The 71,933-nt window shown below is 44.4% G+C and overlaps 2 protein-coding genes across 3 annotated transcripts in view; one reads left to right on the forward strand and one right to left on the reverse strand.

Annotated features, from left to right (window-relative positions):
• Positions 1–7,766: 7,766 nt before the first annotated feature.
• SOX8 (SRY-box transcription factor 8) lies at positions 7,767–43,157 on the reverse strand. The gene is made up of 3 exons (XM_087912632.1): positions 42,510–43,157; positions 17,169–17,407; positions 7,767–11,882 (listed from the first exon to the last, which is right to left on the reverse strand). Exons 1-3 carry the CDS (start codon positions 42,935–42,937, stop codon positions 11,143–11,145), a joined length of 1,407 nt encoding a protein of 468 aa, XP_087768758.1. The 5' UTR covers positions 42,938–43,157; the 3' UTR covers positions 7,767–11,142.
• Positions 43,158–53,645: 10,488 nt separating this feature from the next.
• The window catches only part of LMF1 (lipase maturation factor 1), a 161,721-nt gene continuing 143,433 nt past the window's right edge, over positions 53,646–71,933 (forward strand). The window contains exons 1-2 of one of the 2 annotated variants that reach the window (XM_087912635.1): positions 53,646–53,826; positions 61,041–61,350. The gene's annotated coding sequence lies outside the window, so the exon portion shown is untranslated. Of the gene's footprint in view, positions 53,827–61,040; positions 61,351–71,933 lie in introns of those variants that run through there. The other variant, XM_087912633.1, reaches the window with a different exon arrangement.

Raw genomic sequence — 71,933 nt, forward strand, 5'->3', positions numbered from 1 at the left:
CTGGGCTGCTGATCTTTCTCAGCTTTGAAACCTCCCTGGTCATCCACCCATCAATCTCCAGGGCCCAGACCTGACCGTCCGTCACGCCGAGGATTTCCAGATGTAAAATTTCCATTGAAGGAGACGGGAAATATTCTCCCATTGTAGTTTGGCTGACTTGGAAGAAGGCCTTTTGTTTTTTCCCTTTTAAGATGCTCGTTTTTGCATTAACTTCCAGGTTGAACACATCCCCTTGCGCTCCTAATTCTGAACCTCAGTTCTTTTTCATTCTGAATGTTTGATGTGGTCCGACTGCAGCAATGCAGGCTAACTCCACCCACAACCTGGAGTTCAATCCTGACCGGCTCGATCCCGACTCAGCCTTCCATCCTTTCGAGATCAGTAAAATGAGGACCCGGGTTGTTGGGGGCGAAATGTTGGCTCTGTAAATCCCTCAGAGAGGGCTGTAAAGGACTGTGACTTTGGGCCAATCCTTCTCCCTCTGCACAACCTCACTCAAAATGTTGGATTTGAACTGGGAAAACCCTGGTTCCAGTTAGTTAGTTAATTAGTTAGTTAGTTAGCTAGTTAGTTAATTGTTATTGCGCCTCATACAACGAAATTATATGCCATCTTCAGTGTACATTATAACTATAAAAATAAAACACAAACACACCTCCTTCACATTCCATACAATTGAATTGAGAACCTCTGATATTGCATTAATATTGCACTATACAACTGAGTTCAGTATAGTTACTGCCCCTAGGATAGAAGCTGTTTTTCAGCCTATTTGTTCTTGATTTTATTTTTATTTTTTTATTTTTTTATTTATTTATTTTTATTTTTTTATTTTTGTCAATTGCTTACAAGGTAATAGGTATAAGTAAAAACATAGTTATGAATACATGAAATGGGTACATATAAGAAAAATAAAAGAAACAATAGGACAGGGATGGTAGGCATGTTAGTGCGCTTATGCACATCCCCTACAGACCTCTTAGGAAAGGGGTGAGGTCAATAGTAGACAGTCTAAGGTACTGGGTAGCTTGTTGGATTAGGAATGGGAGAGACCTGGGTTCAAGTCCTCCTGAAGCAAGGCAAGCTAACTGGATAACTTTGAGCCAATTATTCTCTGTCAGCCCAGGATGTCTCATTAGGCTATAGTTGTTCCTATGTGTGACTAACATAGGCCTAGTTCCACTGATGTCTCCTCCAGCTCCTTAGAGGAGACATCGGAAATAAATATAAGGAATAATACCATATATTAGAAATGAATGATCCAAGTGGAACAGTTGCCTAGAGGTGTTCTCGCCTCATAATCAGAAGGCTGTGAGTTCGATTCTAGGTAGAGGCAGATATTTCTATCTCTGGGCACAATGAGAATATATCTGCTGAACAAAACTCCGCATTGCTGACAGGAAGGGCATCCGGCCAGTAAACATTCGGCTCCATTCAGTTGCTCAGACTCCAGCCTGCAAGGGATTATGGAGTCATTTAAAGATGATGATGATTAGAAGTGAATGATATATTAGAAATGAAGACCTTTGTAGTAAGATTCAGCACAGAAAGAACAGGACTGAAATCTTCCAGGCTGCAGTGACATGGGGCATATAAAAAAGGGGGAAATGTTTAGATAATTTTGGTTTTTGATCTTCATAAAATCCCTAGTTCGACAAGAAAAACAAATGGATTAATTATGAAGAGGGTAAAGGCTAAAAGGCTTGATAGTACGGTTTGTTTTATCAGAAATGAAGCCATGGGCAGATTAACACTTGCCAACCATGGACAATTAACTTGAAAAATATGTCTCGACAGCATGCCAAGCACTGCCTTATCCACCATCATGAACATTTTCTGGAACTATCTTCTCCTGTGAAAGGAATTTCAGTGGAGAGTTCTATTTCATAGAATCATAAAATAATAGAGTTGGAAGCAGAGGTGGAATTCAGCAGGTTCTGACCAGTTCTGGAGAACCGGTAGCAGAAATTTTGAGTAGTTTGGACAACTGGCAAATCCCACCTCTGACTGGAGATTTTACAGTATCCTTCTCCTGCCACGCCCACCAAGCCACACTCACAGAACAGTAGTAAAAAAATTTGAATCCCACTACTGGTTGGAAGGGATGTTGGAGGTCTTCTAGTCCTATACCAGTAGTGGCTAATCTTTTTGGGCTCCTGTGTCAAAAATTGTGCGCGTGCTGGTGCTCACGCACTGATGTGCCAGCAACCAGAAGGCAATGCACCCCCCCACCCCCACCCTGCTGCCCCCTTACCTGCACTGCGCCTCACAGCTGATTTTTAGCCAGTTTGAGGCCTTTTTCAGCCTCCCAGAGGATTGAAAAAAAGCCTCTGCAGGCTTTGCAGGATGAATAATAGGCCTGTTTCATCACAGGAAGTGATGAAATGGGCCTATTATTCATCCTGCAAAGCCTGCAGAGGCTTTTTTCAAGCATCTGGGAGGCTGAAAAAGGCCTTAAACCAGACAAAAATCAGCTGTGAAGCACGCACATGTGCAATGAGGTAAGTTTGCTTGTGGCTTGCGTGCTGGCACAAATGGCTCTGTGTGCCACCTGTGGCATGCATGCCATAGGTTCACCATCATGGCCCTATACCATTTCAGACAAATGATTGTCCAGTCTCTTCTTGAAAGCCTCCAGTGATAGAGCATTCACAACTTCTGGTGGCAAGCCATTCGACTAGTTAATTGTTCTCCCTGTTAGGAAATCTCTCCTGAGTTCTAAGTTGCTTCTCTCCTTGGTTAGTTTCCATCCATTGTTTCTCAACTTTCTTTTTGGTCCTTTGGAAAAATAATCATCCTTATGGCAGCCCCTCAAATATTGGAACACTGCTATCATGTCACCCCAGGTCCTTCTTTTCACTAAAGTAGATGTCTTATATCTCATGATTTGGAAAGTCTTTTTTCAGCCGTAGAAGTGACTTCTCATGGCACACCCGGGAATCTGGAAGAGATTCATTGCATGTATCAACCTAGAAATAAAGAGAATTTTTTTTCTGATATCATCCCTAATTAAAAACAGTTTACCTGTTTTCTGCACTTCCTCTTGACTGTTCCTGTTCTCAATTCAACAGCCAACATTCAACCCTGAACAAGGATGAATAGAAACGATTTATAGTGGATTTTTTTTCCCCCACTGGTTGCCTTTGACAAAGAAGTCTTTTATTCCGAGTTCTCTAATTTGAGAGCTCTCGTAGGTGAGGGTGAGAAGAAAGGAATGAATCAAAGGTGATTAACATTGAGCAAATTTCCTCTTTGTTACTTCTTGGGACATACCTGTAAACCTGAAATAAGTCACTGGGAGTTTTTTTTTTTGGGGTGGGGGGAGGAACTAGAATTACTCTTTGCTGCTATTTAACAATTGTATTGTTCATGGATTAAAGGTGAGCGGGAATAATGCTTACAACACCATTTCCCACTTCAGAATGATAAAACATTTGCATTAATTATTTTCAGAATCACTTCTTAAAATTTCCAATAAATTTTGGTCATAGAGTAAAAGCTGCCAAAAGGGAGAACAGGAACCACTGCAAAAACAAGTAATTTTTTAAAAAAACTTTAAACATATTCCTTCTACATCCCAAGAGTTAAAAGTTTAGAAATATATGTTATTAAAGATATCCAATTGGCTGAAGCCACCTAAATACAAATAAAGACTGTTTCAGTTTGGATTGGAGAAAAGGGAACTCTTCCGAAGATTTGGGGGCAATTTTTTGATATCTGGCAGAGTTAACTCCATAATTATTGCCTGAGAAAATTACTCTATTTGCTTAGCTCATATGCCTACTTCTATTCTATTTTTCACATAGGTGAAACATCCAAGTGTTTTGCACGGAGTGCTTAGCACTAAAACAACCCCCAAAACTTACAAAGTACAGGTAGCCCTCAACTTACAAACACAACTGTGACCAAAGTTTCCATTGATAAGCAGAGTGGTTGTTTAAAATAGGAAAGGATAGGATAGGATAGGATAGTAGGATAGAATAGAAGAATAGAATAGAATAGAATAGAATAGAATAGAATAGAATAGAATAGAATAGAATAGAATAGAATAGAGTAGAGTAGGGTAGGGTAGGGTAGGGTAGGGTAGGGCAGGGTAGGGTAGGGTAGGGGTAGAATAGAATAGAATAGAATAGAATAGAATAGAAGCGAAGCGAAGCGAAGCGAAGCTGGAAGGGACCTTGGAGGTCTTCTAGTCCAGCCTCCTGCTCAAGCAGGAGAACCTACCATTTCAGACAAATGACTGTCTTGTCTCTTCTTTAAAACCTCCAGTGATGGCACACCCACGATTTCTGATGGCAAGCCATCCACTGGTTAGTTATCAGAAAATTTCTCCTTAGTTTCAGGTTGCTTTTCTCTTTGATTAGTGTCCATCCATTGCTTCTTGTCTGGCCTTCTGATGCTTTGGAATATAGTTTGACACCTTCCTCCTCTCTGTGGCAGCCCCTCAAATATTGGAAGACTGCTCTCATGGTCCTTCTCTTCCCTAGACTAGCCAGGCCCAGTTCCTGCAACCATTCATCGTATGTTTTAGCCTCCAGTCCCTTAATCATCCTGGTTGCTCTTCTCTGCACTCTTTCTAGAGTCTCAACATCTTTTTTATAGCGTGGTGACCAAAAGTGGATGCAGTATTTTAGGTGTGGTCTTACTAAGGCTTTATAGTTATCTGGAAAGCTTCCTTCCAGGAAGCAGGATGTTAGTCAAGACATTTGAGATGATAACAGAACATAGATTTGGCAGCAGGTAGATTTTTAATTCTGTAAATTTAGCCTTCCTCAGCCCTCCAGATGTGATGGAACAGTGACTTTCAATCACTACCAAACCACAAGCACATCTGCAACGAGAGGTCAATAACAAAGACACTACTCGCTGTGGCATGACAAAAACCCTGCCCCCTTTTTTACATGCATCACATGACATGAGTGAGGCATGTAAGAACAGAGTAGGGCTTGGAGTGCCCAGTTAAGGGCTGCACCTTCCCTTTTATGGCCCACCCTATCCCAATGATGCTCTCCGTCCAAATTGCCAAGCTTGTGGCCTGGAAACCAGGGAAGGATTTATACTCCTTACAGACAGTTGGTCCTTTGCATCCTTTTAGAGGGTCGTTGAGGCCACTTGGAGGTCTATCTGTGTCCTCAAGATCACCTGAGTGGTTCTCTTGGTTTCTGTCATCTGCCATTTTTCTCTCCATGTTTAGTAATTGACTTTACTTGTCAGAACCTCTCAAAATGGGATCACATGACCCCAGGACACTGCAACCGTCATGAATACATGCCAGTTGCCAAGCAACCAAATTCTGATCATGGGCAATGATGCCGCAACGATTGCAAGCGTGAAAAATGATCATACGTCACATTTTCAGTGCCATTGTCACTTTGAATGGTCACTGAATGAGCTGTTGCAACTCAAGGACTACTTGTCAATTCATAAAATATTTCCATGGTCTTTTTAGAGTTGCCAACAGAAAGGGAGGGGGGAGCAGTGCGGCAGCTTGCAAAACGAAAGTGCATTCCATCATTGTTTTCAAAGATAGTAACTAGGTGACCAAAGTTTCTGCTGCACAAAAGCGTGATGGATGACTCTGGGCTATGAATGTGTCCCATTGGAGAATATGAATTATGATACACCCAGGGGATGGCGGGGAAACCAGGGTCAAGGGTGATAATGAATGATGTGTCTCAGAGTCGGCTACACCCAGGCAATGCCGGCATGTTAACTCCCAATAAATCCTTTTGGAGTTTTGGTAGTTTGGCTTGAGACTCATAATTTAAATGGGGGTAACTGCTGGAATCCTGACATCTGTGTCCTCTTTTCTATACCGAGAAGCCCAGCCAGAGATGGCACTAAGTGCTCCCAGGCAATGCATATGAACCTTGGCCATTATAGACTATCAGAGTTTGTTGCGGAAAATCAAATCCAGAAAGCACACACAGATAACTGATTCAATAGGATTCCTTAACTTCTTTATATTTATGTTTCACTTAGTAACAGGAAGGTTGGGCTCAATTGTGGTTGTAAGTTGAGGACTAATTGTATATCTGGAATACCAAGATTTGTACACCCTGATGAGGGGCTGTTTACTTAACTATGGTATATTGAAGGCTAGGATTGCACAAAACACTAATGCCATGCATCAGAGTTTAATTACTCTGGCTGAGATTAAATTATTCACAAAGTTGGTCAAGTCTATCCTTATAGCATATTCCTCCCTCCTTCCTTGGGGTTTATATGACCTCCACAATCCCATGTTTTCACAAAGCTGACAATTTGTTTCAACTTCTACCTTCAACTTCAACTTCTACCTTCAAAACAACACTATAGGGCAGGGTTTCCCAAACTTGGCAACTTTAAGACTTGTCGACTTAATTCCCAGAATTCCAGCATAGCTGGCTGAGGAATTCTGGGAGTTGAAATCCACAAGTCTTAAAAGCTACCAAGTTTGGAAACCTCTGCTAGAGGGCATTGCACAACTAGAACAACTAGACACAAGGACAGTTTTACCCCTCCATGCCATCACGCTGCTAAACAACTAATTCCCACAACACTGTCAAACTATCTAGACAGGCAGAATTACCTCTATTCTCATCCTCCCTATTACCTATCTCCTTGTCTTCTTATAACTTTGTTGCTTGTATCTTATGATTTATTTTGATTGTTTATTTAGTATCCGTAACTATCACTAAGTGTTGCATCTAATGTTTTATGATGAATATATTTTTACAAATGATCTATCACTATTGTTGTATGTACCCTGAGAGCTTATGCACCACAGACAAATTCCTTTGTCTTCTGAATGAAACTGAATGAAAACAACTGAATGAAAAACTGCTGGTGACCTTCTACCACTGCACCACAGAGAGTATCTTAACTTACTGCACCTCTGTATGGTTTGCCAATTGCACAGTGGCAGATAGGACAGCGCTCCAGAGGGCTAACGTCATTGCCCAGAGGATCATTGGTTGCCCTCTCCCCTCTTTGGAAGAACTTTATAGCTCCCGCTATAAAGAGAGTCCAAAATATTCTCAAAGACCCATCTCATCCTGGGCACCCCCCCTTTTTTTAAACTATCACCATCTGGCAGATGGTACAGGACAATCAAAACAAGGACAAATAGGCTGAAAAAACAGCTTCTATCCCAGGCAGTAACTATTGAATTCTACTATATAGTGCAATATTAATGCAATATCAGGGGTTTTCAATTCAATGTATAAAATGTGAAGGATGTGTGCTTGTGTTTATTTTCAGTCATAAGGTACACTGAAGATGGTATTTAAATTCATTGTTCAAGGTGCAATTACAATAAAGTCAACTAATTCCACCCTTCTTCTCAGTATGATTCCCAGAGTTCTCTTGACGTCATCACTAAAGAGTTGGGGGACATTTTCATATGTTCATTTTCTGACCTGAACATAATAGGGACATTTTAGGAAGTCTTCCTTCCCCGTTTCATAAAATTCTCCCCCTCCCAGAGCTTCTGTGTGGATCCTGCACTCACCTGCACTGAAAATGGGCTGTGTGGAGGTTCCCGGGAGGGGAAGGCCAGCCAGTCGGTTCAAATACTGGTTCGGCGAACCAGATGCAGATTTAACAACCAGTTCGTCTGATCCGGTGTGAACCGGTAGAATCCTATCCCTGATTGTCTTCAACCCAATTATAACAAAAAGTTTGCTAAACATTCAACCCTTTTTGCTGGGGGAGTAAAGCCATTTTTTTTCCATGTTGGTTTTCTTTGCTTGAGAAATTGAGACACTGAAATGAATAGGCCGAGATAAAGGCTTTTTTTTTTTTAATTTTATCAAATAGATCTGTACAAAAGTTAGCATTAGTCAGAAGCCAGTGAACAAAAACAGATAAACTGACAACTTTCGAACTTTATACAGAAAAATAGATTGCATAAGTATTCCATCGTCTGCTCTCCTCTTTTGTGTCGCAAGCCCACCCACTTCCACAAATGCACTTTTTAAAAAAGGAAAACATGAAAACAAAAACAAACCCGAGAATATGAAACATAGAAAAGATAAGCTAGATAATCTCTGAAAGTTTAAAGTTTTATAAAGATTTGTTTTTTTTCTTTTAAAAAGGCACAAAGTTACCATTAGAATAGATGGTTGTTATATGCTCAGCATACAGATAGCAACAGAATTATTAGCCTACACCTAAGGATTAACCAAAACGTAGTGGAGAATGCTAATTTTCACAGCTTTGATGAATAAGATCTGGTTCTTAAATAGGGCAATATTAAAGTGAAACTCAAAGTGTAAATTCTGCTAAAACTGATATTTCTTTATAAAAAGAATAAGCTGCACCAATTTAAAAATGTAACATTTTTAAAAATAATGTTGTAGTTTGAAATTAGCTTATGATGGGAGGTGAACCTATTCACTTTCCTTTTTCCATATCTGATTTCATACAATTTCGCTTAAGATGGAGTTTGTTCCCCCATAAATTCACATTTTGCCAGGACAGAGGAGAAATTCCAGTGAAGGAATCAATGTAAAATTTCAGATTGTGCCTGTTTCCTCTGGCAGGAGTCTGTGAAGTTCTCAGTCATCCAAGGTCACAGTTGTCTCAATGGTATTCTTTCAAAAGGCAACTGGAGGAGGAGGAAGAGGAGAAGGAGCAGAAGGAGGAGGAGGAGGAGAAGAAAGAGAAGGAGCAGGAGGAGGAGGAGGAGAATGAGGAGAAGGAGAAAGAGGAGCAGGAGAAGGAGAAGGAGAAAGAGGAGAAGGAGGAGAAGGAGAAGGAGAAGAAGAGGAGGAAGAGGAAGAAGGAGAAGTTGTTTTGCTTCTCAGCCAAGAAACTTCATCTGTTCCGAACCGATGAATCTTCTTGGATGAAAAGCGAAATGTTTCTGACTTTGGGTTTTACTGATTAGACTGATAGATCTTTATAAAAATGGCTTATTATTATGGCATATTATTATGAAAAAAGCAAAAAGCTGTGATTTGATGTTAAGGCCTTATTTTACTGTAACAGAGAGAGTCGGAGTCAATGCCCCTTTTCCTTTCTTATCGTTCCTCACTTCTCTTTCCTCTCCTCCTCTGCTTTTCTATTTACTTTGTATTTTGTATTTTATAATACTTTATAACTCAATAAAAATGTTAATGGGGAAAAAAATGAAATGTCTGATTTTTCTCAAGGGAAAAGAAAAAACCAGCCCAGTTGCCTTTTGAAAAAGCACCTTTGAGACTCAAACAGGTTATTTTCCTGTCCTTGAAAAATCCTACAATTCTGGCAGAAAACTCACCTCACACCTCAATGGGTAAGAGATTGCATTTTTCTTCCGATAGGCAACACACCTTGCACAATATTTTTGCACGTGTAGAATTCCTAGCTGTGGAAATTGGCTTGCCAAGCCGGGTTGTGTGAAGGCACTTTAGAGATGCCTCTGTGCTCGTTCAATTCACTTGATAAAAAAAAAAAAATCTACTCTGAATTTCATTAGTGCAAGCTTTGTTCCAGCCCCCTGTGACTTGACGGGCAACGGATGAGAGAGAGTTTAGAAAAGGTTAACTTCATGAACCCTTTCTAAATAGGAATGAAAAATAAAAATTTAGAAAGCACCAGTATGGAGGTGCATAGCCTGTTTGTGGCTGGAAAGCCATCAGGAGATGAAAATATCACTTTTTCCTCATCTGGAAAAGCAAATATCACCCACTGACTCTGGAAAAGATGGAAAAAGCAAGTCCGGGCCAGGAATTCATTTCCACAGAGGGCAACAGTACTGCAAAACCAGGATCAGATGTAGGTGGGCTCCCACTACATTCGAAGGCAGGGGTTCAAACTCGTGACATGTCGTCAGGTGACATCTCACAACTTTTTCCCCCATTCGCTAAAGCAGGGATGGGCGTGGCCAGTACGTGACGCATCCGGCCCGTGGCCCGTGAGTTTGAAACCCCTGTTCTAAGGCAACATTTCTCAACCTCAGATACTTTAAAACACGTGGACTTCAACTCCCAGAATTCCCCGAGCGATCTTTCTTCTAACCAGGCTATACAAAACCAACCACGTTTCTCCCAATTTACCAAGCCGTAAATGATTGTTTAGAAGCCATGCAACCAAGCTCCAGATATCAACTGGAAGAGCTTCTGTAGATGAGTGTTCTGTGATTCCAGTGGCAGTCTACCTTTAAGTTCCAGGTGTTGGAGATAAACAATATGGAGTGGCCATCACCTTCACAGCATCTGAAAGTGAATGTTAGCCAGGAGCAACTTAGCACAACATTTGTTGAAACACAGCGTGGACTCTGTTTTTTCTCCACCTCTTAGGTTCCTATATTATCATTGGTTTTTTTTTTTAAAGCATTTCTAATTTTCCTTTCTGATGGACCTTTAAACGCTGCTCTCCCCCCCCCTTTTGTTAATGAGTAGTGTAATTGGGGAGATGGGGAAACTCCTCCACTACTTTATGCGCTATAAAGTCTTTATTTAAATCTACCTCTTGCACAGAATTACTTCATTAATTAAAAGGACAAAAATTACACGGAACATAAATACATATTTAACAGATTTACTCTCAAACAATGACAAAAATATATATATCAATGCACTTTTTAAGCTTCCAAACCAAAATGTTAATTACAGCAAAACTTTGCTCAGAACTTTAAACTAAAATTAAGAAATGCTGACATTAGTTGGTTGGTTGGTCCCAAAAGATTCTTGAATGGTCCCTCAGTATTGTTAATTGAACACTTAAGATTTTTTTTTTTAAAAAAAAATCCTATGTGGTTTTTTGTGCAAGGCTGATCTGTCCCTGGTTTGCCACAAAACCTTAAGCACCATCTTCACCTCGACTTTTACAGAGTCTTGGATTTGAAATCAAACTCACTGCAAAGTTCTCACAGAGGAGTTAGAATGGATCGTCCTTCATCTATTCAAGAGCATTCATTGGTCCAGATGTTATTTAATATGATTTACGAGTCAGAATAAACAAAATAGAGCTTTGCCTTGGAAAATCTAAGAGATTCTGGACAGAAGGCCCAGACATACCGACAAAAGGGGAGGCACTTCCAACTATGCAATGATGCTCCATTAGGGTTCTTTGTTATTAACTATCATCACTTCTTCGCTCCGTCTTTGTTTCTGTGTAGTGCATACTGTTGAAGGCTGGTGGGGAAGACCTCAAGAAGCAGCTCCTTCCATCTGCTCAAGGCCTTGTCAGGGTTGTGTAGACGGGCTGGTCCCAGTTCGCCGTAGGGCTGTGAGAAGGAGGGATGGACAGGCTGTTGAGGATGGGGGTGGCATACGGCCGGCGAGAGGAATGGAAATACGGATACTGGTAAATGCTGGAAGGGTACCCTGAGTAGGGGTTGTAGTAGTTGGAGCTCTGAAGATCTGTGTAGTCGCACGGGGAGCTGGAAAAAGATCCCGTGGCTGAGCTCGGGGAGACGGTGGTGGCACATGCTTGTGCAGTATAGGATCCGTAGTCCGAGTGGGTTGGAGAGTTGTGAGGCTGGTCACTGTAATGGCTCGGGCTGAGCTGTTCAGTCTTGATGTGAGGCCTCTGATGGCTGCTTTCACTGGACGAAGGGGAGGCAGATGCCGGACTCTTGTGAGTCCATATCTGGGAGGACCCAGCAGTGCTGCTGTTGGCCGAGTGAGGGTAAGAAGTCCCATAAGATCCCGCGGTGGAGTTCTGCCCGTGGCTGGCTGGGATGGCAGAGTGGCCGTTGAGTGGCAAGTACTGGTCAAACTCGTGGATGTCGAAAGCCTCCATGTTGTTGATGACCTCACTGCTCAGCTCAGAGATGTCCACATTGCTGAAATCAATGTTCTGTCGACCACTTTCCATGAGGCGCCGTCCCTCGTGTTTTAGTTCTTGCTTGCTCCCAGGGTGAAGGTCTGTCTTAGGGGTGGTAGGTGGGGTAGGAGGTCCATGGGGCTGCCCTAGAGAAAAGTGTATCGAAAACAAAGTCATCATCTTCAAAGGGAAGATGGCTTAGCTTAAACACCAGCCCTGAAAGATGTATGGTGATTTTATTTAATAAAAATAAAGGAAGCACTAAGTTGACATGCAGGAAAGCAACGGATCATCTGTTTTGGAAATCAGCTTTGGAAATCCTGCTATCAAAATATGAAAGAAGCCCAGTCTCTTGTTTCTAGATGGACCTGCCTACCAGGAAAATGACCACTTTTAGCTGGGATGGGGAGGAGCAGGAGGGCCAGAAGGGACCTCAAGAGGTTTTCTAGTCCAACCCCTTGCTCAGGCAGGAAACCCTATACTGTTTCAGACAAGTGGCTGTCCAGTCTCTTCTTAAAAAACCCCCGTGTTGGGACACCCAAAACTTCTGAAGGCAAGCTGTTCCACTGGTTAACTGTTCTCACTAGTTCTCCTTACTTCTAGGTTACCATTCTCCTTGACTAATTTCCACCCATTGTTTCTTCTTCAGGTGCTTTGGAAAATAGTTTGACCCCGGTCTTCTTGGTGGCAGCCCCTCAAATATTGGAACATTGCTATATTTGAGTGGCTAAGAAAAGGTAAGGAGCAGCTGACAAGCTTGCTTTCTGGTCATTGTGAGCTTATGATGGGCCATACTCCTGTGGCAAGTACACCTATAGTATGAACTTAGAATTCCAGATGTGCTAAGCACAAAGAACATGGGAGAGACCCTATAAGGGTTGACTGTACAGTGTACTTATTAGAAAAAGAGTGGAATATCCAAAACGTTAACTTCTATCACTCTCACCTTTGGGCCACCTAGCTCAGTAGCCCAGCAATTTTAGGATGTGTGGACTTCAATTCCCAGAATAACCCAGCTGGCACTGAAGACACGCATCTTAAAATGGCTAAGGATGCAAGACACCGAGATAGCTCAAAACCGTCTCATTTGACAGGGAAAGGATTCCCTTACATTCAAGCAAGGGTCTCCCCAAACCAACCAGGTGTTAAGAATAACATCTGGCAACCCTGCCTTGTAAAGCAAACGCTTTGCTAACAGCTTTCCCAACTCTGCCTGTCGATTTGGTGAACTGCGTGCGTGGAAAATTTAGGAAAAGCTATTCTGTTGTAAGCTGCAACGGAGAGAAACGGAAGCGATCAGGATAACAAAAAGTTGTCAAATGATTTAGCACCACACCAGCCAGCTGGAAGGACTATACCACACATCTGTCAGGACTAAGTGACTTGATCGGGGCCTGATTTGACTTGTTTTGCAGAGTGAAACTGAGCGCACCTTTTGATTCGACCCCTTAAATTAGTCCAAATTTGTAAACGGCAAATTTGAGGACGCCTGTAGTTTTAGAGTAGTTTTGTGTGTGTGTGTGTGTGTGTGTGTGTGTGTGTGTGTGTGTGTGTTTTAATGGGTGTTTCTGTTTTTATGATGGAAACTGCCCAGAGTAAGCCAATTTAACATAAATGGGATGCAAACATATGCCAACGTCCATCAAATCTTTACATGGGTCCAAAGGTGCCAGATCATAAGTCCCAAATCCGTTCGGTGAATTTGAATGAAATGTAGGAGACGTTCTAGGGAGGTTGGAAAAGGAACGCAAGGAAGGAGAGGCTGGAAATCAAAAGACAAAAGGTGAGAGTGTGTATCAGCACTTCTTACAAACAGCAGCATTTCCCATCGTGGAGACCTCTGCTCTATTCTGATTGGAGAGCCTGGGGGAGGGGTTTCACCCCACTTCTGCCCCTTTCTTATTTTTCAAAAAAAATGTTAATTGTTGCAATAGCCACACCAGAGGCCTAATCTGCATTTCTAAAATCCATTTCCTGCTGAAAACTCCTCTCCCGCCTAATTCCAGTAGAGCAAAGTACACAGTAATCCTCTCCATAGGACCACTACTGAGCTCAAAATGTCTGTCGTTAAGTGAGACATTTATTAAGTGAGTTGTGGCCCATTTTACAACCTTTCTTGCCTGAATTGCTAAGGGAACCACTGCAGCCGATCACTTTGTAACCTGGTCGTTAAACGAGTCGGGCTTTTCCATTGACTTTGCTTGTCAGAAGGTCGCAAAAGGGGATTAGATGACCCCGGGACACTGCAAACTGTCATAAATATGAGTCAGTTGCCAAGTGTCTGGATTTTGATTCACTTAACAGCCGTGTTACTAACTTAACCGCTGCTGTGGTTCAGTTAACTTTGGGCATGAGTAAAATGGGACAAAATTCACTTAAGAATTGTCTCAGCTACTGTTGTGGTTTGCTGACAGCCTGTGCAGACGTCAGCGATGTAGGACAGTGGAGAATAATATGGACCAGTCGAGGAGTCTGGAGAGGACTCAGACGAGGGTCCTGCGTCCAATGCAGAGATGAAGCCAGGGCCATCTGGGAGTGGACTGCTGACTCCGGAGCTTTCGGAGTCTGGCAGCAGCGAGGCAGAGGAACAAGGGGAGCCTGTTCCCAGTGCGTGTGTGCACAGAGGTGCTAGAAGGCGAGAGCAGCTGAAACAAAAAGGGCAACTTGGGAGTGAGGCTGGGAGGTGATTGCCCCTCCCATGAGATAGAAAGGACAGGCAAAGATGACGAAACTTTTGCAGGAAGCAAAGTCATTCGCTGTATTCAGATTGATCCTTGAAACTCTTTGTACTTCAGTTGGTTTTTTTATAATACATTTGACACTCTAATTATTGACAGCAATTCAAAGGAGAGAAAGGTGGGTGCTTATCTCGAGGGACTGTTTGAGATTCATTATGGCTGGGAATGAAAATAATTCCCAGCGTTGCAGTGAAACAAGACTTGTTTTTAAAATAAGTGTGTGCGTAATTATGGTCTCGGAAGCCTTGGTCAGAACAGCTACAGAGGTTTTGGGCTTGGTTATGGACATAAATCAAGGACTACCTGTATCCTTGAGAAAATAAGAAAACGGTGAGCAAATGACACAGGGATCTCTTGCCTTCCAGTGCATCATATCTAGGTGAACACATCTTGTCCTGGCCATGGAACTTATGCCCAAATATCTGAAAAATGAATGAATGAATGAATGAATGGATGGATGGATGGCCAAGATGTATTGCAACTGATTTCACCTGCACCTCAGTTGGTCACAGAGTTATCTCTGATTGCTATAGAGCAGAGGTGGGAAACTATGGCCTTTATATGACCTGTGGACTTCAACTCCCAGAATTCCTGAGCCAGCCATGCTGAGAGCTGAAGTCCAACAAAAGGCCCATCGTTCTCCACCCCTGCTGTAGGGTCTCCCGTAGAATGCATACAGATGTACCTGGAGGTCCTGCTCCCAAGACCCCTTGGAAGGAGAAGGTGCAAGAGCTTCCCACAAACGTGTTCGGAGCTCACCAATTTCTGAACACAAATATACGTTAAGCCTTCAGCTGTGAAGCTGAGCATAGTTCCCCAAGATCTTGGCTTTATGCCCCGGAGCAGAAGCCAGAAATGGAGAAAGGAAAAATCCCAGCTTTCTTGCAAAGACAAAAACAGTCAGCAGAACAGAAGCTAGAGAAGAAACTGCCAATTTTGTAGATGGGAAACTGGGGGATATTCTCCGATTGTAGCCTGGGTTGGCAAACACATCTGGGTCAGCTCCAGAGAAAAGCGGGGAGTCCGTGGGATGCATCCTGCCACAGTTCTGCTCTATACTGAAGAAGGAGAAAGGCTGCCTAGGTTTCATGGAGAAGGACCTCTACTCTATCAAGCACGATTGATGAATGAATTAATGTTCGTATGGTATCTGGAATCGAGCCTTTCTTTTCCCAAGAACGTCATCCCAAATTAGGAAATGCACCGAATGGGAGAACTTGACAATATGGACAGAGCTGCAGAATCTCTACCTTCTCCCATGCTATTTCTCATGACCAGACACCAGGGGTGGAATTTAGCAGGTTCGCACTGGTTTGCGAGAACTGGTAGCTAACTTTTTGTGCAGTTTGGAGAACCGGCTGAATGGCGTGCCTTGCCATGCCATGCCCAGTCCTGCCTTGCCCCTCCTCTCCCCTCCCAGCCACGCCTTGCCTTGCCCCCCGAGCCACTTGCCCAGCCACCCAAGGTTATAAGAAGTGGCTGGGAGGGGAAGGGCCTGTCAGCCTTCAAGATCTTTTCTACTGCTTTGCATCTTTCGGCTGCCATAAGTAACGGGGGGAGGGGTATGTCTGGGAAGAGAGCTGGAGGTGTTACATTCTTCTGTTGTATAAATGAGGAGGGGAGGGGAGTATAAATTCCTGCTCTTAACTTTCTATTCCTCGTCTAGTTTTCTTTTCTCTGCGCAGCTGCAAGTCTTTATCAAAATATGTCAAGGTCAACGGACAGAGGCTCCATCACCACCTGAAGATGCTTACACGATCCTATTCACAACTTTTAATTGGAAGACTCATTTGGACTATGAGGGGTGGGAACGTTTCCAACACTTTGTATATGTGGTCTGCGCGCCTAATTTCTTAGATTCAGAATTCTATTTGATGCTACCACTTCACTTTCAGTAAAAGATTTCCTTGCTCTAATCTAAAGAGTCTAAGTTTTTTCTTTCTTGAATTTTGAACGGATCATCACCTGACAGGGCCAGGTGGGGCAAGGAGAGGCACCCCTCGACGTGAGTGATGTCAAGTTGGCCATGTCTACCTGGTCACATGATCATCCAGCCAGGTCTATCCAGCCAGTCATTAGGGCAGAGAGCCAGTTGTTAAATGATTTGAATCCCACCACCGTCCGACACCTGAGATGTCCAAGATAAAGCAAATTAAGGATTCTGGATTCTGGGTTTAATTAAGGATTTCTGGATTAAGGATTCTGCCTTGGACAAATTGTCAGATCTGCCATCCAACATCTCAGCAGAGATGTTTCACTGGCATCCTGCCATCAATTGTAAGGGGGGAGGAATTTGGGGTAGTAACATGTGGACCTGGGAATGAGAAGACAAACAGGGAGTGGGGAGGGGAGACACATTGAAAAGAAGCAGAGGTGCCAAACTGGAATAAACCAACATCCAAGGACACCTGGCCTGGGAACTGAATGTAAAATGGATTGAGAGGCCCCAAGCTCCGAGCCATTCCCAAAACACCTTCAAGGCATCCTATTGAAGACTGATGGACTGGTCATGTGGGGAGGGCCAGGGAAAGGGTGAAAAGTGTAATCTTTGTGCAGGAATACTTAGATCTAGTTTTACTTTCACTGCAACCACTCGAGTAAAAGAACCTCTCACTTCAACCAAATGGAATCGAGAGTCTTTCCTTTTTAAATGTCTAAATTGGGGCAGGTCTGACACAAACACTCTTCCTTCACCTGTGTGGTCACTAGGGTGATGCACTTCACTCATCGAGCCCAGTCCTGAGTCTGATTTGTAGATCTGGGATCCTCCGTGATGGTTCAGCTCAGCTCCCGAGTCTGAATCACTCTGGCCGGCTTTGACACTTTTCCTCCGACGTGGCTGGTATTTGTAGTCTGGGTGATCCTTTTTATGTTGGACCCTCAACCGTTCAGCCTCCTCCACAAAGGGACGCTTCTCATTTTCACTCAGCAAGCTTAAGAAAGAGAGAGAGGAAAACTAAGTGAGTCATTCATGCATGCCTTTAACCCAATTTAAGTCTAACACTCTTACGTCGTCCCAAAGTGGCCGAAGAATCCAAGAACATAATCAATGCCCTGTTGGGTCAGACCAAAGGGCCCACCTAATCCAGCCGTTTGTTCTCTCTCGGCAGTTAGACTTGGGAGATTCCATTCTGTCTCATACAATGAACTTTTAGTTTAGTTTAGTTTATTGTCATTGCACCTCGTACAATGAATGTACCTGCTGTCAACTCATATTTATTTGGTCTTTTAGAGTTGCCAGCAGAAAGGGATTGCGGGGGCCAGTGTAGCAGTTTGCAAAACCGAAACTGCATTCCATAAATGTTTTCATAGATAGTTTCCAGGCAACTGAAGTTCCTATCATGCAAAATTCTAACTGGAGAGTATGATTGATGACTCTTGGCTATGGATGTGTCCCATTGGAGAATATGAATTATGATACACCCAGGGGGTGGGGGAAAACCAGGGTCAAGGGTGACAATGAATGATGTGTCTCAGAGTTGGCTACACCCAGGTAGCACCGGCATGTTTACTCCTAATAAATCTTCTTTGAGCTTTGAAAATCCAGCTAGAGACTCATTATTTAAATGGGGGTAACTCCCAGAGCCCTGACACATGCATTTGTGGAGCTGAAGAGGTAGAAGATCTGACTCATATGTTATTCAACTGCTGCTTGTATAAGGGGGTGAGATATAAGTACCTTGATCCACATATTAAACATATGGCCCTGTGGAAGCCATATTAAAACAACATATACCTCATGTGAGGCCAGAATTTGAAAACAACATTTAATACACCACAATTTCTGACTAAAATGGTCTGACTGAGATCGACATATGTAGGGTAAATTGGAGGGGTAATACAGAAATATAATTTTATGTCATTTTATTCTATTTTACATATTTATGTATTAAATTATTGTATCTTATACTATAGTTATTGTATTTTACCCTACTCTCATTTTAAATTGTATAGGATTTTACTGGAAACATGTGTTCGAATCATGTATGCCGATTTGGCCTGTAGGCTAATCAATAAAATAAATTGATTAATCGAGCAGTCTAAGTGGCCAACCAACTGCCCAAGGAAGTCCACTAGTCTTTCAGCAGTTGGCCTTCAAAGGCAGTCCCACTGCCATCAAAGCTAAGAGCACCCCAATCTCTCCTTTTTTGAAGCTAACCAAACTTTTTGGTACAAGTGAGCATCACATCTCGTGATGGCAAATTCCAAACTTGAATCACAGGTGTTGAGTTGTTACATATGTCCAAATTCTTCCAGGATTCAATCGTATTGGTTAGTTCTAACTTCCCTAATTTCCCCTTGTCCACTTTATCCAGGCTACATCTAATCTTGTACAATGTACTGTCATCTCATTCACCTCCTTTCTAGACTAATAATCCCCAAATGTTGCAAATGCTTGATCACCTGAGTTGACCTTCTCTGACCTCCAAGTTCCCTTATGCCTCTTACAAGCTGCCCTGAGCAGATCTGTGCACAATATTCCAGAGATGGTCACGCTAGTAATTCATCTAAGGGCATTATAATATTGAGTAATGGTAAGTGAAAATGACCTTGGGAGACAGGGAGAAGAGACGCAGCCAAGGAAATGGTCAGATAAAAGGCAACTTAGCCACTAGCAGAAACGGGGGTGAGGCAAGAAGTAGTTCAGAAGAGTTAGTTTTCCTGTAAAGGGGGGATAGGAGGAGTTATACTTTTGAATTGGCACGATTCTGTTAATGTAACTTTACAAATACAGCAGAATTAGATCGTCTGGCTCTGCTTACTGTTTGGCCTACCTGTCAGACCTGCCACAGTGTGAACCTCTAAATAGTAACAATCCTTGGCTCCATTTGTTGAGAAAGGTATAGTTTATTAGAAGTCAAGTGTAAGAGCAATAGTCTAAGTGCAATTGCTGTTACTTACACTTGGCTTCTAATAAACTATACCTTTCTAATACCCTCTCTAAGTGGTTTACAGAGTCAGCCTATGGTCCCCAACAATCTGGGTCCTCATTTTACCCACCTGGGAAGGATGGAAGGCTGAGACAACCTTGAGCCTGGTGAGATTCGAACTGCTGAATTGCAGTCAGCTGGCAGTCAGCAGAGGTAGCCTCCAGTACTGCACTCTGACCACTGCACCACCATGGCAGTAATGCATAGCCAGTACCCAGAATCATGTGCCAAAATCCCTACGTTCAACATTCCCCTCCCTTAGCTGTCTCCCATCGCTGACCACATACACACACACGTACACACCAATCAGATAAAGCAAGGTATTGGTGTTTGCCTCTATAGATACAAGAGTCTAATATTTCCTTCACTTTGAAGTATTGCTCTCTCTCAATGAGATCAGGAGAAGGAGGGGCTTCCGCCAGGGGCTGTAATGGAGAGGTTTAAGGGGCCATAATGTGGAGGTTTAAGGGGCCATAATGTGGAGGTTTAAGGGGCCGTAATGCAGAGGTTTTGCTGGTTTAAGCAAAACTACAGTGTAAGACTAAGGTTTTTTGGCCATTTAAGTTCAACCGTTACCAGGTTGGTAATTCTTACATGGGGAAAAGATCTACAAATTTTGCTCCCGGCTTTCTCAAGAGTCATCTAGACTGGACATATGTGGTGGACAAATACACTTCACCCCCTATTTCAAATTATTTTCTGAGAGGGCTCCTTCTTGTCAGCGTACTTCTTATATGTTTCTCCGGCTTCCTCTAATGCCTTGCAAACTACCGGCCATGTAGTTTGCAGCTGTTTCACTGTAAGACGGCAGCTGACATTGCCTCATAAGGCTGACATATTAGCACCTCTCTTGTCAATATCATTTTGGAATGGAATGGAATGGAATGGAATGGAATGGAATGGAATGGAATGGAATGGAATGGAATGGAATGGAATGGAATGGTATGGTATGGAATGGAATGGTATGGTATGGTATGGTATGGTACGGTACAGTACGGGAGAGGAGAGGAGGGAAGGGGAGGCGAGAGAATTCTTTATTGGCCAAGTGTGATTGGACACACAAGGAATGTGTCTTCAGTGCATAAGCTCTCATTGTACATAAAAGATATAAGCTATAAATCATGATCATAGTCATCACAAAAATACATTCATCATAATTCATAGGATACAACTCTAAGTGATAGTCATAGGATGCTAAATAAGCAATCAGCATAAACCGTACTAGGAAACTAAATAAAACAATATAAATCGTAAAGATACAAACAACAAGGTTATAATCATAAGTAGAAGGAGATAGGTAATAGGAAGGACGAGAAGAATAGTAGTAATATAGCATTACTAAATAGTTTGACAGCATTGTGGGAATTAGAGTGACGGCATGGGGGGGAAAAAAACCATCCTTGTGTCTAGTTGTTCTGATATGCAATGTCCTATAGCATTGTTTCTCATTTTTCTTTACCTCAAGCAGACAATTTTGTCCTTTTTCATGTAGAGAATACAGTTTTTAATGTTTATGACAAGTTCAAGGGAAATCTTTTCCTTTATAAAGGAATAACCCATAAAAATACTAGAATGGGCCAATTCCCCGTGGCCAACTTGCTGCGGGACAATTCAACAATTCCATTTAATTATTTAAAATACTTTTTAAAAACTATTTTAATTGTTGTCAATCATATTTCATTTTGTCCTTCCTTTTGCATCCTTTAATGATTCTGTTCCATCATTTCTTCTATATTAGTATAACTCTTCTCTTACAGCAAGTGGTGCCATGGCAAGTTGCTTGTTGCAGGTTGGCTGTGGCGAAGTGTGCTAATGTTGGAAGAAATATCCACCTGGTTCAGTTCCAAGCCAGGAGAAAAACACTGGAAATAACATGTAGGCTGACTGGAAAGAAAGTTGGTTTATTGATGAAGGAGAACCACTAACCATGTGGGATTCTGGGACAGCAGACAAAATGGAGTTTAGAGTGGGTGGGTTTTATACCTTCTGGATTCCTATGGGATCATGTAGGGGTCATGGCTGGCTCTATAGGCAAAGGGGGAAATGCAAAGCTGAGGTGTTTGAGCTAATTTTGCCAACCTTTTGTTATCTGGAGTTTCTGCCTTGACCCAGTCTTTCTGAACAGATTACCAAATCTGCATTTCTAAAAGCTGGCCTCCTCAGTTTCTGCTTTGGACAGGGAAACTGGGACCAGTCTCTGGGGCCAGAGACTAGTATAGATCTATTTCAAGCTATTTAGCTCTCGTCTGCTAGCCATACCCTTTGGGGATTCAAACCCAGGCTGCTTGCATATTAGGTAGATGTATTAACCACTAAGCCACAGACTCTCCTTGCTTTGTTGGCTATACCAGGGGAGAGATTAAGTGGTTTTTTCTATCAGGTAAACCTGGTCTACCCAAATATGGGATGGAGCAAGTTGCTTCCGCCTTCGCCTTTCAGCCCCAATCCAGGGACCTTCGCGGGGCAGTCGCTTTCTTGACAAACTATTTTTGTATTGCATTTATATTTCAATAAATCCCTTTATCTCTTTGTTGGTAAATATAAATTTGAGCCACAAGCATTTTTTCTTCACCTTTTGACAGCCCGTGGAAAATCCCCAAAGACCCCTTCAAGAAAACTACCCCATTACCCAAGCTGGTTAATTCAGCTCCCAAACGGAGAAGCCCTGAATCAGAACCAGCTGCTGTGGCTGCCAGCATCCCTATTCTTCCACGCTCCTTTTTGTATGTATGTAGAATTCTTTTAGCTTCTTGAAAACCTCTTGTGTGCCTTTTTTTTTTTTTTGGTACGAGATACTTGAACAGGCTGTGTTCCTTGTAAAGAGAAGCCAGCGCTTTGTTCGGCTCCAAACTGGTGGAATCTAAAGACATATCTTTTAGAGGGAGGTAGAAGGGTATAGGTGAATAAAACATAGGGCATATAATCTCTTTTTATAAAAGCATTATTCAAAGAAAAAAAGAAAAGAAAACTACCCACTTTAAAGGTTAAAACAAAAAAAAAAGTTTCCCACCCCTTTTGACAATCGACTTCATGTAGAACAGCCAGTTGCACCCATTTCGGAGTCTGACCTCAAGCAGCCCCTCGATCACAAAACCCAACTGCGCGTCGTTTCTGAGCAACATTTGCAAGTGGCTGACATATTTTTAGGTTGTGTAGTCCCACAACAGGAACAGCAACAGGAACAACAACAAACAGCCTGGAGACTTCCAAAGAGGGGTGGGATTCTACCGGTTCAGACCAGTTCGGGCAAATCAGATGTTAAATTTGCACCTGGTTCCCCGAACTGGTATTTGAACCGACCAGCTGGCCCTGCCCACCCCTCCCCTCCCCTCATGCCATGAGTCTCCACGTGGCCCGTTTTGGATGTAGGTAAGTGCAGGGTCTACGCGGAAGCTCCAGGAGGGGGGGAAACAGGCCTTCAGGAAGTCCAGAAACGGGCCTGTTTCCAGCTTCTGGAAGGCCTCCAGAGCCCGGGGAGGCTGTTTTTGCCTTCCTGGAAGCCCGAAGGAAGCCTCTGGACTCTGGGAAAGGTGAAAAATGGCCCACCTGGGACGTTCTGGTAGGCCACCCCCACCCCCACCCAGGAACTGGGCAGAGAACCGGTTGCTGGGATTTCTGAATCCCACCCCTGCTTCCAAACAGTATAATTGCTGTTTTAGAGTTCAAATCTTCAGCTGGGATGACAGGATTAAAAAACACTTAGTAACCGTTCAAGCGGCACTGAAAAAAAGTGACTTATGACCATTTTTCACACTTACGACCATTGCAGCATCCCCATGGTCACGTGATCAACATTCAGCCATTTGGCAACTGGCTCCTATTTATGACAGTTGCAGGGTCTGGGGAATCATATGTGATCCAGAGGTAGTATTTAGCAGGTTCTGACCATTCTGGAAAACCAGTAGTAGAAACTTTGAGTAGTTCGGAGAACCGGCAGTGGAAATTTTGAGTAGTTTGGAATACCACCTTTGACCCCGCCAACCCCATCTCTTCTCCGCCTTCCATTGAGTCCCAGCTGTTTGACTGGGTCTTCTTTTGTTGCCCTGCACAGGAGAATGGAGCTGGAAAGCAGGTTAGTGGGGTGGGGAGGGAATGGGGATTTTACAGTATCGTTCCCCTGCCACACCCACCAAGCCACGCCCACAGAACCAGTAGTAAAAAATTTTTTTGAATCCCACCGCTGATATGATCCCATTTTGCTACCTTCTGACAAGCAAAGTCAATGGGGAAGCCAACTCACTTAATAACCATGTTACTGACTTAACCACTGTAGCGATTCACTCAACAACGGTGGCAAGAAAGGTCATAAAATGGGGCAAAATTCACTGAACTGCCTTGCTTAGCAACTGAAATTTAGGTCCCTGTTGTGGTCTACCTGTATTGCAACGTGTTTTATACCTCTTGCGTCCGAGAGCAGCACTTTAAATCCATCTGTTATTCATCCGACAGCGGATGGCACAAAGCCAGAACATTTGTATATCATTGTACTTTTGTTTCCTGCTGTTTCACTTTTATATCATATATCATAATGCTCTCCCTCAAAGAACATCAGCAGTTGCTATTATTTTTAATCTTTTCCAAGGCACAAAGAGATCTAAGTAAATGGGAAACTCTGTAAGTTATGCTTTTTAAAAAAAAAAAAAACCATGCTTGCTAACATTTTTCTATCTCTGTTATTTCTCCTGTTCCTATAAAACTTTGGATTTGTTTTTGGATGGCCGAACTAAAATGAAAATGCTATGTTCAGCCAACATGTTCGGCCAACAACGGTTGCAAGAATTAGGTATATCTAATCCAGTGACCCGGTGGCTCAGGGGCTAAGACGCTGAGCTTGTCGATCAGGAAGGTCGGCGGTTCGGCGGTTCGAATCCCTAGTGCCGCGTAACAGAGTGAGTCTCCCGTTCCTTGTCCCAGCTTCTGCCAACCTAACAGTTGAAAAGCACATAAACAATGCAAGTAGAAAAATAGCAGCCACTTTGGTGGGAAGGTAACAGCGCTCCGTGCACCTTCGGCATTTAGTCAGGCCAGCCACATGACCATAGAGATGTCTTCAGACAGCGCTGGCTCTTTGGCTTTGTAATGGAGATGAGCACCACCCCCTAGAGCCAGAAACAACTAGCATGTATGTGCGGGGGAAACCTTAATCCAGTGAAAGAAGGACCAGAGATGACATGTTAGCAGTGTCAGGACTCCATTAAATCCACCCCCACTCAAATCATAAGTCTCTAGCCTCATCTCAAAGAAAATTGGTTTATTAGAAGTGGCCATGTTGGTGTTAGCTGGAAGTAGCCAATACTAAAATACATCGTTCATTTCCCCCTTGACCCTGGTCTTCCTCCACCCTCTGGATGTATATTCCCCAATGGGACACATCCATAACTAAGAGTCATCAATCATGCTCTCCAGTTGCGCTCCGACAACTTTGGCCTGCCAGGGTGATTATCTAGGCACTTAATATCTAGGCACCATTCCCTTTTCCTGACAGCTAAAAAGACCAAAGGAGTATCTTTGTAGTTGACAAGCAGTCAATATTTGAGGGGTTCTCACAGAGGAGAAGGGGTCAACCTATTTTTCCAAAGTACCAGAAAGCAAAAAGAGGAGCACTAGATGGAAACTACTCAAGGAGAGAAGCAACCTAGAACTAAGGAGAAATTTGCTGACATTGAATCAGAATAAATGAGCATGGAAGGGACTTTAGAGGTGTTCTAGTCCAGCCCCTGCTCAAGTAAGAGAACTTATTCCATTTCAGATAAGGGACTTTTCTTGCCACCGTTGTGAATTAAAATGGTTGTTGCTTCCCCACAGACTTTGCTTGTCAAAAGGTTGCCCAAAGGAATCACATAGCTATGAACCAGTTGCCAAGTACAAGAGAACATGCCAAATACATGAGAACATGTATGTTCATGAACTGGAATAGAGCTTAGTAACAAGGTCAGCCAATGAATTGGCATAGCAACTAAATCAGCCAGCGTGGTTGTATGTTAAGCTCTGCAATTCTGCAGCTATGTGTTGAAGCTCTGAGTCTTGTCTATTGAAGATGAAACTATCTTGCTTGCTTGCTAAAAGAATGGAGCTCTGCTCTGAACTTGCAACACGTTTCTGTTTTGAGTTTGCTCCATGTTGGAGAAATCTACAACTGGTTTGTAAAATCTATTTATGTTTACAAAGATGTTAAATGAAGCATCAGCCAACTGTGTTTATTTTTCTGGAGCTGAATTTACGCTGCAAAACTCTCAATAGAACATGAGAACTAACCCATGGAACAGAAGTTGTGGAAGCTCCAACACTGCAGGTTTTTAAGAAGAGACTGGACAGTCACTTGTCTGAAAGGGTATAGGATCTCCTGTTCGAGCAAGTGGTTGGACTACAAGACCTCCAAAGTGCCTTCGAACTCTGTTGTTCTATGTCAGGGGTCTTCAAACTTGGCAGCTCTGAGTCTTGTGGACTTCAACTCCCAGAATTCCTCCTCCAGTCATGTTAGCTCAGGAAATCTGGGAGTTGAAGTCCACAAGTCTTAAACTTGCCAAGTTTGAAGACCTTTGTTCTATATTGTATTTTATTCATTCATTAATTGAAGCCATATATTTCTGAAGACTTTTGCAACAGAGTCTTTTCACATATTTACTCAGCAATAAACCCCAATCAGTCAGTAGGAGTCACAACTGAGAGACATGCAAAATTGCATTGTTATTGTTAGAAGGCAACAGGGCTATGTAAAGAAAGGTGGTGTTGAAATGCCTAAAAAAATACCAGCATCTGGGATTATCTTTGTTTACAAAATTCAAATTTAGCTATCCTTTCCAGGGAACTATTGGAGCACTTTTACAACAGGCAAATAAAATAGCAGATTAAATACACATGAACAGTTGATTTCCATAAGTTCATATTGGTTAAATGCACTTGAATATGACACACAGTACAGAATCTGACCAACAGAGCCTTTGTAAATGCATGTTAAATCCACCAGTGCCTAGAATACCAGCCTGGAGAAGTGGGCATGGTGAGGATGCCACCATGGCACAGACAGAACCCCAGGGCTCAATAAACCCACTGTTCAAATTGCAACTGAAAAAGTGCAAAGCATGGATTGGAACTTTTTTTTTTTCCAATTTCACCTGTCCGTCTCCCCCAGCAGCAAAAGCCTGATCTGGCGCAGCTGACAAAGGCAGATAAAGGTTGGAGCAGATGAGGTGAACGGGAATAACAGAATAGAGTTGGAAGGGACCTTGGAGATCTTCGAGTCCAGAGATCAGCAACCTTAACCACTCAAAGAGCCATGAGAGTCCTAATCGGAATCCCCCCATTCAATTCTGGAGCCAACCGGAAGTCTGGTTCCCCCACCATAGTCTCCTCCTAGCATGGCGTCCTTTTTCCTCTACCTGTCCTAAGCGAAAGCCCCGTCAATTGTGGTGCCAACCAGAAAACCCTCCCCTTGCCATAGAGTCTCCTCCAGGAGCGCCATGCTTTCCCCCACCCACACCCTAAACCAGAAGCTCTTCTCAAAATTGTGGCACCATCGGGTGACAGGAAGCCGCAGCAGAGGAATGAAAGAGCCACATGCGGCTCTAGAGCCATGGATTGCTGACTCCTGTTCCAGTCCAACCCTCTGCTCAAGCAGGAGAACCTATACAATCTCAGACAACTGGCTGTCCAGTCTCTTCTTAAAAGCCTCCGGTGATAGAGCACCCTCAACTTCTGAAAGCAAGTGGTCAATTGTCCTCATTTTTAGGAAGTTTCTCCTTAATTCCTATTTGCTTCTCTCCTTGATTAGTTTCCATCCATCGTTTCTCCTCTTGCCTTCTGGTGCTTTGGAGAATAATTTGACCCCCTCTTCTTTGTGGCAGCCCCTCAAATATTAGAATACTGCTATCATGTCATACCTAGTCCTTCTCTTCACCAGACTGATATACTCAATTCCTGCAATTGTCCTTCATTTGAGGCAGAAAAGGTCTTAAATTACACCCCCCCCATTTCATTCTGATCCCTGGGGGAGGTATTTTCTGTCTATGCTTTATCTCAAAATGCCTTTTGAAAGCTGTGCTCCCATTAGCTCCTATTAGATATTTCCTGGCATCTCTCGATAACAGCATCCATCGTACTGTGGGCAATCCATGAAAACTACAAAATAAATGTTTCCAAGTTTTGTAAAGTGGTCCAAGTCTTCCTGATTGATTGATTCTGACACTATTTTCTGCAGAGCGGTTTGAGTTGCCAGCAAAGAGAGGATTACAATGGCTCGAACACTTAAAACTCTTCCAATACACGATTACTTTCTTTTTTTTTTCTTTTCCAACTATGGCCCCAAATGCTAGCAGGATTAATCTTAATTATTTATTAAGCCTTTATCCCTATTTTCCAGGCATACTATCCACTAGTATTTTCCAGGCATGGATAAAAACAATTGATACAGTATGTTATAGTCAATTATGACATCAAAATATAAAATAAGGTGCTCTTAAACTAAACGGTCCATGGCATGTAATACTTACTTCTACACATTCAAAGGGGAAAAAGTAGACAGTGTTTATTTTAAAGCAATTTCACGAGAGCTCGTGAAGAAGTTTCTTTTTTTTTTCCAGAACTTTAGGTAACTCAGCAGACAGGTCTATTCCTGCAGCAAACCAGGAAAAACCCTCAGCCCTGAAGAGCAGAAGTTTGATTGGGGCTAGCCGAGAAGGAAAAAGGAATTTATTTTAGTGCAATAGCACGTCTTCAGCCCAAAATGGCACTATATCATGCCGAAGAGGGAAGGGAAGGGAAGGGAAGGGAAGGGAAGGGAAGGGAAGGGAAGAGAAGAGAAGAGAAGAGAAGAGAAGAGAAGAGAAGAGAAGAGAAGAGAAGAGAAGAGAAGAGAAGAGAAGAGAAGAGAGAACAGAATTAAGAATGGGATGGGATGGGATAGGATGAATGAGCTGGAAGGGACCTTGGAGGTCTTCTAGTCCATCCCCCTCTGTAAGCTACAATCTATGCCCTTCTTGTTTTTTTACACACCTAGTGTGATATACCCATTTTAGTCTATGGAAGGGAAGGGAAGGGAAGGGAAGGGAAGGGAAGGGAAGGGAAGAGAAGAGAAGAGAAGAGAAGAGAAGAGAAGAGAAGAGAAGAGAAGAGCTTTATTGTCACTTTATGTGAACACACTGGCACACATTAAAAATGAAATCCTGGTGCCCGTTCTCAAAATGGATACACACACACACACATACATGTGCCCGTGCACACATATAGTCCTATACCTATTTATATACAGTATATACATATTAGATTAGATTCAACTTTATTGTCATTGCCATGGATACAGGAAACGAAACGCAGTTAGCATCCAACCAGAGTGCAAGACAAAAGTAAAATATAAATATATGTATACAAATATGCAAGGCATCCATGACTGTCAATGGAAAACACACCAAAATGTATGTACACGAGCACACAAAGATAAGTGTGACTGCACATATATGAATATATACAACTGTAAAAAATGTTTATGGAGATATTGAATATAAATACAAATGCACAGAGAATTATACAAAATACATCATATATTATCAAGGGAAGCATCTGCATATGTGTGGGGACAAATGAACTGAGGAGTTCAGCAAGGAAACCACTGTATGGTAAAAGCTGTTTCCTAGCCTGCTGGTCTTAGACTGCAGGCACCTGAACCTCCTCCCAGATAGAAGAAGCGTAATAAACAGTTTGTGGGCTGGATGGAAGGGGTCCTTAACGATGCTGTGGGCTTTACGCACACATCGTTTCCTCTGAATGTCCACAATGGCAGGAAGTGGGATCCCTATAATGTGTTGGGTGGTTTTCACCACCCTCTGTAATGCCTTTTTTCCTTTATAGTGCAATTTCCATACCAAACTGAGATACATACATACATATATACATTACACATAGAGAGAGAGAGAGAGAGAGAGAGAGAGAGAGAGAGAGATGGAAACTGAAGCAATATTTGCTGTGTGAGCAAGGAGACAGCAAGGAGCCTGGGCGCAGCTTAGCTCAACTGTTCTGTACTAAAGCTGCTTGGTGCTGTGAAACTGAAACTGAAACTCCTCTGCTTGTGTTTTGCATTTGGAACAGATTTCTTTTCAGATGGGGAGGGGGAGTAGAACTCCTTAGCATCCGTGTTCATAATAATATAGGAAACGATAGTCATTTTGAAATGATAGTCATTTTGAAAAATCCTTTCTTAGTGAGCACCTAGAAGCCAAGACAAATATACCTGCTAAATTTCAAGTTTGCAGGCTTTACGGTTCTGGAGATTTTGTGATGATGTGTGAGTGGTATTTCTCTCTCTCTCTCTGTGTGTGTGTGTGTGTGTGTGTGTGTGTGTATATATGTGTGTGTGTGTGTGTGTGTGTGTGTGTGTGTGTGTGTATGTATATGTGTGTGTATCTATCTATCTAGAGAGAGACAGAGACAGAGACAGAGAGAGAGAGAGAGAAATTATATATCAACAAAGAAAATCAGTCACGGAAGGATGTGTGGTATCCCAGGCACAATCAGTGCAGACCCTGGTCAAGCATCGCTTATATACCATGTCCTGAATAGAAGGAAGAAGTGAACCTCCAATAATCCTTTCCATTGTCCTCACCACTCTCTGTACCACCTTCCTGTCCAAAGTAGTAAGACCTTTCAAACCGCACAATAATACTATGAAGACTTGAATGTCAGAGTTTCTCTAGGGCCATGGTGGCGAACCTAGGGAACGCATGCAGAGCCCTTTCTCTGGGCATGCGTGCCGTTGCCCCAGCTCATCTCCATCTCGCATGTGTGCGTGTGTGCCTCCCGCTGGCCAGCTGGTCTTCAGGTCTCTGCCGTGCATGTACAGGGCACCCCCTGTACATGCACGGCAGAGACCTGAAGACCAGCTGGGGCACAGGGGGGCGCATGCATGCATGGGGGGCACATGAGTGTGTGGGGGCTTGTATTTTGGGTATCACATGCAATGTCAACTCATAAAACATTTTGTATACAGGTTTTGTAGTTGACAACAGAAAGAAGGGGGGTGTTTCAAAGAGCAGGCAACAGTGTGGAATCGAAAGTACATTCCATTCATATTTTCTTCAAAGACTGATTAGATGGCTGAAGCTTCTGGGGGTGGGGGAATCTAATTGGAGAGCATGATTGGTGACTCTTGGTTATGGACATTTTTTCATTGGATGATACGCCCAGAGGGGTGGGGGTGGGGAAGCAGGATCAAGGGTAACAGCAAATTATGTATCTCAGAGTTGCTACGCCCAGGTAGGACATAAAATGTTACCTTCAAATAAATCTTTTTTAGTTTTGGGAGTGTGGCTCGAGGCTCACAATTTAATTGGAGTAACTGCTGGAATCCTGACAGATAGGGCCCAAATGGTTCACCATCATTGCTCTAGGTCAGGGGTCTCCAACCTTGGCAACTTTAAGCCTGGCTGACTTCAACTCCCAGAATTTCCCAGCCAGCTGGTTAGGGAATTCTGGCAGTTGAAGTCCACCAGGCTTAAAGTTGCCAAGACCTCTGCTCTAGGGAGTAATAACTTCACTGACATTACTAAGGATTTGTGAGTGGGTGACCAGCACCGAAGACAGAAATGACAAAACGAACGTTCAGAAAGGGAATTTCCATCCTCATATACGCCATCTCTTTCTCTCTCTCTCTCTCACACACACAAATTACATTGTAAAATGAGCCGCTGTTGTTTCAGATTCATTAAAAAAAAAAACTACAGTTGGATATATTCACTCTTTAATTCAATGGAAAAGAAAACACTTTCTGACTAATATCCTACATCAATTTATTCTTGCTGAAACAAAACCAAGATAGCTCTCTCTTTGGTTACATGTCCCATTTCTTATGATAGCTCTCTCCAATCCGGTGCCTTCTGGTTGTGTTGACTTTAAGATCCCACGCTGGCTGAGGAGTACAAAAACCCACATCTCAAATATTTGTGTAAGGTGTCCGGCTGTGAAAGACTGAACTGTAATGACCCAATATAAATATTCCGAAGCTGTTGGACTGTGGAGAGGAACAGAGGAGGAGGGTGTGGAGGACAGGAAGAGATAGTTCTCTCTAAAGAGCCATAAACTTCACTGACAAAGCATTGGAGGTCACGTCAGCTTCCCAAATAAATTTCTCCCCATTGGAGGGTCTGCTCTACACACGTATTTATATGCAAGGGCTAAATACGTTTATTTCAAAGAGAATTCAGCATTCACAGCCTGTCTTAAAATTCAGTGGCACAAAAACTCCCCAGGATGCATCCCAGCAACTTCAAGTATTCATCCAGAAATTGCAAAAGTAACTTCTCTCCGGAAAAAATAGTTGCAACTTGTGTTCTTCTTATTTTGTTGCCTTTTTGCCAGCCACAAATTAGTTTCATTTCCCTGAAAACTGAAGCGCCCATCCTCCCAACCTGGCAGCAAGCCTGAGTAAGGTCAATGAGGCCTATTCTGAGAAACGGTCAAGGGAGGAATTCTACCGGTTTGGACCGGTTCAACTGAACCGGATGTTAAATTTGCATCTGGTTTGTGCAACCGTTATTTAAACTGACCGGCTGACCCCACCCATCCCACCCCTTCTAGGAGTCTCCACGTGGCCCATTCTTGATGTAGATAAGTGCAGAGTCCATGCGCAGGCTCTGGGAGGGGAGAAAACGGGCCTTTTGGAAGTCTGGAAACAGGACTGTTTCCGGATTCCAGAGGGGCTGCAGAGCTCGGGGGAGGCCATTTCCCGCCTCCCAGAAGCCCAAGGGGAAGCCTCTGGACCCTTAGGAAGGTGAAAAATGGCCTTCCTACACCTACTGGTATATGGGTGTCTGACCAGCCCAGAAGAGAGAGGAACAACGGCATCTCATAGACCAAGGATCTTCAAACTTGACAAGTTGAAGACTTTTGGACTTCAACTCCCAGAATTCCTGAGCTAACCTGACTGGAGGAAGAATTCTGGGAGTTGAAGTCCACAAGTCTTAAAGCTGTCAACTTTGAAGACCCCTGTTATAGAACATAGAATAATAGAGTTGGAAGGTACCTCAGGGGTCACCTAGTCCAACTCCCTGCTCAAGCAAGGAAAGTCTATACCAATGGCGGCTAACTTTTGGGGGGGCTCCTGTGCCAAAAATTATGCATGCACTTGCACGCTTGCACTCGTGTGCCAGCACCCAGAAGGCAATGCGTGGCCCCATGTCTCCTACGCATGTGCACACAATCCCCCCAACGCCACCCCCTTACCTGCACTGCGCCTCACAGCTGGTTTTCTGCTAGTTTGAAGCCTTTTTCGGCCTCCCAAAAGCTCAAGGAAGGCTTCTGCAGGCTACTACAAGCTTTGTAGGCCAAAATCTAGCCCTGTTTTATCACTTCCGGTATTTTCAGGAAAACAGGAAGTGACAAAACAGGGCTAGATTTCAGCCTACAAAGCTTGTAGAAGCCTGCAGAAGCCTTCCTCAAGCCTTTGGGAGGCCGAAAAAGGCCTCAAACCAGCCAAAAATCAGCTGTGAGGCACGCACATGCGCAGTGAGGTAAGTTTGCCTGCAGCTCACATGCTACCACAAATGGCTCTGCGTGCCACCTGTGGCACGTGTGCCATAGGTTCGCCATCACGGCTCTATACCACTTCAGAGAAATGGCTGCCCAATCTCTTCTTGTGATGGGGAACCCACCACTTTTGAAAGCAAGCCATTCCACTGGTTTATTGTTCTCACCGTCAGGAATTTTCTCCTTAGTTCTAAGGTTGCTTCTCGCCTTGATTAGTTTCCATCTATTGTTTCTTGTCCTGCCTTCTGGTACTAAGTTGACTCCGCTCTTCTTTGTGGCAGCCCCTCAAATATTAGAACCCTGCTATCATGTCACCCCAGGTCCTTCTTCTTTTCACCACAGTAGACATCTCATGGTTTGGAAACTCTTTTTTCAGCTGTATATATGTGACTTCTCACCCGGCACCACCCGGGAACCTGGAAGGGATTCATCTGCATGTATTTTGCAAAGGCTTCAACGAAGTATTTGCATCCATCTTGCCAACAGTCCTGCCTCACATCCCGCTTCCCGCAACTTGCCACACAAGAGTTCAGGACTGGATAGAGTTACTTCTTTCTCCTCTATGGTGTGTAATGGCTGAGTAAATCATGAGAACGCTTGAGAGGATTCAAGGCAAAGGATTCAAACCCATTTCACACCTGACGTCCCTCTGCTTCAAAGTGAGTTGCAGTAAGACCGTTTTTTATCAGGGCAACCTGGTCTGCCAAATATGGGATGGAGCATACTGCTTCCACTTTCAGATGCTCCATCCAATATTTCAGTAGACCAGGTTGCCCTGATTAAAAAAAAAAACACTTAATCTTTCCCCTGGTACACAGGTGGTTTTCAGCAGGTTCTGACAAGTTTCTTGAGAACCAGTAGCAGAAATTTTGAGTAGTTCAGAGAACCAGCAAATCCCACTTCTGACTGGCCCCGCCAACCCCATCTATTCTCCGCCTCCTGAGTCCCAGCCGATTGGCTGGGTCTTCTTTGGTTGCCCTGCATAGGAGAACGGAGCTGGAAAGCAGGTTAGTTGGGGCGGAGGGAATGGGGATTTTGCAGGATCCTTCCCCTGCCACGCCCACCAAGCCACGCCCACAGAACCAGTAGTAAAAAAATTTGAATCCCACCACTGCCCTGGTATAGCTGACACAGCCAGGAGAGCCCATGGCTTAGAGATTAATACATCTACCTAACATGTAAATAGCCTGGGTTCAAATCCCAGAAGGGTATGGCTGGCTGACAAGAGCTAAATAGTTTGAAATAGATTTATACTAGTCTCCCTTTATTTCTTTGTCAATAAAACATAAATTCAACACAAAAATACAAAAGCGACTGCCTGGATTAGGGCTGAAAGGCGAAAGCAGAAGCAGCATGCTCCATCCCATAATTGGATAGACCAGGTTGCCCAGATAGACGGACCCACCAGAAAAAAAAAAATCTCTCCCCTGGTATAGCCGACAAATTGAGGAGAGCCCATAGCTTAGAGGTTAATACATCTACCTAATATGTAAGTAGCCCGGGTTTGAATTCTAGAAGGGTATGGCTAGCTGTAAGGTAAAAGTAAAGTTTCCCCTCACACATACATGCTAGTTGTTTCCGGCTCTAGGGGGCAGTGCTCATCTCCATTACAAAGCTGAAGAGCCAGCGTTGTCTGAAGACATCTCTGTGACCATGTGGCTGGCATGACTAAACGCCAAAGGTGCATGGAACGCTGTTACCTTGATTGATTGATTGATTTGATTTGATTTGTCAATCACTTACAAGATACAGGTGTAAGAATAAACATAGTTTTGAATACATGAGATGGATACTTATAAGAAAAATAAAAAGAAACAATAGGACAGGGACAGTAGGCACAATTGGTGCGCTTATGCACGCCCCCTATAGACCTCTTAGGAAGGGGGTGAGGTCAACAGTAGACAATCTAAGGTTAAAGTTTTGGGGGTTTGGGGAAGAAACCACAGAATCAGGTCGAGTATTCCAGACATTGACCACTCTGTTGCTGAAGTCGTATTTTCTGCAGTCAAGTTTGGTGCAGTTAACCTTGAGTTTGTATCTACTGCTTGCTCTTGTATTGTTATGGTTGAAGTTGAAGTATTCATTGACAGGTAAGACATTGCAATGTATGATTTTATATACTATACTTAGATCGTACCGAAGACAGCGTAGTTCTAGGTTTTCTAGGTCTAGAATTTCGAGTCTGGTGGCATAAGGTATTCTGCAATGAGTAGAGGAACCTTTCCCCCAAAGGGGACCCTATTTTTCTACTTGCATGTTTTACATGCTTTCGGACTGATAGGTTGGCAGAAGCTGGGACAAGTAACGGGAGCTCACTCTGTTATGCAGCTCTGGGGATTCGAACCTCTGAACCTTTCCAATCAACAAGCTCAGTGTCTTAGCCACTGAGCCAACGCTGGCTAGCTAACGAGAGCTAAATAGCTTGAAATAGATCTATGCTAGTCTCCCTTTATTTCTTTGCTGGTAAATACAAATTTAACACCCCCACCCCCCAAAAAAAATTGCAGGAAGATTGGTACTCTTCTATCTTCTGAATGTGGAAAACGTCCTGGGGCCCACATTTCTAAGTTAGACAAGCTTATTTCTTGGCTCAAAGAAAAGGTCACTTCCAGCCTGAATTGCCTTCAAGCATATTGCAACAGCAGAGTACAAAGCTTTGCATCCTGAAAAATCCCTTTTAACCTTTGGAAAGAATATGCCCTTTTGCAATGTCTGAATGTGCCCCAAAAGGAGACGCAGCCCCATAGCACAAAGACTTTCAACCACCCACAACAATCGGTGCCTTCCAGGACAAACAGTTCTACCGAAAGCATTTACTGATTTGTAACTACTAGGAAGATGTCAGTTTATCCTGCAATGGGATGTTCAGATGTATTTGTATGCTAGGGTCCCACATGTACAGGGGATATTTCTCACTCTGAATTTCTCACCCACTAACTCCAGAAATGTCACTTAAGCCATCACATGACTTGTTATATAAAATACTTTGGCTTTTCGTATGTTCTCGACCACATATTGTAATAACCCTGGCTTATGGCTTAGCACATCATGCAAACATAGATAATTGCGACTCCTTAGAAATCACAAGCCAGGGTTGGAAGAGAAAAAAATGAAAACTGGGATGACCTACCTGTATTCACACATGCAGGGCAAGTGGCTTTGTGAACTGGTGGTAAAAGAAGCAATAACAACCTATTAGTACCACTTTATAAAGCCTTGCTAAGGCCGCACCTGGAATGCTGCATCCGGTTTTGGTCACCACAGTACAAAAAAAGATGTTGAGACTTTGGAAAAAGTGCAGAGAAGAGCGACTAAGATGATCAAAGGCCTGGAGGTTAAAACATATGAAGAACAACTGCAAGATTTGGGTTTGGCTAGTCTAGGAAGAGAAGGACTGGTGGGGGGACGACAAGGTAGCAGTCTTCCAGTATTTGAGGGGCTGTCCCAAAGAAGAGGGGCTCAATTGATTTTCCAAAGCACCAGAAAGCAGGACAAGAAACAACAAACGGAAACTAATCAAAGCGAGAAGCAATCTGGAATTATGGAAAAAACCTCCTAACAGTGAGGACAATTAACCAGCTTTGCCTTCAGAAATCATGGGCACTCCATTACTGAAGGTTTTTAAGAATAAACTGCCCAGTCACTTGTCTGAAATGGTATAGGATCTCCTGCATGAGCAGGGGGCTGGACTAGAAGACCTCCAAGGTCCCTTCCAGATCTATTCTGATTCCAACCTTCTCAATCCTGCTAGAGGCAAATACACCCCTGTACAGTCAGTCCGCAACTTACAGCAGTTATTAAAAGTTACAATGGCACTAAGAAAAAGTTTCTTTACGGCCACTTTGCACACAGAGAACCAGTGCCACATCCCCATGGTGCCGTGATCAAAATTCGGACCCTTGGCCATCGACTCCTCTTCAAGACAGTCACCATGTCTCGGGGTCAGGCGACGGACCCCCTTCTGACAAAGTGAATGGAGCAGCCAGATTCGCTGAACAGTGTTACTAACATTAAACAATGGCAGCGATTCACTGAACAACTGTGTTGTAAAATGGGGCAAAACTCACTTAACAACTGTCTCGCTTAGCGACAGAGATCTGGGGGCTCAATTGTGCCCCGCTAACTGTACTTCCATGCAGAGAATTATTTGAGGGTGGGTAGGTGGAGCTGGAATTTCCTCCAGAGGGAGAAAAAAAATCCTGCCAATACTTTGCCTTTTAGAAATAAGGATCATTTAGCAAACTGTTCTGACCAAGGCTTCTTCCCAAGACCGTAATTAAGCACACACTTACTCTTGTTTTATTTCAACACTGGGAATTATGTTCATTCTCAGCAGGTAATGAGTCCCAAACAGTCTCTCGAGATAAGCACCCACCTTTATTTCCTTTGAATTGCTGCCAACAACTAAAGTGCCAAATGAATTATAACAAACCAACTGAAGTACAAAGTCCACACAGAGCTTCAAGGATTAATCCAAACAGAATGAACGACTTTGCTTCCTGCAAAGGTTTCTGTCAGCCTTCAAGAATTTCTTCCTTTGCTGTCTATCTTTCGGCTGTCATAAGTATCTGGGGGAGGAGGGGGGATATGGTTATGGGAAGTGAGCTGGAGGTGTTACAAACCAGAACTGTATAAGCTGGCGGTGGGTAGATTCTTGCTTAGGCTTCTATCCTATGCTATGCAGCCATAGCTCTTTATCAAACTATGTCAAGGTCAATGGACAGAGGCTTCATCACCACCTGGAGATGCCCAGATGATGTGGTACACAACTTTTAATTGGATGAGCCAATTGAACTATTGTGGGTGGGAACCTTGCCATTACTTTGTATATGTGATTTACGCGCCCATTTTCTCAGATTCAGAATTCTTTTGCTGCTACCACTTGATTTCCAGTAAAAGATATCTTTTCTCTGATTAATGGAGTCTAGGTATTTCTTCCTTGGATTTTGAATGGAGCATCAGCTGACAGTTTCTCTACCTTTGCCTGTCCTTTATACCTTGTGGGAGGGGCAATCACCTCCCAGCCTTATTCCTGAGTCACCCCTTTTGTTTCAGCCGCTTTCACCTACTAGCAGCTCTGCGCGCACACACACTGGGAACAGGCTTCCCTGGTTCCTCTGCCTCGCTGCTGCCAGACTCTGGAGGCTCCAGAGGCAGCACCCCATTCCCAGATGGTCCTGGCTCCATCTCTGCATCGGATGCAGGACCCTCGTCCAAGTCCTCCCCAGACTCCCGGACTGGCCCGTGTTCTTCCCCACTGTCCGATTCCGCTGCCATCTGCACAGGCTGCCGTCTGGGAACCACAGCACAAACCATCTCTAGGAGGGAGCTGGAAGGCAAGGAATGCCTGAATGAAATCTCTGAGTAGTGAACTCGCTGGGTGGCCTCATGCTTTGCTCCAAGTCAGGCGAGATATAATGCGCACATAATAACAGGGGGCGGTGGATGCTTTATGGAAATATTGCCATGGCAAGCTTGAACTGCAGTGTGCAAGCAAGCCATATGGCTGCCTTGGCACATAATGCTCCATAAACAGAACATTAGGAGGAAAAAAAAGCCCACCAGAGCTGGAGTCATGCAACATGCTTGTTGGAGACCAAAAGAAATGAGAAGAATGGACAGAGATACAGTAACTCCAGGATCTGTCCTCTCCAGACACCAAAGAAAATTCTTTTATCCTTCCAGTTTGTTTGTTTCATTTATTTAGCCGCCCATCTTACATATACGGCTCTGGGCAGTTCACAAAATGAAAAGCTAAAAACAAAACACGTATGATAAATAACACAAAAAAGATGGTAGCAAAACCCAGTAAAAAATAAATAAATTAAAACAATTAAAAACTATTCACAACAAACACCGAGGCTAGGGAAAACAGGTGGCATACCCCCTATTTATTTGTTCATTTTCAATCTGCTCTGTACTAAGGGTTTTTCTAGGTGGCTTAAAAAGAATTCATTTTCAAAGAATACTAAAACAGTAAAATACATCAACTGGGGGACAGGAAAAAAAAACCAGCCATTATCCAAGGCAAGCCATTTAGTCTCAAAACAAAATTGTTTCTTTACGTGTTTCAAAAAGTTGTGTCAAACAGTATAACTATATTAGCGTTTAGGAAAGGGATGCACACAAAAAAAGTGGTAAACCAACCGATGCACTGTTTGTAAATCTATGAAGGAGGATGACGTTTTTATGTTTTATGTTGTATGTTTTATGTGGTTTTGTTTGTTGTTAAAATAAAAAACTTTTTTTTTAAAAAAAAGTTGTGTCAAAAAGTGAAGTTAACGAAAGCCTCTGACTTTTCAATTTTAATGGTGTTTTTGAGTGACAGTGGCCTGGGAAAGAAAAAGAGCAGGATTTTTATTGAATTGCACCAAACCAAAATGACAGTTCTTCTAACTATCCCATTTATTTGTGAGAGGTAGTTTTAGCTCATGATCATTTTTCTAAACCTGGCACTCAATCTAATGTCCGACTGAATGCCAGGTTTAGGAAAAGGGTGAGCTTCTAAAAACTTATCTCAATAGAAATATAGATATATAGATATATATAAAGCAAATATAAACACACACACACCCCAGCTGGTATCCTTTGCCTGCAAAGTACAATTCAGGGAATGGTAAACCTGTTTTTTTTCCCCCCTCTAGATAGATCTGTTCCAATGTGCTGCTTAAAATCTTAACTCAGGAGCAATGGAGGTTCGCAGCCAACCTTGGGAGCCAAGCTAATAGAAAATTCCAGAGGGGCAGCTGCTCTGAGATTGCTGCAGCAAAACAAAGAAAGTCTTGTGGCACCTGAAAAAAAAAAAAAAAATGGCAGCCAGGCATCAGTTTTGGGGGGCATCGAGTTCTAGTCCGTGCAAACTTTTGCCACGATAAATACGCTGGACTTTAAAGTATCCTTTTTCTCTAAGTAAAACTGACAACTGGCCGATGATTCTTTTTTTTTTCTTTTTTCCCCAGAAGCAACAAGAAAAAAGTCGCTCGGGAAAAAACCACGAATCGATGGAACTCAAAGGATCATAAAATCGTTCGTCTCTAAGGCGCCACGAACCGATTCGTGCGCCTGCTTTGATTCCCGTGAGGAAGAACAGAGTTTGTCGAGGAAGAGCATAGTTTGTCGCACCTTTTTCCTACATCATTTTACACCTTTGTGACCTTGGTCACCTTTTGAGGGGGTTCAGGCTCTTCTTCCCCTTAAAAGAAAAACTAGGGTTTATTTACTTGATTGGCAACCAGCTGGGAAGAGCTGGGAACACGGCTCTCTGTATGCAGAGTACCAAACTGACCCTGCCTTGCGACATCTATGTACGTCTCACCAGCCAGAACTAAAAGGTGAGATACTGAAACATTCCAGGAATTTGGCACTATGGTGATGCTTTTTATAAGGCTAAAAACAAGGAGAAAGGAAAGAAAGAAACTCTTCCTTAAGTCTCCTCTTCTTGTTTTATAATGCGCTGTGTTTCCAGCTTTGGAAAATCAAGGGTCATTCAAGCATTTTACACACCAAGGGGACGAGGTTTGAAATAGCCACCTTTCTAACAGGTATGCCCTCAGCAGCCTCCAAGGCTCAGATCAGGGTGGGATTGGGGGTGGGTGGGTGAACTTATAAGTAAATCCCTTTGAACTTCCAGGAATGTCCCTGATTTGACCCTTAATTTCCTTCCAGCTGTCCTTCATTACCTCTGCTGCACTTTTGATTCCCTCCATGTGTTCCTTAAGTTCAGGGTTTATTCCTCAAAGAGAAGGGGGGGGGGGCACTGTCCCAGATGCTCTAGCAGGCCCCCCACAGGAGCCCTGAAAAAAACAGAACACATCCTGGCTTGGATGCTGTAATGCCAATGTTTGGAAAGCCTTCCATACGAGTTTTGCATACACACATCGGGGGTCTCCAACCTTGGCCACTTTAAGCCTGGCGGACTTCAACTCCCAGAATTCCCCAGCCGGCTTTGCAGAATTGAAGTCTGCCAGGCTTAAAGTGGCCAAGGTTGGAGACCCCTGGGACTACATAACCCTCGTTCCACTCTGATCCCCCCCTCCTGAACCTCGGTGTCCACTGAAATCCAAGGGAGCTCCTGATTTTTTTCAGCCTGGCGATAGGCAGCTCCCCGCTTTCCTCAAACCGACACCCAACGGGACAGGAATTGGCTGCAGATAGAAAAACCAATTCAAGCCGAATCGGTTTTCAATTTTATTCAGACGGAATAAATAAATAAATAAATAAATCCAAACATCCCCAGGCGGATCGTCTGAACAATTCGAACCGAACGCCGCATCGGGGCAGCCGCTCCACCACTTCTGCCGCTTACACGGGAGCCCAGGGATTAAAATCCCCCGGGGCCGCTCCTCCCGACGCATGGGCTTCCCAACAGATAGGGAGGGAGCTCCCATCGTCCACAGCCGCCCGCTCCCCCCCCCCCAAACACACACACGGCTTGCTTGCCGGCAAGGACAAAATAATTGGTCCAAGGCACCCGATCGGTTAAGTTAGTCTAGTCTAGGGAAGGGAAGGACCAGAGGAGACAGGAGAGCAGCCTTCCAATATTTAAGGTGCTGCCACAGAGAGGAGGAAGGGGTCAAGCTGTTTTCCAAGGCACAGACAAGGAATAATGGATGGAAAGTGAACAAGGAGAGATTCAACCTGGAAATAAGGAGGAATCTTCTCACAGAACAATCAACCCACGGAACAAAATTCAGAGTTGTGGGAGCTTCATCATTGGAGGCTTTCAAGAAGAGATTGGACTGCCATCTATCAGAAATGGTGTAGGCTGTCCTCTTGGGCAAAGGGGGGAGGGGTTGGACTAGATGACCTATAAGGTCTCTTCCAGCTTTGTTACTCTGATATTATTCTGTTATTCAGAAGTTGGGGGAGCTTCATCCCGCGAAGCTTTTAAAAGAAGAGACTCGACTGCTACCTGTCAGAAATAGGGTCTCCTGCTTGGGCGGGGGTTGGACTAAATGACCTACAAGGTCCCTTCCAACTCTGTTTATCTGTAAAGTTCCGATCCTTAACGCTTGCAAACTTCGGAGGGAGAAAGTCCCGGGAACAGCGGTGAAAGCACAAGCGCCCAACCTGGATCGACCGCAAAGCTCCCTCGGGGCTCTCGGACCCAAACGCAACCCGCAAGTCCCTCGGTATCAGGCGCTCCATAGCAATCCCAGGAAGCAGCGGAGTCCCACCGACCGAGGCTGAGCCGCTCCTTCCCGGGGACGCAGCCGCTCGCCCTTCGCGATCCGGGCCCGTCTTAATTGCAACATGGGGCCCCGGGCAAAGCCGCGTCCTGAGGCCCCAACGACAACTACTCTCAGGAATAAACATGCAAATCGTCGATGAAATTAGACATAGAGCATTAACCGTATTAATTTTAAAAAGTAATTAGTATCCATTTTTTAAAAACGCAGTAAAATGTACTAAATCTGTTGCTGTATTTAGATGACACAAGGTGCATGGAAGTGGGAACATCCAGAGAGTAGGATGGGGCCCTAATGCTCGTGGGGCCCACGGGGAAAGTGTCCATCCGGCCCCGGCGTTAAGACAGCCCTGCGCCCGATCCTAACCGAAGGGCTTCCCCGGTCCGCCTCCCCGGCCCACTCACCGCCAGAGCTTGCCCAGCGTCTTGCTGAGCTCGGCGTTGTGCAGATGCGGGTACTGGTCGGCCAGCTTCCTGCGCGCCGCTTGCGCCCAAACCATGAAGGCGTTCATGGGCCGCTTGACGTGCGGCTTGGCTTTCAGCGCCCCGTTGCCGCGCACCGGCATGGGCACCAGGCTCCAGTCGTAGCCCTTCAGCACCTGCGAGACGGCGTCCCGGATGCAGGCGGGGAAGCGCTCGTCCACGTCGCCCGGCTCGCCCTTGGAGGAGGAGGAGGACGAGCGCGGCGCCGAAGCCGGCGAGGGCCCCTCCGAGCCGGCTGGGGAGGAAGGCGCGTCCGAGTCCGAGTCCACGTGCGACAGGGAGCTGGCGGTGCCGGCCGGACTGCCCGGCGCCTCCATGGCTTTGCCGTGCTCCTCGCTCATGTTGAGCATTGGCGGCGCGGGCAGGGCGAGCGGGGGGCGCCGCCGGGTAGCAGCAGCAGCAGCACCAGCTCGGCCGGAGACCCCGACTCAGCTACCGGGGGGCAGGGGGCGCCTTCTCGTCTCCCGAGCGCCCAGGCGTACCTAACCTGCCGCCGCCGCCGCTGCCGCCGGAGCGACCAACCTGCCCGAACGCGCCGCTCGATCCAAACGCTTCGACTCGGCGAAGCCCGCGACTTTCTTCCCCGGCGGGGGTGGGGGCGGGTGGGTGGGGAGCACGCTCCGCCTCTTCCCTCTTTCTATTGGCCAGCTGAGAACGGGCTACTCTGCATAAAAGGCGGGGCTTCGGCTCTTCCCCGGGTTCTTAAAGCGACCCGGGAATGAAAAATGAATTCATATCATATTATATTATATTATACTATAGTATAGTATAGTATATTTATTATAGTATAGTATATTTATTATATTATAGTATAGTATATTATATTATATTATAGTATATTATATTATATTACATTATATTTAGTACAGTAATGTAATGTAATGTAATACAATGTAACGAAACGTAACGTGACACAACAAAATAAAATAAAATAATAAAATAAATAAAAATTAAATTAAATTAAAATAATGAAATGAAATGATAAAATAAAATAAAAACCGAGGGTGGACAAGTAGGCAGTTGGTTTGTTTGCAGTTTTGGCTGGGCAGTAAATTGGCGGGAAAAAAACCTGCGAGTGTAAAATTCGGGAGCGCAGTGTAATAGTCGTACTTATTTGGGGAGTAAATTTACTAGACGCACCTCATCCCAACGTTGTGCTGTCCAGACGTGCTGGATCAACAGGTACTTCCCTGGAGCATGGGCTCTGCAGTTCAATAGATCGGACGAATCTCAGTTGAAGGGGTTTGCTAGATCTACCGCAGGCGGCGTGGGATCCACGCGGTGGCCAATCAATTCTTCCCAGGCTCGCTTCGGACATCTAGAATTGGCTTGGCCTGAATGTGGAGATTGCGCAACGGGACAGAACGGTGTGCCTGACTAATTCCGGGAAATCAGCAGGGAAACCTCAACCCTCCTTACACTCTGAGGGTCCGGTGGGACTTTCCGAGTCTCTTCAGGGCCGGACGGTCACCCTCTCCCTTCCCTTGCCAAGCAGGAACTCGTGTCTGCAAATGGCCATTGCTGTACTCTGCCGCTGAGAAATTAGAGAAAGGCGACCAACTCGGTCCACGGCCATTTGGATCCGGGGAAAGGCCGGGATGTGATCACGGCGGCTGAGCAAGGAAGGATAAATACCATTTCTCTGTGTTCCCACGACACGCCGACTCCCGCTTCCCGATTGTCCTGGGTGGCTCGCACAACCCGCTGAATCACAAACTCGCCACTTTAGCCGAAGCTGTGGTGGGAATAAACCAGGCGGATCTCCTTACTCGATCGGAGTTGGGCGGTGGGCTCAACCACAACAAGGGATTCAGAACCACAAGCGCCTTCTGCTACGTTCCCACCACCCACTTACCCCCCATTAACCAAGCTAACAGTTTTCTTGGATTAGCAGGATACCCTCCCCCCTCTTGGCTAAACGCTCTCGAGCCATCTGACAACCATCTGTCAGAAATGGTATAGGGTCTCCTGCTTGAGCAGGGGGTTGGACTAGATGACCCTACAAGGTCCCTTCCAACTCTGCTATTCTATTCTATTCTATTCTACTCTTCAGTTCTATTCTTTTCTATTCTATTCTATTCTATTCTATTCTATTCTATTCTATTCTATTCTATTCTACTCTACGCTACGCTACTCTATTCTATTCTATTCTATTCTATTCTATTCTATTCCTATTCTACTCTACTCTCCTATTCTATTCTACTCCTACTCTACTCTACTCCTATTCTATTCTATTCTATTCTATTCCTATTCTACTCTACTCCTATTCTATTCTACTTTACTCTACTCTACTCCTACTCTACTCCTACTCTATTCTATTCTATTCTATTCTATTCTATTCTATTCTATTCATACTCTACTCTACTCTACTCCTATTCTATTCATACTCTACTCTACTCTACTCCTATTCTATTCTATTCTATTCCTATTCTACTCTACTCTCCTATTCTATTCTACTCCTACTCTACTCTACTCCTATTCTATTCTATTCCTATTCTACTCTACTCCTATTCTATTCTACTTTACTCTACTCTACTCCTATTCTATTCTATTCTATTCTATTCTATTCTATTCTATTCTATTCTATTCTATTCTATTCTATTCTATTCTACTCTACTCCTATTCTATTCTATTCTACTCTAATTCTAATTCTAATCTAAAGTAATCGGCTATTGGGATGTTGTGGGAAGCACCTCTTCGGTTTCTCTGTAAGTGGAGGAAGAGCTTTCAGCGGCCGAGGAGGCTGATTTTCAGGGCGCGGGGGGAGGAGAGAAGGCTCGCTCAGCCCAAGGTTGGCTGCGCTCCAGGTTTACTCTGGAATAAGCTGCGTGCGCCCCACGGCCGGCTGCACCAGCCCTGCTCCTGACAGCGAAGCCCCAAGCAGGCGGCTCTGCTTTCCGCCGCGGATTCGGGTTCCGAGCACGATTGTGTCGTTCTTGGAAGCCGGAGGGGGGAAATCTTGGTGTGAATACTCTTTTCGCCTCGCCCCCCTCGGTCGCTGAACGGAGGCTCGCTATGCAGGAACTGGACAGCCGAGTTCCCCCCCCCCCACTTTCCCGGAGGAAGATGCATTTCCCGGTGTTCCTTGATTTTCTGACACGCACGCACCCCACCCCCCGCAAAGGCTGGGTAGGGTAGGGACTTGCGGTCTGTAAGCGAAGGGCGTGCGCCTCTTTGGGTAGGAGAAATGGAGAGGTCCCGGCGGTGGGGCAGTCTACCTCTAAGAAAGGAGACGCTAAGGGCTTCGGGAGAGTCTTACAGCTTAGGATAGCTTCTGAAACCGCGCTATTAAACCACAAGAACGCGTTGCGCTCCACTCAAGCCCTTTGGGTTTAGCCTACAAACCTCGGGGAAGCAAATCGCACCTAAGCGCCGAGCCAAGCCGGTTGAAGGGGGGTGTCCAGACTGGGGCGGGTGTGGGGGAGGAAGGTGGGGGAGGGAGTGGTGTATTAACACTTAAGCAGACTAAGCCCGTGTGTGTAGGGCACCAGGCTCAAAGGGGAACTTGGCTTCGTTTGTACAGTATATATAAAGGAGGGCTCCAAGATTTGTCAGCTCTCAGGGCACCAGTGAGCCTTAATCCGCCACTGCGGCGGAAGGGGGGGGGGGCGGGGGGCAAAGCCAGCTTCTATCCCCAGGCATCATCAGCCCAAAGACTGACTGGGGAAGGGAGAGATCTGGGGGACCCAACCGAGGAGGAGGGCAGAAAAGGCAAGACTCAATCTGCGACCTCTTCCCATTTCTGCAGAAGCTTCGTTGGCTCGCCTTACCGAGCCGCGATCTAGTAAACAGGCCTCCCATGCCACAGTGTTAGCTTAGCGTGGGCGTATCCGATGAGAATAGAATAGAGCTGGAAGGAACCTTGGAGGTCTTCTAGTCCAGCCCCCTGCTCAAGCAGGAGAACTTACACTCTTTCGGGAAAAGGACTGCCTTAGTCTTTTCTTAAAATCCCCCGGTGATGGAGCGCCAGCGATTTTTGCCTTGGTGACATCCAAGTTAAGATCCCAGCAGGGCAGCAACCAGCAAGAAACTCCTTCGCGGAATCAAGAGATCCAGAAAATCATTTGCCCCACCGGACGCGCCTGGCTGCTCCTAGAACGCGCCAGACCCAAACTAACCACGTTTCAGCCCGGGTGTTTATCATGAGGGTTCGGTAGGGACCTGGAAAATATGGGTTAGGCCTTGGCAACCTGAACGGGGTACGTGTGTGCTTGAAAGGGAACATACCTGTTGTGTGAACTCAGCTCCTCACCCTGGGGAAAAAGGACAATGGTGTCTAATACCACTCTATAAAGCCTTAGTAAGGCCACACCTAGAGTACTGCATCCAGTTTTGATCACCACACTATAAAACAAGATTTTGAGATTCTAGAAAAGTGCAGAGAAGAGCAACCAGGATGATTAGGAGGCTGGAGGCTAAAACATACATTGAACGGTTGCAGAAACCGGGCCTGGCTAGTCTAGCAAACAGGATGGTATCTTCCAGTATTTGAGGAGCTGCCAGAGAGGAGGAAGTCAAGCTATTCTCCAAAGCATAAGAAAGGAAGGAAAGAGAGGGAGGGAGGGAGGGAGGGGAGGGAGGAAGGGAGGAAGAAAGGAAGGAAGGAAGGAAGGAAGGAAGGAAGGAAGGAAGGAAGGAAGGAAGAGACATCTGAGCAAAACATGGATGGACAGAAGACATATCTAGTTTAAGGAAAAGAAGGATTGGGTGACATGATAGCGGTCTTCTAATATCTCAGGGCTTGCCACAAAGAAGAGATGAAAAAAAGATGTTGAGACTCTAGAAAGAGTGCAGAGAAGAGCAACCAGGATGATGAGCGGACTGGAGGCTAAAAGATACAATGAACAGTTGCAGGAACTGGGCTTGGCTAGTCCAGTAAAGAGAAGGACCAGGGGAGGCAGGAGAGCATCTTCCAATACTTGAGGGGTTGCCCCAGAGAGGAAGGGGTCAAGCTATTCTTCAAGGCACCTGAAGGCCAGACAAGGAACAATGGATGGAAACTGAACAAGGAGAGATTCAACCTGGAAATAAGGAGAAATTTTCTGACAGGGAGAACAATCAGCCAATGGAACAGAAGTTGCCTTTGGAAGTTGTGGGAGCTTCATCACTGGAGGCTTTTGAGAAACATTAGACTGCCAGAAATGGTGTAGGGTCTCCTGCTTGGGTCGAGGGGGGGCGGGAGTTGACCTACAAGGTCCCTTCCAACTCTGTTAATCTGTAAATTTCCATCCGGCTACCTTTACCCGGCTCCAAGTTATTATTATTATTTTTGCGGGGGTGAGAGACCCAACAGGGAGAGGTTGGCCGAAACTCGCTGAAGGAAAGTTCCGTGTCTTTCTGACCCGAGTGATTAATTCGGCCCCTGAAATAAACGTATTGTGTGAACGCAGCCGGCATCTCTTCCTCTCCAGCACCCATGCCTCGCTTAAGACATAGAAGCCCGCAAAGGACGGGGAGGGGCCGGGCTGGGCGCGAACCAAGAATGAGCCAACTAAGCCGAGTGCGTGTGGTGAAGGCAGGAGGCTCGCCGCCCCCGTTTCTGTTGGGGCTACCAACCTGAGGCTCGTATTGGCAAATCCAGTGCAGCGCGGCAGTGATCCTAAACTCCCACCTAGAATCCAAATGCAGGAAGCGGGGCCTGTTTCCCCGCGCCTCTCTCTTGCAAAGAAGCCTTGCTTGTTCTTTCTCTCCTAGCCGCAATCTCCACTATCTTCGAGTCTCCCGTCACATCTTGAGTTTCCTTTGAGTTGCCCCCACCACCACCACTTTTCAAGAATTGGAAGACCTTTGGAGGGAGGGATTCCAGTCAGGTTTAGCAGCCAATTCTGCTCCTATTTTGCAGCAAGACAACTATTACATTTTAACTCAGAGGATCTTCCGAAAACCAGAGCCCGGAAGAAAAAGCGGGTATCTATTGGGGGGGTGGGGGGGGGCAGATTGATGCCCACAAGGTGCCACATTCTTCAGATGATCTCTGATGCTGACACACATTTCCTTACGTTTATTGATAGGCTAGACAAAAGAATGGCAACTAAATACTATAAAAACAAAATAAGAACCAGCATAAAATTTTGTTTCCAAGAAGAAACTAGATAGTCACTTGTCTGAAATGGTATGGGTTCTTCTGCTTGAGCAAGGGGCTGGACTAGAAGACCTCCAAGGTCCCTTCCAATTCTGTTCTATTCTGTTCTGTTCCGTTCTACTATATTCTCTATCGTGTTCTGTTCTCTCCTGTCCTGTTCCATTCCATTCCATTCCACCCCACCCATAACTGAAAAAACTGAAAAAAGTGAGTACAACCCATCTTCCCACTTACAAACTTTTGCAGCAAACCTACTCAGGAGCTTGGCAATTGTCATGCATTCACTATGTTTGCATTGTTTCATGGTCCTGGGGTTGCTATTTCTGACCTTCCCAGCTGGCTTCCAACAAACAAAGTCAATGGGTTGAAGCTGGATTCTCTTAACAACTAGGGCGGTTCGCTTAACAACCATGGCAAAATAGGCCACAACGCTGGGCAACATTCACTGGTCAGCCATCTTGCTTAATATAATCCTCTTTGAGGGAGATGAGCTGTTTAAAAATGGGATCAATGAATAAATAAATAAATTTCCAGAAATGGTGTAGGGTCTCTGGCTTGGGCAGAGGGGTTGGACTAGATGACCTACAAAGGTCCCTTCCTTTCAACTCACTTAATCTGTTAAATCTGTTAAATGGAAGTTCTTGCCCCAAGAGACGTAGTAAGTTAAAGATGACCTAAATTTAGTTTTTATTCCCCCTTTATTTGTACAACTGCTCTTACCCAGAGGTCCCCAAACTTGGCAACTTTAAGACTTGTGGACTTCAACTCCCAGAATTCCTCAGCCAGCACAGCTTACTCTCTTGCAGGCCCTTCCTCTGCAATCTCTCCTCTTTGGGGGATAAGAGAAAAAGAAACAGACACGGCTGGTTGAGGAATTCTGGGAGTTGAAGTCCACAAGTCTTAAAGTTGCCAAGTTTGGGGACTTCTGCTTTTACCCCTTCCTACTTTCCTCCAAATAACAACCCTCCGAGGCAGGTTGGACTGAAAGAAGGGGAACTGGCCCAAAGTCACTCTGCCGCCTTTCACCCTTAAGGGAGAACTAGAACCCCCCTCCCCCAATCTCCCCATTTCTAGATCATCTGTTTCAGCATTACACCAAACTTTGACAAACTGCAGATTTTCTTTAAAAAGACCAAACCCAACCCTTTAAAATTATTTCCTTGTTCCGCTGAAGCTGGAAAAAGCCCCTTGCCTTCCAGAGAAAAGAGGAAATTCATGGGCTAGATGCTTGGCAGAATCTGGACAACCCCAAGGTCACTCTGCCTGTGTGCCATTTTGTGACTTTTACACGATTGACTTAAGCAAATGAGGAAGGTGGCATTTAAGAGAAGTGCTTTTTCCTTTCGGTTTGAAGGATACACTGTCAGCCTTTCTGTCCAGGACTTTCAGTGTTTTTGACCTGGACAACCTAGAACTATGCCGCCTGCGGTGTGACCTAAGCTTAGTACACAAAATTGTCTGCTACAACATCCTACCTGTCAAGGACTACTTCAGCTTCAACTGCAATAACACACGGGCAAACAATAGATACAGACTCAAAGTAAACCGCTCCAAACTCAATTGCAGGAAATACGACTTCCGCAACAGAGTGGGCAATGCCTGGTACTCACTGCCTGACTCTGTTGTTACATTCTCAAACCCCAAAAACTTTAATCTTAAACTGTCTCCCGTGGACCTCGCTCCATTCCTAAGAGGTCTGTAAGGGGGCGTGCATAAGCGCACCAGCGTGCCTACCATCCCTGTCCCACTGTCCCCATTTATTCATACTCGTTTATTATATATATACTTATACCTATTTATACTTATATGTTTATATGTTAGCTTCATACTTATACTTGTTTTCTCATACATGCTTGACAAACAAACAAAATAAATAAATAAGGAAGGTGGCATTTAATAAAAGCGCTTTTACTTTCAGTTTGAAGCATACAGAGCCTCAGTGGTGCAGTGGTTAGAGTGCAGTAATGCAGGCTACTTCTGCTGACTGACGGCTGCCTGCAATACAGCAGTTCAATCCTGACCGGCTCAGCCTGACATCCTTCCAAGGTGGGTAAAATGAGGACCCAGATTTTGGAGGGCAAGAGGCTGACTCTGTAAACTGCTTTGAGAGGGCTGTAAAGCACTGTAAAGAGGTATATAAGTCTAAGTGTTATTGCTATACATTATAAGCCTTTCTGTCCAGGACTTTCAGTGGAAAGGAAAAATCCGTCTCAGCATGATCGGAGCATGCTTGACAAAAATAAATAAATAAATAAATAAATAAGGAAGGAAGGTGGCATTTAAGAAAAGCGCTTTTACTTTCAGTTTCAAGCGTACACTATAAGCCTTTCTGTCCAGGACTTTCAGGGGAAAGGAAATGGCCCTCTCAGCATGATCGGAGCATACTGCTCTGCTTCATCAGTTCAAGTCCAGCCCCCATGGGTCAGAGCACGGGCAAAAATTTTTTGGTTATACAGTAGAACTAGACAAATGGCAGAAATTGTGGGACAATGCCAACTGACCTGGGGGGCTCACATTGCAGCCCTGGTCAAAAGGGCCCAGCAGAGATTTATACTACCTGAGACTTCTCAGGAAACAACCGAATGAAAAACGGACAAGGTCTTTCCAGGTCCAGCTGAAAAGCCTGTGGACCCCACAGCTGCCTATTCTCCCCGCCCCAACCCCGGACTCCACGTCGCTCTTCGGATACCAGCTCGGGCTTCTCCGTTGCCAATTCTAGAGTAAGCGATGCCCGCAGGGGGAGAGGACTTGACACACAACGGTTCGTTTGACTGTTCAAAGTTACCACGGCAGTGGAAAAAGTGACTTAGTTTAGTTTAGTTTATTGTCATTGCACCTGGTACAATGAAATCGAACACCACCTTCAGTGCACAACATGACCATGAATATAAACACAAACATATCCTTCACCCTCCACCCATTGAACCAAAAACCCCTGACACTGCACCAACACTGCACTATACAGCAGAATTCAATATCGTTACAGCCCTGGGATAGAAGCTGTTTTTCAGCCTATTTGTGCTTGTTTTTATTATTATTCTGTACCGTCTGCCAGATGGTAATAGTTTAAAAAAAAGGGGGGGTGCCCAGGATGAGATGGATCTTGGAGAATGTTTTGAACTTTCTTAAGGCAGCGGGAGCTATAAAGCTCTTCCAAAGAGGGGAGAGGGCAACCCATGATCCTCAGGGCAATGACGTTCACCCTCTGGAGTGCTTTCCTATCTGCCACTGTGCAACTGGCAAACCATACAGAGGTGCAATAAGTTAAGATACTCTCTGTGGTGCAGCGGTAGAAGGTCACCAGCAGTTTTTCATTCGGCTTTTGTTTCTTGAGAAGTTTCAGGTAGTATAATCTCTGCTGGACCCTTTTGACCAGAGCTGCAATGTGGGCACCCCAGGTCAGGTCCTCTTTTATGCTAACACCCAGAAACTTAAAACTGGCCACTTGCTCCATTTGGTCTCCACTGATAAGCAAGGGCTGATCTCTTCCTTCTGTAGTTCACTATAAATTCCTTGGTCTTATTGGTGTTATTGTCTCCGTCCACCTCATCTCAGTAGGCAGACTCATCCGCCCTGGAGATGAGTCCCACCACTGTTGTATCACCTGCAAATTTAGTAATAGTATCACCAACTTATGACCGTTTCTTACACTAATGACCGTTGCAGCATTCCTATGATTCTGTGACCAAATTTCAGGTGGTTGGGAATCCCAGGGGCATCACATGATTTTCCCTTTCATGACCTTCTGACAAAGACAAGTCATTGGGGAAGCCAGATTCACTTCAGAACTGTGTGACTCACTTAACAAACTGCAGTGATTCACTTAACAAATGGGGCAAGAGCAGTCGCAAAAGGGGGCACGACTAACTAATCTCGGCCAACAAATGTTCCATCCTACACATTGGTAAGAAAAAAAAAATCTATATACCAAATACAGGCGGATATGACCTTGTTGATGACCCTCACTCTGTCAAGGACCTTGGAGTTCTCATATCCAATGACCTAAGCGCCAAAACTCACTGCAGCAGTATTGCCAAAAAGGCTTTAAGAGTTGTAAATTTAATTTGACGAAGCTTCTCCTCTGGTAATACTGATTTGCAAACTAGGGCATTCAAAACCTTTGATAGACCAATACTTGAATGCTGTCTGGAATCCGCACTGTATATCAGACATAAATACAATTGAGCGAGTCCCGAAGTATTTTACCAGAAGAGTCCTACATTCCTCTGTTCCCAACAGAATACCAGACTTGAGATTCTAGGCTTAGACAACCTTGAACTTCGCCGGCTAAGATTGGACTTAAGCATAGTACATGAAATCATGTTTCAACGTCTTACCAGTTAATGAATATTTCAGCTTTAACCTCAACAACACAAGAGCACACAACAGATATAAACTCAATGTAAATCACTCCAAGCTCGATTTCAGGAAGTATGACTTCAGCCACAGAGGGGTCCATGTCTGGAACTCACTACCTGATTCTGTTGCCACCTGCTCAAACCCCCCACTCCTTTACCCTCAAACTAACCTCTTTTGACCTCACCCCATTCCTAAGAGGTCTGCAAGGGGAGGTGCATAAGCGCACCATCGTGCCTACCGCCCCTGTCCTATTGTCCCCAATTATTAATTCCTATTTCTTGTATTTAAACTTGTGTTTATTCTTGTTTCTGTTGTATTGTAAGTTTTTGACAGATAAATAAACAAACAAACAAACAAACTTCAGAAATGTTTCCCTTAGCAACTTAAGGCAGCCTCTGCTTCTCCACCACCCACCTACCCAACCCCGAACTTCCCCTGCGCCCTGCGGACGCCGTCTCGGGCTTCTCCTTCCCCAGCCGCGTTGCTAAGCGAGCCTTGCAGCCCCTTCCTCTCCTCTCCTCTCCCCCCACTCCATCCCAGGACAGCTCCGGCTGGCGCGCGCCTCGGCCAATGAGCGCGCGCTCCGTGGCCGTTCCCTCGTCCGCGCATGCGCTCTCGGCCCTCCAGCAGGCATGGCTGCGAGCACCGGTGGGGAACTTAGGCGGCGGCTGGGGGGTCCGGCGGGAGACGCCCCCGACCGACCGCAGGAGCCGCGCGCCCCTCCGGCGCCTTCCTTGCGCCCGGGTTCCTTCTGGCTGACGCGGCTGGTGCTGCTGCGCGCCACCGCCTTCATTTACCGTAAGTGTGCCCGGCGTGGGGGGCGGGCAGGGGGTGGGGGAAGTCTCCAGGTTGCCCCTCCCCCTCCGGGCATCCCTCTTGCGGCCCAGCCCCCCCCCTCCACAACTGCCCGCCCCCCCTTTCCGTTACTCGCTTCCCTCCAAGCACGGAGGAACCGCCTCTCCGCTCAGGTCAGGGCTCTCCAACCGTGGCCACTTTAAGACTTGTGGACTTCAACTCCCAGAATTCCCCGGCCAGCTTTGCATTGCGTAGCTGGCTGAGGGATTCTGGGAGTTGAAGTCCACAAGTCTTAAAGTGGCCAAGTTTGGGGACCCTTGGTTAGAGGGGATGGCTGCGCTCCAGTTTGGATCACTGTGACGGCCCTAAGTTCAAGGACCAGTCATAAGTAACTTATTTTTCCACCGCCATTGTAACTTTGGGGATTAAATGAATGATTGTTACCTCGACTGCCTGTATGTGGGTCTGAATAAAAACAACTTTGTTTAAGTGGAATCACTTTCATTGCGTAAGTGCACAACTATTACTATTAATCTTCTCATCACTCCTTATCACCCATCCCCTCCCACTTGTGACTATATGACTGTAACCTTGTCGCTTGTATCCTTACAATTTATATGGACTGTTTCCTAGTATGATTTGATTGCTGATTGTCCCCTATGACTATCATTAAGTGTTGCACCTGATGATTCTTGACTCTTGACGAATGTATCTTTTCTTTTATGTACACTGAGAGCATTTGCACCAAGACAAATTCCTTGTGTGTCCAAATTTCACTTGGCCAATAAAGAATTCTATTTCTATCCTATCCTATCCTATCCTATCCTATCCTATCCTATCCTATTTTTTTAATAAAGATTTAAGGCTTGCAGAGCTTGTTAAAATATGCTTATAGTCTTCGTAGTGGTAACTGTTGCTGTTTTCCACAAATATAACCATATTATAGAAACAAAGGCTAGGTTTCTTTTCAGCCATCAAAACTTGGAAACATTGTACTGCAGGCTAGGTTGATTACTGCAGTTTGTTATGTTCTGTATCTGAATATGTTACATTTTTTCCCCCATTTTGTGTCACTTTTGGTGTGGAAATCCCTATGGCTGTTGACCCCAATAAGTTACTTTTGTAATCATTCCATCTGGGAAGCATCTTAAACTGCTTTGGCCAGAGTCTTATTTCTTAACTACACTCATGCCCTAGTCACTTCCCGTCTTGACTATTGCAACATGCTCTATACGGGGCTGCCCTTGAAGAGCATCCAGAAGCTCCAGTTGGTGCAAAATGCAGCGGCCCGCATGGTTTTATGCAGACCCCGGTGTGCACATGTATCACCTCTCCTGCAGGAGCTGCATTGGTTGCTGATTTGGGGGTTCTCATGTGCATGTGCAGAGATGCACAGTGTGTGCAGGGGGGCTTGCGCACATGCGCAGAGATGCATGATGCATGGGAGGGTCTCACACACATGTGCAGAGATGCATGGTGTGCGCGGGGGTCTCACGCACATCCGCAGAGGTGTATGGCACACGGGGATCTTGTGGCATGTGCAGAAACATGTAGCATGCACATGTGCAGGAGGTGTGGGGGTGGCCTGCGCGCATTGCCTTCTGGGTGTTGGCATGCAAATGCACCCGCACGAGCACTTGCAATTTTCAACATGGCAGCCCAAAAAGGTTAGCCACCATTGCCCTAGGGAGATACACCTGGTGGTACCCAGAAGAAGGGCCTTCTCCATGGTGGCTCCCTCTCCATGGGACATCATCCCCCCAGAGATTAGAACAGCCCCCACTTTAATACTCTTCCGGAAGGTGCTGAAGACGTGGTTCTGCCAGCGGGCCTGGGGAACCCAGAGCTTGTGAGATGTGCTGTTGTTGGGGTGGGTGTGGGACTATTATTTTTATCAAGTTATTATTTTCTTTTATTCACTATGTGTGTGTGTGTGTGTGTGTATGTATATGTATATGTGTGTGTGTGTGTGTGTGTGTGTGTGTGTGTGTGTGTGTGTGTATATATATATATATTTATATATATTTATATTCATGCACCTTGAGTTGAATAGGTAGCAATAGAAAATTTCTAAAATAAAATAAATAAATCTTGCTGGATTCTTGTGATAAGAATGGGGAGCCAATCATTGGACGAGCATCCTGTGCCTCTTAGAGGAATACTTAAAACAGGAGCATGTGGTAAGTGTTTTTCTACCTGTCGCTCAGAGATAGACTCTGCAAAAATCCACAGGAAATGCACTTAAGACACCCTGAAGGAAATACAGGGGGTCCGAGGCTTAGGATCCCAATTGAGCCCAACATTTTGGTTGCTAAGCCCCAAAGTTGCTTTCTCAGGAGGCAAGGGGACTTTCTTGTTTTTCTTTGAAAACGTTTCGCTTCTCATCCGAGAAGTTTCTTCAGCTCTGACGGGATAGGGTCAGATAGATCTGTTGCTAACTGAAATATTTTTAACCGAGTTTTGCCCCATTTCATGACATTTCTTGCCATAGTTGTTAAGGGAATCCCTGCAATTGTCCCACCGGTTAATTGTCCTCCCTGTTAGGAAGTTTCTCCTTAATTCCAGGTTGCTTCTCTCTTTGGTTAGTTGTTAAGTGAGTCACTGCAGTTATTAACTTAGCAACACGGTTGTTAAGAGAATCTGGCTTCCCCACTGCCTTTGCTTGTCAGTGGGTCGGGACATTGTAACCGTCATAAATACGAGTCAGTTGCCCAGCATCTGAATTTTAATCACATGACCCTGGGGATGCTACAACCGTCATTAGTGTAAAAATGGTCATAAGTCACTTTTTTCAGTGCCGTTGTAAGCTTTGAATGGTCATTAAACTAACGGTTGTAAGTCAAGCACTACCAGTAATGGTTTCACAGCTAACTTTCCTGCAAGTGTAATATTGAAACTTTCCTGCATGGATTTATTTGGATGGTGGAAACTTATATTCTTTCTTGCCTTTTATATAAGCTTCAGTTAGTGGCCTGAAATAACTTTTTTCTTCAGATCAGATTGGTGGCGTGGTCAATTTGAACCTGCAGGCGTTTTTCTCTTTTCTCTCTGTGTGTGTGTCTTGGTTTTCATGGCGATCATTGTGACTCTTGCGGGTGGGGTGGGGGGGGGTTTCTCCTCTCTCAGTGGTTTGAGCTTCAAATCCAAGTTAAGGGCTTTTCCCCCCCCTTCTTCTTCTCATTTTCTGTTTTCAAAAAGAGCAGAGAAAGAAAGGACTGTGTGGCAGGAAGGCTTTGCATTTCGCGTCATTGCATCTTCCTGGAGCGCGGAGAATGCGATTTCTTCCTCCCTCTGTCCTGACAAGTTGAAGCTGGGGTAGGAAGCACCGGAGTGGGGACAGGCCCAAACCTGCCAATCAGAGAGCGTCCTGGAATTTTCAGGTGGTCCTCGACTTGCGACCACAGTTGAGCCCCAAACTTATATTTGCTAAGGGAAGCATTTGTTCAGTGAGTTTTGAACCATTTTATGGCTTTCCTTGCCACAGTTGTTAAGCGAATCGCTGCAAGTTGTTGAGCGAGTGACCCGGTTGTTAAGTGAATTTGGTTTCCCCATTGACTTCGCTTGTCAGAAGGTCGCAAAAGGGGGATCACATGTCCCTGGGGTGCAGCAGCCGTCACAAATAGGAACCACTTTCCAAACATCTGCATTTTAATCCCGTGACCATGGCGATGCTGCAACAGTCATATGTGGAGAACTCACAGCTTCTGGAGACAAGTTGTTCCATTGATTGCTTGTTTGAAATGTCAGGAAATTTCTCCTTAATTCCAGGTTTCTTCTTTCCTGGATTAGTTTCCACCCGTTGCTTCTTGTCCTGCGCTCAGGTGCTTTGGAGAATGTCTTGACTCCCTCTTCTTCTTTGGGGCAGCCCCTGAGATATCACTGCTGCTCTCCTGTCCCCACTAGTCCTTCTTTCCATTAGACTAGACACACCCAGTTCCTGCAGCCCTTCTTTATATGATTTAGTCTCCAGGCATTTAATTGTTTTAGTTGTTCTTCTCTGCAATCTTTCCAAGAGTCTCAGGTTCTCTCTTATATGGCCAAAACTGGATGAAGCATTCCAAGTGTGGTCTTACTAAGATTTCACCTGAAATCCCTCCGAGATGAAGACTAAATCGTTCCACTGGTTAGTTTTCCTCACTCTTAGGAAATTTCTCCTTAGATCTAGGTTGCTTCTCTCCTTGATTAGTTTCCATCTGTTGCTTCTTGTCCTGCCCTCTGGTGCTTTGGAGAATAGCTTGACTCCCTCTTCTTTGGGGCAGCCCCTGAGATATTGGAAGGCTGCCGTCATGTCTCCCCTAGTCCTTCTTTTCATCAGATTAGACCAGTGGTGGCTAACCTTTTTCGGCTCCTGTGCTGATAATTGTGCACGCTCGTGTGCCAACACCCAGAAGGCAATGTGTGCTGCCCCCCCCCGCTCCATGCGCATGCCTGCATGACTCCTTTATGTGCCGTGCATTTCCCCTTTGCACGCAGCATGTCTCTGCGTATGCGTGTGCATCTCCCGCACACTCCCCTCTGCCCCCTGTGCATGTGCGCCAAATACCCAACAGCTGATCAACTGTCGGGTGGTGGCGCACACATGCATGCGCAGTGGGGCTCCTCCGGGCAACCTTTCACGTGCCAGGGGAAATGGCTCCACATTCCACTTCCAGCATGCGTGGCATAGGTCCGCCAACACAGGACTAGACATACCCAGTTCCTGCAACTGTTCTTCATAGGTTTTAACCTCCAGCCCCCAAACCTGGATGCAGGATGTAGGTCTTCTCTGTGGTGGCCCATGCCTTCTGGAATGATCTCTTCCCCCGAGATATGGCAGGCCTCAAACCAGTTGGCCTTCAGTATGTCTGTGAAAACTTGTTTTTTTCCTCAGGCCCTGGATAGTTGGACTTCCCCTCTGTGGAGACATATAAAAATGAGTTCCTGGTTGCCCAGCAATGTTTTGGATTGTAATCTGGATTTTTAAGCTTTTGTTCTTTGGCAGCTACGCCAAATGCTGGAGTTGCAATGTTTAAGTTGGGCGGCCATGTCAGTTGTTTGAAGGCATGAATTCCACCAGTGGGCCGATGGAAAGAACCGTGCCCTTTGAAGGAAAAACAGAGGACTTTTGGCTATTTTTTTTTCACCTCACTAAAAATATTGTCATGATGGCTAGCTGGCCTTAGGTTTGGGGAGAAGGCGAGATCGATTTGGATGAAACTTTTATCCTGTTAGGGACCTTGTTGGTCTATCACATCTTGTTAAGAGGCCCATGATATGCCTTCCATCTTTTTACCTCAATATTTCATTTATTCCCGAGGGTGCTTCTTTTATTTTTGAAGAAGGATTTGGTGTCAGCACTGAAGGAAAGAATCTCTTGTGGCTTAAATGTGTCCTCCTTAAAGTTTTCTTTTGTGTAACCTGCATGTAAATACAGTGTGCAATCTTTTTTCCCCTCCCTTACCCAGTTGGGCAATGTGTACTTTTCCCTAATTTGCTCCTCTCTTGTTTATGTTTGCACTTAAGCCTGGGGTCTAATTTGGACATTTTTGCAGCTGATGAGCAGTTTAGTTGGGTAGGGCAGCAATTTTGAGGTAGGTTTTGATTGCCACTTGCAAGAAAATCTCCTTAGCAAATTGCCATGTTAATCAAAGTTAATTAGGCTGTGGAAGACATGACCCTCCTCTCTCATACCAAGGAAGCGAATTTTTATTTTTAAACAAGATGATTTTGAGGGAATTGTATGAAGGAAGGTCCTGGGTTCAGTCGGATACTTTCTGATGGGATGGCCAAAGGCTCCACTCGGACAGGGGATGACATTTCGAATATGAACAGATTATAGTTGTCTCATTTCTTCTCCAAGGCTTATTGGCTGCTGATGGTGGAGGAGGGATATGTTTTAGTTGTTCTCCATTTAAAAAAAAAAACTGCAAGTAACCACGATTTGATTTCTCATGTCGTGCCAGTAAACCTAGCCCTGGTAGATATTTGAGAGGCCACAAAAGCTGATCTCAGCACTTTCATTCAGGGTCTCTGTTATTTATCCCTGTTTTTGATGACAATCTCTTATTTATGCAGGCAGAAGATTTCAACTGATGCATTCAGGCAACTGCTCCAAATTACATGTGTCAGGAAAATCATTTTTCCAAACTTTGAGGGAGAGAATATTAATTCAAGAGTGTGAATGGATACGGGCACTCTTTATATGACATCCAATATGGGTTTGATTTGTCTGTCTGTCTGTCTGTCTTGTTTCCAGCTTGTCATTGATAATAGGAATAGAATAGAATAATCCAGCCCCCTGCTCAAGCAGGAGACCCTATACCATTGCAGACAAATGACTGTCCAGTCTCTTCTTAAAAACCTCCAGTGATGGAGCCCCCACAACTTTTGAAGGCAAAGCTGTTCCACTGGTTAATTGTCCTCACTGTCAAGAAGTTTCTCCTTAATTCCAGGTTGCTGCTCTCTTGGATTAGTTTCCATCCCTTGTTTCTTGTCCTGTTCTCTGATGCTTTGGAGAATAATTTCACCCCCCCTTCTTTGGGGCAGCCCCTCAAATAACTGGAGTACTGCTATCATGTCCCCCTTGCTCAAACCCAAATTGTGCAACCGTTCTTCATATGTTTTAGTCTTCAGGCCTTGAATCATCTTAGTTGCTCTTCTTTGCACTTTTTCCAAAGTCTCAACGTCTTCTCTATAATGTGGTGACCAAAACTGAATGCAGCATTCCAGGTGTGGCCTTGCTAAGGATTTCTAAAGTGGTACTAATACTTCACCTGATTTTGCTTCTATGCCTCTGTTTATACAACCAAGGATTGTATTAGCTTTTTATGGCTGCTGCCACACACTGCTGGCTCATGTTAATGAAGATGAAGGTGCTCAAACTATTTACCAAAGCACTAGAAGGTAAGACAAGAAACAATGGATGGAAACCGAATAAGGAAAGAAGCAGCCTAGAACTCAGGAGAAATTTCCTGACAGTGAGAACAATCAACCAGTGGAACAGCTTTGCCTTCAGAAGTTGTAGGTGCTTCATCACCAGAGGTTTTTAAGAAGAGACTGGACAATAACTTATCTGAAATGGTATAGGTTCTCCTGCTTGTCCATGTAGTTGGATGAGCTAAAGGTCCCTTCCAACTCTGTTATTCTATGTTATTCAATTCCTACAGAAGTTCTCCTGTTCAAAGGTAGCTTGTTGATTTTTTTGGATTCCTCCTCACTATTGTTGTTGTTCCTTCCAGTTGTTGCCTTTCTGGTTGCCTACCATCAAAACAAAGCCCTCATTGGAGATCGAGGCCTTCTGCCATGCAAGCTGTACTTGGAGAATGTGAAGCGCCATTTCAAGGGCAGAATAAACATGGAGACATTAAGCTATGCCCCAACCCTGATTTGGTTCTTGGATTGGTCCAGCATGGACAGCATCCTTGATGCCTTCGCTCTCATTGGTTTGGCCATCTCGGCATTTGTCCTGGTCACTGGATGTGCCAACATGATTCTGATGGCTGCTGTGTGGACGATCTACCTCTCCTTAATTAACGTGGGACAGATCTGGTAAGCCGACTTGTTTCTTTTTTAATGCAATTTATTAATTTTCCATTGTTTACATTTGTTAGTGCTTAATAAGCATCATATTGTCTGGATATTTAATTTACTTAACAATACAAATTACATTCTTAATCTCCATCCCTTTTTTCCAACCACCGGTAAAATAAGTTCCACGTTTGATAATATTCTGTGTCTTCTTTCTGTTTGATTTTCAATATAAGTCTATCCATTTCTGCACAATCCAGTATCTTCCTAATTATCTCTTTGTGTCACGGTGTTTCTTCATTTTTCCAATATTGTGTGAATATAATCCGGTGTTAGGACATGTAATGTTAGATATATACTTTGCTTATCAAGTTTTTCTGATTATTTATTATGCCTAATAAAAACAGTTCAGGTTTAAGAACTATATATTTCCCTATCAAATTTTCTATCCACCTATGTATTTTTGCCCATTATTTTTTTTTGCTTTTATACAAGTCCACCACATATGATTTGGTTACATTTCCAACATTTGCTAGACATATTTTTAAACATTTGGCTAACCTAACTGATGGTAAATGCCATCTATAAACCATTTGATATAAATTTTCTTTATAAGAAGCTGCCATTGTTAATTTATAGTTCCTTTCCCATAAGTTTTGCCATTTCTTAATTCTGTATTATAGCCAAAGGTTTTTCCCATTGTACCATTGTGTCTTTTTCTTGTTCGTCCTCCATTTTCCACTTTAGTAAGAAATGGGGCGCTGGAAGGGAATGAGTTTTATATGACTTAGCGATTGAGGCTCTCAACCACCTACCAATTGTTGAAGAGGAAATCTTAGGCTGAAACGAAACAAAGAGGGCCTCTGTCTTTCGAAGGGGTGCTGTGCGTTCTAAATATATGCGTAGGGCCAGTCTTACATCAAGACTATGCCTCTGGCGTTCAAGTCCGTGAGATGGAGCTGGACAAAAATTTGGGAGCACCAACTCCTGTGCTCTGTGGAATGCTGAATTGATTTTCAGGGCAAAGGTTGGTCTAAGGACCACTCTGTCCAAATGAAATATACAAAGATCCTTGTTTACAGATAAGGCTGCCAATTCGGAGATTCTCCTTGCTGATGTTATCGCAATTAAGAAGACCACTTTATATGTCAGAAAGTGGAGACTCGTGGTCCTCAGGGGTTCAAAAGGATCTTTAGTAAGTGCGGTTAACACCCTGTTCAGGTCCCAAGTTGGATAATGATGCACTAGAGGAGGCTGCAAGTTGGTGGCTCCATGAATAAAACTGTGGGCACGCAGATGATGAGAAATGGGGCGAAGGTCACCCCAAGAGATAACTGAAGTGAGGGCCGCTACTTATCTCCGTAAGGTGTTTGGAGATAGGCCCTTGTCTAGGCCCTCCTGTAAGAAGTCTTAACAGTTATGCTACTGATGAAGAGGTGGGATCAACCTGAGATCTAACATACCAGTGGCAGAAGATGGTCCAGGTGGCATTATATATTCGATTTGTTGAGGAGCATCTAGCCACTTGTATAGTGTCAATGACTTTGTTGGAAATTTCCTCACTTCTCAGACGTCTCCGCTCAATCTCTATATGGCTAGGCAGAGCCATTGTGGGTCCAGGTGCTGAACTGGACCTTGAGAGAGCAGGACTATCGACGGTGGGATTCTCCATGGGTCTTCCATCGACAGATCCCTCAGGTCCACGAACCATGTTCGTCTGGGCCAGTAGGGAGCCACCAACAACATTTCTGCCCTCTCCTCCAGAAGCTTCTGGATTAACTTGGGTATCACCGGGAGAGGAGGAAACGCGTATAGAAGACCTGGTGGCCAACGGCAGTGGAGAGCATTGACGTCCTCCACCCCTCATGATGAGATGAATCGCGGTAGTTGTGAATTGAGGAGGGAGGCAAACAGGTCGATAACCAGTTGGCCGAACCTCTGGACTGCTTCCTGAAAGATAGTTGGGTGCAGGCGCCATTCTGACTGATCGACTGTGGCCCTGCTGAGCCAGTCTGCCTGGGCCTTTGATAGTCCTGATATGTGCTCCGCTTTGAGGGAGAGCAAATTGTTTTTGGCCCAGAGGAGCAATCTCTCCACCTCTCTCATCAGTTGCCTGGAATAGGTTTGCTTGTTTATATGGGCCTTTGTTGTGATGTTGTCGGTCGGAACAAGGACATGTTTGGACTGAAATAGCGGAAGAAACCTGCGGAGAACTAGGTGGACCGTTCCCAGCTTCAACCGGCTGATGTTGTACGATTGCTCTGGAACGGTCCAATGTCCTTGAGCCATGTAGGAATGGTAGTGAGCTCCCCATCCAAACAGGCTGGCATCTGTCATGACTGTTGATCTGTGTGGATCCTTGCAAAGACAACCCCTGTTGATTGTGGGTACTGTCCACCAGTGAAGTGATCTCAGGTTGTTTGACAGTACTGTGACTCGAATCTTGGAACTGTCTCTCCCGAATCGTTGGTACGGCAGCAGGAACCATTGCAGAGTTCTGGCATGAAATCGGGCCCAAGGGACAACAGAGATGCAGGAGATCATTTTCCCTAATAATTGAGATAGGAGGGCTAGGGGTACCTTTTAAGGGTTCTGATCTCCTGGGACTAATTTTCTAATACTTTCCTGCCTGTCTGGGGAAAGGAAGACCTTGCCTTCTATGGTGTTGATAATGGCCCCTAGGTGAATTAATCTAGTCGAGGGAGATAGGTGACTCTTCGCCCAATTTATAGAGAACCCATGCTGTTGAAGGGTTCTTATAGTAATTTGACTATCCATATTGGCCTGTTGAATGGATGATGACAGGAGTAAAATGTAATCCAGATAACATTGCAGTCGGATGGGCCTATCGCTGAGGAAAGCGGCCAGGGCGGCTAGAACCTTGGTAAAGGTCCTAGGAGCAGATGCTTAGCCAAAAGGGAGGGCGACCTACTCATAGCGTAGATTATTATAGCAAAACCTGATAAATTTTCTGTGTGAAGGTCTAATTGGGATGTGTAAATATGCCTCTGTGGGGTCTATAAATGTAAGTACATCGCCCTGTCTGATGCTAAGCAGAATGGATTGTAGGGTGATCATTTTAAATTTATGATAGACTAGGGATCGGTTAAGGCGTTTTCAGTCTAAAATTGCCCTCCATCCCTCCGAACTTTTAGGGACCACAAAAAAGTGCAAATAAAATCCCTTACCTTGTTGGTCCAGTGGGACCGGTTGAATGGCCCGGATCTCCAGTAGGTGGGTGATAGCTGCCTGCATAAGAGGTCTTTTCCCGGGGTCCCTAGAGAGTGGGCATCTTATAAAAAAATTGGGGGGATGGTGGTTGTTGAGGTAATTCCCCGTTAGGAGAATGAGAGCATTACAGGGAGATGTATTTGAGAGAAGTGTTTGAATAATACACACACAGTACACAGATACACTGTGCAGTAAATATAGGTTTTTACTTCCAGAAAGGTTTAAGCAAAGTTCAAGATAACCAGTCCAAAAGTCATTCACAGGTAAATCAGTCAGTTTTTCAATCCAGGGATAATCCAAATATCAAAGTCCAGTGTCAAAAAACAGTTTAGTAACAGCCAGCTACAAAACCTATCTTAGTTAATTCTTTAACTATACATTGGTTCCACTCATATCCTGATTGTTTCAAACCATAAAGACTCTTTTTCAATTTCCAGCAATCATTATTATCATCTTTATCATTTTTGAGACCTAAAAGTTTCTTTAAATATATAGTGTGTTGCAATGGTGCATGCAGATATGCCGTTTCTACATCCAAATGATTTACAATATATTTCTCCTTAGCTGCCCACACTAATCCTGCCCTTAATGTAGTAGCCTTCAGACTAGGTGCAAACATTTCATTGTAGTCATTTGCTGTCTGATTGAACCCTTGTGCTACTAACCTGGCTTTATGGGTAACAGTCCCATCTACACCTGTCTTAAGTTTATACATCCATTTACATCCTATGGCATGTTTACCTGGTGGTAACTTAACATTTTTGTATACCTCCAGTCTTTTTAATGATTCCAGTTCCTTATCCATTGCTTTCTGCCAAGCAGCCTGATCCTTAACAGGATACAGTTTTAGTTCACTATAATTACTTGGAACTGTATTCAATTGGCACACAACACTAGCCTGATATCTATCAGGTGGTCATGTTACTAGGGTTGAACGTCTTGGTAATACAGGGCTAACTGGTGGACTTTCCTGTGCCACCTGCTCCTGTGCTTCTACCTCCTCCTGTGCCTGTTCTACTACGTCCTCCTCTGCTTCCTCTTTAATGGCTATTCGTGGTTTACTGCTTTTATCTTTAGGGACTATTTGGGTGTCAATAATAATATCATTGCTGGATTCCTGTTCCGGTTTATCCCATCCAACGTGCTCAAGAAATTTTGCACTAGCACTACAATAAACATGAGCTGTGCCTTGTTCCCAGAATCTAAATGATCTATGGTTGGCCTCATAACCCACAAAAAATAACTTCTTAGCTCTATGTTGCCCTTTCAGTCTTACTTGTGAGGGAATACGCACCCATGCTGGAGCTCCAAATGTGTGTAGGTAACTTACATTTGGTTTTCTGCCATGCCAACGAGTGAATGGCAATTCTCCAGTTGTTGTATTAACTACATTGTTCAAAACATGGTTACTACACATTATGGCTTCACCCCACCATGTTTCAGGTAAACCTGAATCAGATAACATAGTGCGAGCCATGGTTTGTAATGTTTGCCCTCTTCGTTCTATAAACGAGTTATGTTGTGGTCTGTAAGGTGCAGAACGTTTATGCTCAACACCAGCCAATTTTAACGTAGTTTGGAATCTTTTGTTAACAAACTCAGTCCCATTATCAGTAACTAATGTAGCAGTTTATAGAGTGAGCCTCTTGCCCCCAACAAACTGGCTTCTCATTTTACCAACCTCGGAAGGATGGAAAGCTGAGTCAACCTTGAGCCTGGTGGGATTTGAGTGCAGCACTGCACTCTAACCACTGCACCACAAATATATAAATAAATAAAAGAACTGGTGGGAGCATCCAGCTCTTTCGTCAAGAGCTCCCAGGTCCCGGCCTTGAGTAGTTTATGCTCCCTTGGCTGATCGCCTGCGCACACTTGCTCTCCCAAATGGAGATGCGAGCTGAGTCTGTTGCTTGCAATCTTCTTTCTTTCAAGACATCTTCTGAAAAGCAGCTCCTTTCATGCGCGTGGTTCTCTCTAGCTGTGGGTTTTTTGTTTTGTTTTTTGTTTTAGAAATTGCTCTGGATATTTGAGACTGGATTGTTAGGCTAAGGTTACTTGGGGTAACCATTCTCCATTCTGTTTGTGCAAAGGGACGGAGTCGGTGTTAGACCAGGTAATTTATGGCAACTGGTAGCTTTAATGATCAAGAGTTAATGGCAGTTTGATCAAGGGTGATGATAAGACAAGGAAGAGAAATTTCTCTTTTACACTACTCTCCATTTATCTTCATTTTAGTGATAGCACAATATGGGAAAGAGCTGTGTGAAAAGGATCCGGTTCCTGAGATTGTTCGGTTGTGGTTATATTTGGTGGGTTGTTGTTTTTTTATTCAAATTCCCAGCAAGGGGTCAAGACCATGTCATTATTGTTGTGTTTACACTGCGATGACAGTTGCTTAGAGAGATGGTTGTGGATGATGCAAATGGGAATTTGGGGTGATCCTTAGTACAGTTCCCCCTCCCCCCCAGCCTGATTGTAAATTCCTTTCCAATGGAAGTTGGAACTGGGTAGGTTCTAGGGGGAAATAATTTTACTTGATCTTCCACAGAAGCTGGGAATTCCCACCATGTTTATTTCCTTCTGAAGAATCCTCTTGAGCCAATCGTATCTGATTCTTGAAATTGCAGTTTAAGAAAGTAAAGACTCTTGAATGAATCTTGACCTTTGCTGACCACATGAAATAAAAAAAAAATCCTTCTGTTTTGAACCCTCAAAGTGCTTGGATGACTTTAGGAAGCTAGGTAGCAGCTCTCAGCTGGGTCTTGAAAAGTTAAGTGAGGTTTAGTCCAACAGGGTCCTCGACTTAGGACTGACTATTCATTTAATGACTGATGCAAGTTATGATAGTGCTGAAAAAAGTCCAGTCCATGCATTTTACAACTGAGCTAACCACCAACCTGTGACCGCATGACTGCAATTCAGGCACTTGGCAGGTAGCTTTCATATCCAGGTACTCCTTGACTTACAACCACAGTTGAGCCCAACATTTATGTTGTTCCATGAAACATTTGTTAAGTGAGTTTCACCCCATTTTACGACCATCCTTGTCACAGTTGTTAAGGCAATCACTGCAGCTGATAAGTTAGTAACCCGGTTGTTAAGTGAATCTGGCTTCCCCCATTGACTTTCCTTGTTAGAAGGCTGCAAAAGGGACCCTGCAACCGTCATAACTGTGAACCAGTTGCCAGGCGGCTGAATTTTAATCACGTGAGCATGTGAAGCAATAAGGTGCGAAAATCACATATAGAAAGTTATGCCAATAGTTCTGCCACCCCCAATAGTTCAAACTGGCCATCCAGTCTGAGATGTGTATCATGTCATGTGGGGCATCCTCAAGTGGTGTCTCAGACATCTGGCTCGCCAGGATGGTTGACTTTGGCCTGAATAGATAAGAGGCTACAGCTGTGCAGTAAGCAAGTAAGCATAGTCAAGAAAGTTTTCCCAAGTTTTACAGTTCACCATCACAAGCCTCCAGCACTCTTCCCCCCACCCCCCAGGTCCAATTAACCCCCCCCCCTTTCTATGGCAGTTTTGGAAAGACAAATAGAAGAAGGATTCTTGGAGGCTGACGTTTGGCCCTCCTGCAAAAGAGGCTTTAGCCCTAGAAAAGAAAAAATATATATAAAGCAACAGGAAAATAAACATTCCATATAAGACAATATAAAACATTTAAAAGAAGTTAAGGTTTGTCAGGACTTTGATGATGCTCACCAAGCTCATAAAAAGCAAGGAGACAAAAAGAGAGCCCCACAAAAGCCATACCAAGCGGGCTATGAAGTCTTCTTATCCACTAAGTATTTACAAACAACCCAGAAATCTAAAAAAATTAGGGCCTAACTATGGGGGACCTTTCCCAATTGTATTAATTGTGAATCCTGTTGCAGTACGATTGCAATCGCCAAAGACGCTTAGACGGAGTCACCCTGTCTTTCACGTCAGTTTGTTAAAACCTCAACATACATCCGATTTGCGACTTGACCAGGATGCTGCAACGGTTGTAAGTGTGAAAAATGGTCATAAGTCGAGGACTACCTGCATTCTAGAAGTCTTCCTTGTGGTTAGCAGTCGTGGTGCACAAAGCTGCTTTTTGTGTTTGTTTTTAAGCCACGTCTACCGTTTCCGCTCCTGAGGTCTCTGTTTACCTTGGCTCTCCTGTTCCTCAGCTCCTCTTGTCAATCCTTTGTTAGGCTTATCTTGGATTAATTTCTCCCGACTTCCTCTCTCTTTGGCTAGACTCTGCCACCCCACCCTGCTCATGGAAGGAAAGAGATCCAATCCCGGGGGTGACCCAGCTCTTCTGTGGCTCTGGATGGGATGGGGAATGGAATGAACCTTCTCTACTGCAGAAGAGCCGCAGCAGATCTTGAAGTTGTCCACACAGTTTGAGCTTCCCTCTTCCTGTGAATTTATCCCTTTCAGAGGAGGAATTCTGGTTTGCTACGGATATGCTGACCGGAAAGCAAGAGGGGGGTTCTCACACAGACAGAAACATCTGGAGAGGTTTTTCTTGGCACCCAAATCTGTGCACCTGGATGGACATCTCAAGTCTTTTGTTTTCTAGTGTGTGCTGCATCTTCCTTGTTGGAATCAAAACCTTCCGTTGCTGGATGGACAGTATGGAGTTAGTAATGGGAAGCCAGTTCAAAGGTAGATAAATTGGAGCTTCCCCCTTTCATTTCTGCCAGCGAAGGGCAATTTATTCTTTTTAAGTCCCTTATTTTAATTTTTAAAGCATCTATCTGTTTGTTTTGGGGGTTGGAGATTTCGGAGGCCAAGCGCTGTGGATTTCACTGCAAGTTCTTTTCAACTTCCATCCAACTGGCAAGAGGATGTTGATGGGATTGTCCTGGTTTTTATTTTTTAATCCTTTGTTGTTGTTTTTCTGGTCCAAAGGAAGACACTTCTGGTACGGTTGCATTCATTTCCTTTCAGGCCCATCTCTTGGAATAGAGCCGGCAGCTGTTTACATGTCTTCATATTTCCTTCTTCATTGTCTAGCCTACAATATATATGAAAATTTCTCTCCAGAAGGGAAACACTCACAATGGGCAGAGGGGCTTCTAATTTCCCCAAAACTCCTTCTCTAACATCCTTTGTCCATCTTGTGGGCCCTAATGCATCCCAGGTACTCTGCCTGCAAGCCTCAGAGCCCCTCTACCACAACTACCTGGTGTTACACAAACCACAAAGTACAAAGACTCGAGCTGCTCCCTTGAGCAAATAGACTTAATGCGTTAAAGGAGTTGGAGCACCACAAACATGTCTCAGAATACATGTTCAAGGAGAAAGAGATTTGTTTTAAGATTCTTGGCATGGGAGAGAAGGTGTGAGGTGAGGTTTACCACCACAGGAGTGAACTGGTAGAAGCCCAGGGCACAAAATTTATTGTCTGGTTTCCCAAGGATGTGAATTGAACACGCACCAATGAGTACTGTGATTTCTAGCTTTTTTGTCACCACTTGAAAAATCATCATGAGGCAGAACGGAGTCCTGGGGAATCTACTTATTCTACTTTCACCAAGCACCTCTGAGATAATTATGTATTTATCTCATATGGCCTTATCTGTTACAGAGTAATAATAAATACAGGCAGTCCTTGTTTAGCAATTGCCTCATTTAGCAACAGTTTGCAGCAACAACAGTGACAAAAAAGTAACTTTGCAACCAATTCTTACATTTATGGCCTTCACAGGTAGAGGAAAGGAAAGCTGATAGTAAGATCACAAGCCCAGTCACTTAGTGACCATTTTGGTTAATGACCTGGTTAACATAGTTGGAAGGGACTTTGTAGGTCATCTAGTGCAACCCTCCCACCCAAGCAGGAGATCCTGCACCATTTCTGACAGATGGCAGTCCAGTCTCTTCTTGAAAGCCTCCAGTGATGAAGCTCCCACAACTTCCGAAGGCAGCTTCTGTTCCATTGGTTGGTTGTTCTCACTGTCAGAAAATTTCTTCTTATTTCCAGGCTGACTCTTTCCTTGATCAGTTTCCATCCATTATTTCTTGTTTGGCCTTCGGGTGCCTTGGAAAATAGCTTGACCCCTTCCTCCCTATGGCAGCTCCTCAAATATTGGAAGACTGCTATCCTATCTCCTCTGGTCCTTCTCTTCTCTAGACTAGCCATGCCCAGTTCCTGCAACTGTTCATTGTATGTTTTAGCCTCCAGTCCCCGAATCATCTTAGTTGCTCTTCTCTGTACTTTTTCTAGAGTCTCAACATCTTTTTTATAGTGTGGTGACCAAAACAGGATGCAGTATTCTAGGTGTGGTCTTACTAAGGTTGCCAAACCAATTGTAATTGCTAAATAAGGATTCCTATACATTTGTGGATAAGGATGGAAATAACATATTTTTTAAATGTATGCAGTGAACATATTTAAAAATATTTCTAAATGAAGAACCCCCAGATCGACCCTTTTAAAAGGGTAATTCTTAAGGACCGTAACCATTGTTCTTCCAAAATTGAGTTTTGTATTTGAGTTCAGAAACTCCCTACCAAGGGCACCTGTCTCACTTCCCCATTAATAACTTCCAGAAGGTGGTGAATTACAGTAAATTCCTTTTCAGAAAGGAAAGTGTGCACTTTCAATTAAGTCTTCTGTTTTAACCTGTGCCCTTTCAATGTTTAAATAGCTTGACTCCTGCTGCATTGTGTTTTTATGCAGCAGTTCTTTTGTTATGGGGTGATTTAAAGAAGTAGGAAGTTTTTAACTGTTGAGCTAAGTATTAACATAAGCTGCCTAGGCCATTTTTGGAATAAGAGGGCCTTTGTATGGTTGAGTTTCGAAGGCATAAGTCTCCTTCCATGGGAACACAGCAGGCCAGCCAAAATCATAATCCAGGTATCGCCAGCTCTGCCATCACAAAATGAGAACAACCTGTTCTTCTCCAGATAGGTTTTCAATGGACTTTCACTTGGAAACATTGGAGAATTTAGCATCCATAATTATTTCTTGATTGTGGCTCCAGGTTGATAAAATAAACTTTTGCCTGAGGCCAGATTAACAGCTGCTCTGATGATTTTTCTAAAAGTTGGAACCAAACTCATCTAGAGAAGATTTGTTTGACCCTGTCAAGGACAATAAGGTAGAACGGTTTGTTTTTCTTGTTGATTACGGTGGCGTATAGAAAGAGATGAAAGAAACCATACTATTGATTGCAGCAGATAATTCGTCAGTTTGATGAACTTAGACAGAAGATCTTGCTTTTTTTAAAGAAGTATTTTGCGTCCTGCTAAAAGCAGCTTTTCATTACAAACAGCAACATAATACTCCTTTCTTAAAATTACATTTGCTTGCTTCTTTGGCAATAAACTTCAAGATTTCCTTTGTTTATCAGAAGGCACCAAGTTGCAGTCTCCAGTCTTTTTCCTCC

Source organism: Pseudonaja textilis, chromosome 14 (assembly GCF_049901715.1).
Source record: "Pseudonaja textilis isolate UNSWEBS1 chromosome 14, rPseTex1.2, whole genome shotgun sequence".
Classification (NCBI taxonomy): Eukaryota; Metazoa; Chordata; class Lepidosauria; order Squamata; family Elapidae; genus Pseudonaja; species Pseudonaja textilis.

Coding starts and splice junctions, on each gene's coding strand:
- SOX8 (XM_087912632.1), bottom strand. CDS start 42,937: ATGCTCAACATGAGCGAGGAGCACGGCAAAGCCATGGAGGCGCCGGGC. Junction 17,408..42,509: donor ACGCTGGGCAAGCTCTGGCG/GTGAGTGGGCCG, acceptor CTCTTTCTTAAG/CTTGCTGAGTGAAAATGAGA. Junction 11,883..17,168: donor TCACCCTAGTGACCACACAG/GTGAAGGAAGAG, acceptor ACTTTTCTCTAG/GGCAGCCCCATGGACCTCCT.